Source organism: Triticum urartu, chromosome 6A (assembly GCF_056163025.1).
Source record: "Triticum urartu cultivar PI428250 chromosome 6A, HENAU_Tu73, whole genome shotgun sequence".
NCBI classification, from domain to species: Eukaryota; Viridiplantae; Streptophyta; class Magnoliopsida; order Poales; family Poaceae; genus Triticum; species Triticum urartu.
In genome coordinates, this window is record NC_141878.1 from 594,084,880 (window position 1) to 594,156,968 (window position 72,089).

A 72,089-nucleotide genomic window follows, 5' to 3' on the forward strand; every position below is an offset into this window, starting at 1 on the left:
CAGGGGGGTAGAATTTGAAAATTGTACCATTAGTACCGGTTCGTGGCACCAACCGGTACTAAGCTTTAGTACCGGTTGGTGCCACGAACAGGTACTAATGCCTCAACCCCATTTGTCCCGGTTGGTGGCTCGAACCGGGACTAAAGGTCTAACCTTTAGTACCGGTTCGTGCCACGAACCGGTACTAATGGGCATTGTACCCTTTAGTCCCGGTTCGTGGTTCGTGGCACCAACCGGGACTAAAGGTCCCATTTGAACCGGGACTAATGTCTGTACGGTGCCCTAGTCGCTCGAACCGGGACTAATGCTCACATTAGTCCCGGTTCGTAATTCGTAATGCAACCGGGATTAATGCTCTTTTCTGGCCGAACCAAAGCCATATTTTCTACTAGTGTGTAGAGAAGGGTTTAAATTGGTTTTCGAGTCTAATAAATTAGTTGTTACGAAATATGGACTCTTTGTTGGAAAAGGTTATGAGAGCGGAGGGATGTTTCGCCTTTCCCTCGCAGATTTTTGTAATAAAGTCGTGAACCATATTCATTAGAATGTTAATGAATCTGAAGTTTGGCATTCACGTCTTTGTCACATTAGTTTCGGTGTTATGACGTGGCTAGCCAAGTTGGATTTAATCCCGAGTTTCACTTTAGCCAAAGGTTCTAAGTGCCTTTCATGTGTGCAAGCTAAGCAACCTCGCAAGCCTCACAAGGCCGCGGAGGAGAGACATTTGGCACCATTAGAACTCATACATTCTGATCTTTGTGAGATGAATGGTGTGTTGACTAAAGGTGGAAAGAAATACTTCATGACATTGATAGATTTTAAATTTTCCTAACTAGTAGATGTAGTAATATAACTACCTCTCGAAGGATTTTATTTTTTGAAGTTTTTATCATTTTCTTTAGATTTTTTCAAAACATAAAAGGCGATCCACGGGGGGGGGGGGGGGGAGGGGGTAGAGTTTGAAAATGGGACCTTTAGTCCCGGTTTGAGACACAAACCGGGACTAAAGGGCATCACACCCTTTAGTCCCGGTTCGACGTGTCTCAAACCGGGACTAAAGGTCTAATCTTTAGTCCCGGTTTGAGACACAAACCGGGACTAAAGGGCATCGCACCCTTTAGTCTCGGTTCGTGTCTCAAACCGGGACTAAAGGGCTCAGGTGAACTGGGACTAATGCCTTAGCCGCACGAACCGGGACCAATGCTCACATTAGTCTCGGTTCGTGACTGAACCGGGACTAATGTGAATATTGCCCCGTGACCAAAGCCCTGTTTTCTACTAGTGAAAGGGCTCAGGTGAACCGGGACTAATGCCTTAGCCATACGAACCGGGACCAATGCTCACATTAGTCCCGGTTCATGACTGAACCGGGACTAATGTGAATATTGCCCCGTGACCAAAGCCCTGCTTTCTACTAGTGACATCGCTGGAAGGCATAGAATAAATCCAGGAATATGTGAGCACCAATGTCAAGTCTGGGACTTGAACTCTGATGAGCATGGAATACCACTGTTCTCATAACTATCTAACCACGGGTTGGTTCACTCCATAAAGTTTCATTGGAGCCAAAGAATCCCTAGTTTTCTTGTGGTGTATATAGTGGGTTGTGTTTTAGGTCCGACTAGGTTTACAAGAAAAATTGTCAACAATTCATTATGATTGTGCAACAAATATTAGAGACGGTGATGTGTGGCGGTGGAGAAGGTTGGGTTTCAAAGAGTTTCTCTTTTGTTGACGGTCGGCACACCCTAGGGCACATGCCACTGGTAACTTGTCAATACGAATGACGTTTGCTAGACTGTGAACATCAGTAGTAATCCATTACTGGTGATGTGCGATGAACCTCGTATGTCATAGGTATGACACGTATTATGCGGCCAGTTGCGCACACCACTTCCACACCACTGGCAAGGCTCGGCACAAAGAACAATCTAGAGTGGCGCCCTACCCAATAATTATCTTCCCATTTTCATTCTTATCCATTCTGCCTCGATCCCCAAACCCTAAAGGCACCACCCTTATTCTATGTAATGATCATCAAGCCAATGATTTTCTTGTCACGCGTGGTCCTTTTGGACCGGTGTCTGGCATTCGTCTTCGATGGCTCGGCTCCTTGTCATCTCAGAGGAGACTTGTGTGATCTCATATTAGGCGAGATCAATAAGATTGATATTTTTGAAAAAAAATACATGTTCAAACACTTCCAAAAAAACTTATACACATCAATATTTGATGTATAATCTCAAAAGGTTAGTTCCTAATTAAACCTACATCAATAGAAACAAAAAATATAAAATTGGATGTGAATAGTGTCAAATCTGCCACTATTCACATTTGAATTTGTCATATTTGAATCTCTAATTGTACATCGAGTTTTGAGCTGATTTTTTTCAGAGTTGTAGACATACCCCCTAGGAATGTTGTCGAATAATTTTAGATTTTTTTATATGTACAGTTACTTTGGTATAGTTACAAAGGTAACTGTTGAATCGGCACTAGTTACGAAAGGGGAAATAGCTCAGGTGGTTATTAGAGTATATTGTCGAATAATTTTAGATTTTTTCATTATTTGATGGTGATGATCCTACATTCAATCGAACAGACTGAAAATTTCAACCAATGGTGCGCTGATCTTCTCCTCCTGCCTCCTAAGCTCTGCCACAAAATTAAAAGGAGAAACAGCTACACAAATTTAGTTTGAGTAGGGTGTTCTTTGCTGGTGTGTTAGGAGAAGACAGCTTACCATTTTCAGAGTTGGGACCTCCGTGTTCGCAGCTTCGCCTCGACTGAGGCTTGCTTCCTGTTTTCCTTCTCCCAAAGAAGAGGATAGAGGAGGAGTGGAGGACACCATCTGAATCATTGCATTTGTGTCACCTATTCTCTACTCTGCAATGTATAGGTTAATCTAAGACAGACCTATACTTTGTCACATTACTATGTAAGATGACCATTAATATTTCTTCAGACAATCTTATTACTATGCACGCACTAATTAGTGTTAAATCTCAGATAACCTTTAATTGCAGGATATTAGTTTTAGGATAAACATTTTAGAAAACAAGGAGAAAAAAATTGTGGTGAATGGCTCACACAATTGTTTATTACTACTAGCAAAAAGGCCCGTGCGTTGCAACGGGAGGAAAAAATCCTCTCATATCTCTAGCTGGGTCAGTTGAACAAATTGTGTGTGGACGGTTAGTAGGTTATGAGATCGAACCCTCCCATCGGCAATTTTATTTTTTTACCACCTCTCCAGACCTGGGCCACACTGCACCGCTAGGTGGGCTTCCTCCGTTGGGGCAAAACATGTGGCAAGTAATGAAACCAAATAGCGTACGTGAAATTAATTGAAGCGGAACCAAAGGAAGCGGGACAAAACCAAGAATATCACCTCCCTTTAATAGTAGGTATAGATTTGTCGCTATACATTATTTTCCAGTATTGTGCACACCCCTTCAACAAGTATTTTGGAGCATATGTCCCACTGCAATGCGCGGGTAATTATCTAGTTCTTAGAGTTCTAAGTAGTTTGATATGACCTCTAGACACCCTTATGAGTAGTTGCTACCAATCTTGCAAAGTTTTGTTGACAAAAAAATTGTGACCCAAAAATTTCATAAAATTGAACGTGAATAAATGTATCTTTTTGGAAGGAGGTCTTCGAGGAGGAGGTCCTCGGAGGCATCATCGAGCATCAGCTCGATATGACGGTCTTATGATGAGCCAAGTGCAAACTCGATGCGGGATGCCGCTATCAAATCATGCTTATGGCCATGTAACCAGTTCATGGTTAGTGCAGGTATCAAGGAAGAATTTGAGGAGTACATTCACAACACCGAGCTTGCTCCTTTTATCGAAGATAAGTGCACCCAGCATCTCAGTATCACCCTCGTGAGTCTAGAGTTTCATTTAGCCTTTATGATCTTCCCTTTACCATGTCGTCAGACGTGTTCTGTGATGCGTGCAAAAATTTGTATTGGGGTTCACTAGACTAACTACCAAGACCTGAGTATGAGTCGTTTTTAACTAGTCTCTGTTACGGTGAGGATAAAGGAGTGACTCAAGGCAGAATAAGAAGTATTCATTTTCCATCCATCCATTACTTTGCACGCTTTAATGGCAAATGCATCGTGGACAAGCAAGATTGTAGCACACTGTGTGCCCATGACTTGAGCCTCATATACACTGCCCTGACAGGAATTAAACATTATAGTCTTGGAGTGATTGTTGCACATAGATTGCAACATAATGCTTCCAGTGTTTACTTTTATGGTGGAATTTACGCTTCCTTAGCTAAAAGGTTGGGTGTGTCACATTGGCCTAATGATCTTATTCTACCTACCCAGTACTTAGACTTTGAGGCCACGAAGCGCCATAAGTTTCTTAAGGGCACAATCACTAATTATACTTACAACTTGAGGTTCAATAAAAAAAATCCATTGTACCTATTGTTTTGCCTACTCCTGCTCTCTTTGATTATCACAGTAAGGGAAGATATTACGTTCTTGAGAGCGAGGCCCGTGCGTACAATGCGGAGATTGAGGCTGCTAGACGGGATGTGGTGGCTGCGCCAAGAGCCTTCGTGGGCTATCATTCGGATTATTATTCAGGCTATAGTGATTACCAAGCTAGGCTAAAAGCCTAACCTTGGGGAGTACGTATTTCCACCAATATTTATGTTCAGGGTGTTTATATCCTACTCATGCTAGTGCTCAATGGTAATTATTCTCTGCATGATTATGACCGTTTTTGCTCTCTAGTTGGTCTTCTCAATCTAATTTCTAGTCTTCACCTGTATTAAACGGGAATACTGCTTGTGCATCAAAATCTTTAAACCAAAGTTATTCCAGACGAGTCCACCATATCTACCTATATGCGGTATTGCCTTGCCGTTCCAAGCAGATTTGCATGTGCCACCTCTAAAATTTCAAATGAACATCTATTTTGTGTGCATGGACCGCTCATGGAGCGACAGAGGGCGGTCAGTATCTTCCATGCTAAGAGGATTATTCTCATGATGAGTGCTTATTCAGTCGTCCTTGCACGAGAGGGGCGGTAATAGCGATGCCCAGTCCTAAAACAAAAAATTGCAAATAATTAAACGAAACTCTCACAGGACTGTTGTTGGTATGGACGGTACTCGAGGATTCGGCTAGCCGTGGAATGTGTTTGTTGGTGGAGGGGGAGTAAACCTTTACTTTTATCGCTTGGGAACTGATACGTCTTCAACGTATCTATAATTTTTAATTGTTCCATGCTGTTATATTATAATTTTTAGATGTTTTACAATCATTTTGTAGAAACTTTATATCATTTTTGAGACTAACCTATTGACATAGTGCCCAGTGCCAATTGTTGTTTTTTGCTTTTTTTTTACTTCGCGGAAAATTAATACTAAACGGAGTCCAAACCATCGAAACTTTTTGGAGATTTTTTCTGGATCAGAAGACACAAGATGGGCCAAATAAGTACCAGAGGGGTCCCGGGGCACAACCCACCTGGGCGCCCCCTGGTATGTTGTGCCCACCTCGGTGACCTCCCGCACCGCCTCTTTACTCTATAAATACCCTGAAAATCCAAAAACCCTAGGGGAGTCGACGAAACACAGTTCCAGCCGCCGCAAATTCCAGAAACCACAGATCCAATCTAGACACCATCACGGAGGGGCTCATGTAGCGCCCAAGATGCGATTCTATCCCAATCACGTGATGAATTCATGATTGGGGCACAACCTCGGCGCGTCCAAATTCATGATTGGTTGATGGGAAGAGTCTGGTCTGCCTTCTTTTATTACACTTGAAGTCCTAATACCAATGGCCGATTTTGCAACCATATGGGAGGGAGGGAGCCGTTGCCTTGCCAATCCGGGAACGAGCTAGAGGTTGTGGCGTCGCCATAGGAGGATGAGTCTAAGGGTTTGACAGTGCGGGTGCGAGGTGGTCGCTGGCGCCAGAGAAGAAGGGGGAGGTCGTGTATCAACAACGCCGGCCACAAATGATGCTGGATGGCTGCTAGGCTTATGGCGGAGGTCATGTCGACGAGTACGAGAGGAAGGGATTCTTCGCGGCTGAGTCCAAAAACAGAAATAATATTGCCAGAAATTGATAAGGTAGCATTTCCATTTCTTCTTCTTAAAAAAAAGTGCCTTTTGATGCAAGAATTGCCTTTCCTTGATATTGAACATAATGCATAAGAGGATCCATAAAGAACCATAGGGTTTTCCGAGAAAAACCAGGGTACATTATCCCAAAATGTTTCATCTTCCTAGAAAAGTGGATTCGTCCCAGAAAAGTTCCAGAAGATGATAATGGTAGGCAAGAAGATTGTTTACGAAGATACAACAACAAAAATTCATATTCTGATACATAAGAGTTATATAGGAATCGAAATAGTCTTTTATTTTCTTTTTGAAAAAAATGTCTTCTTCTTCTTCTTCTTTTTTTGCAGGCACATGGCAAATTGGCAGCCCCTTATTCTTATCGCGTTTCTTGTTTTTGGCAGAAATCGACTGCCTTACAAGTGAGTGCTATCGACAGCCGAGGGAACACATAGAGAAATAATATGGAGACATGACCAACTGGACATGATAATAGTCGAATCAGCTAGAGCTACCATAACAGTCTCTTACATGCTCATCACAGACACGAAACTACTATGATAACACTCGTAATTTTTCTCATCAAAGCATCATGATAAGACACAGGCAGGCAGCTACCAAGACAAGCGGAACAAGAAAGTGGAAAATGCAGGCTACATGACAGAGGTTCTACCGACCAAATTAATTAACCCAGCAAGCCACGGCCTGGACGATGCCTAGCTACGGGATGGATGCTCAGTTCAAGCCACAGCCCGGCCGGCTTCACTTCTTCTGCACCCTGCAGTCTGGAGAGTTTGGCTGCAAGGGCTGCCTCGACGCATCCGCACTGTTGAAATCGATGGCCAGCCCGACGGGGCTCGACGACTTGCACTTCTGCTGCAACACCAAGGACGACACATTGTTAATGATGTCAATGTAGCCAGACTGACAGCTCATCTACTGCCTGTGCTGTGCGTGTACTAAATTAAATTAAATCAGTACACACTTGAGCTTTTATGGTTGGTTGGTGTTTTTACCTTGGTGGGATTAGTGGCAGAGTGCTTTGTTTCAGACCGATGTTTCTGCTCCTTCTCCAGCAAGCACAGCAGCCTCTTGTTGGCTTCGTCAAGAGCTCTGTTCTCCTCGAATAGCAACTTAACCTTGAATGAAACACGCAAGAAACGTCTAACCATCAGAACCGCGGTAGTGTGTTGCATAAATCTATTGATATTCACTGATAAGGTGATAAAAGTCGCAGGTGCAAAACATAGGTGTTGCAAGGATAGGAGAGGTTCAGTATATATATATCTTACGTCCTCCTCTGCTTTGTTTAGACTGGTCTTGAGTAATCTTACGTCCTCCTCTGCTTTGTTTAGACTGGCCTTGAGTATCTCCTTGTCCCTCTGCAGGGCTTGCACTTGTTCAGTAAGCTGTGCATGAGTAAGATGAATGTTGGAGGATGAGGTTAAACAGCAAAACATAAATAGGTGGACAACCAAGCATTGCACTAGTAATTACAGAACAGCCACCACAGTAGCATATATCATGCAAGCAGAATGTTCAATGAATTGCAGATCTAATACTGATGCAAGCAGAATGTTTAATGTTCATCTGATTGATGGCGATGGAGCTCTACAGTTGCCAGACCAAAAATGAACCATGTAACAAGACTAGTCAAACTGAATATGCATCAAGTGATTAAAATCCATGGATGATATAATTCATCAACTGATATTCGCAGCTAAGCAACTTTCCCAATGGGAAGAACCCACAAGAACAGACAATAAATGGATATTTTAAATAGGATTGCAGGCTGTCTGTGTGTGTATTCAATCAAATCAGTAAATATTTGAGCTTTACGGTTGGCTGGTGTTTTTACCTTGGTGGAGTTTCTGGACTTCAGCAAACAACCGCGGACTTCATGTTCAGTGCTCCTGTCATCACCAATCAAACAAGGAGGCCAAGCCATAGTATATGGATATGCATTGTCATGAGACATGCCTTGCATCAGGAACTCAATCTTCATGGTCTTAATTGAAAGGTAGAAGAACCAGCTGGCCTCTCTGAAAGCAGGTATGCACGTCATGGAGAAGTACACGCGTCCAGACCTGACTTCCACAATTCTGACTTGGTCCTGCCACTCCCCATCAATTTTTGCCCTCAAAGAGATTATGCCCTGCAGCACCCAGCTCTCAATCCCATCGCCGTCCCCGCTGCGGATCCAAACATGGAGAAGATCATCAGTTGATGCATAGACCATGCAGAGCTTTCCATCCTCGGTATCCCCAAGCATGGAATCACCGTCCGTTGCCAGCGAGGGTAGATACAGAGAGGAGACTTCCATGGTGGCTCTGTTTATCCTGATCGCGCGTCCTTCGCCATAAAGAGACAGATAAATATTACCACCCAGCAGAGTGGTACCACTGTCCATCATGTTGAATTCACCACCGATTTCCATCCAGGAGTGGACGTCCCAATCCCTCGTTTCCGACGAGAAGACGGCGGCACGAACCCTAGACACTTGCGTGCACAGACAGACCGCGTGGAACGACCAGGGGTTCTCTGAAAACAGCAGATGGAAACAAAGGGAGAACTCACGGTCACTCACTTCCCAAGCATCCTCGGGCACCGGGATGATGTCCATGGCCCAGGTCATGGGGTTCACGACAGCGACGGACAACCTGTTCCACAGGAGGATGTAACCGTCGCGGCAGTCCATGATGCTCCAGCAGGACGCGTGCTCGTCGTCCTCCGCAGGGAGGGAGGTGAGGAAGAAGTCGCCGTGGCGGAGTGCGGCGTTGACGTCGGGATCTGAGTGGCAGAAGGGGGCAAAGGAGCGGAGGCTGCCATCGTTGATTTCGAGGAAGATCCCGACGAGGGGCGCCGGGTGGAGGGCGCGGAAGAGGTTGCGGAAGGACCGGGAGGAGCGGACGGCGCCGAGCCAAGAGCGGCAAGTGAGCGCGGCGCGGACGAGGGCCGGCAAGCTCGGCAGGCGGAGGAAGATCTCGAGGAGTTGATCTTGGCCGAGCGAGGATATGGTGGTGGTTCCGGCGGTGGCCATAGCAAGGGTGGTTGTTAGAGTACGTAATGGGCCTAATGGCCTGGGCTGGCGGTATAGCCCGTTAGTCTTATGGTTAATTAGAGATAAGGGTCGCTTGCTTAGGGGTCAAGTAAACCTCTCTATATAAAGAGAGGGGATGTATCAATCTAATCAAGCCAAGCCAGAATTAAGAAGGAAATCCCTTCCATCTTGCCCGGCCGTGGGCACCAGGCCTGGGGCGTAAGCAGTAAGGGAAGGAGGGGGCTGGGCGAGGCGATGAGCGGCCGCGGCGGTGGTTGGGCGCCGTCGCGGGAGAGGAGGGTGGCGGCAGCGGCGCAAGGGCAGGGGGCGGCTAAGGTTCCGGCTCCTCTGGGAGCCGGGCAATAGAGATAATATTCTTATTGCTTAATTCCAAAAAGAGTCTTATAGCCTATATTTATAACCTAGATAACTTGCATAAGAATTAACCTAAGATAACTTGCATAAGAATTAACCTAAGATAACTTGTGGGCTAAGATTGCTCGGTGGGCCTAGCTAAACCGGCCATAACACTTCTCCCCACCTGCACAAACAGCTCGTCCTCGAGCTGTAAGGTGGGGAAGCGCTTGCGGAATCCGGCCCGGGTAGCGACCCGGCGGTCTGGGATGGTGATTCCTGCTGGATGGCCACCGCGAGGCGCTCGAACGCGCGAGCGTAGTACATGGCCGACTCGAGATCCTGGGGTCCCCGAAGCTCCACGTCCACGCGGATGTGATCCGGAAGTCCACCGACAAAGAGGTCAGCCCGCTGCTGCGCTGTCATGCCCGACGCGTGGCATGCCAGGCCTGGAAACGGTCGGTGAAGTCCTGCACCGTGGAGGTGAAGGGAAGGCGGCCGGGCTCCGCCAGGCGGCTCCCGCGAATCGGGGGCCCAAAACGAAGGAGGCAGAGCTTGCGGAAGCGCTCCCAAGGGGGCATGCTGCCCTCATCCTGCTTGAGGGCGTAGTACCAGGTCTGGGCTGCACCGCAGAGGTGGTAGGATGCCATCCAAGTGCGCTCCGACGCGAGCATGCGCTGGCCACGGAAAAACTGCTCACACTGGTTGAGCCAGTTAAGTGGGTCCTCCATGCCGTCATAAGTGGCGAAGTCGATCTTGGCGAACCGTGGCGGCGTCTGGGTCGGCGCACCATGGCCGACCGGCCCGGCGGTACAGAGCAGCGATGAGGACGGCGCCCGGTCAACGGTGGAGAGGCCGTCGTAGGCCCCGCGGAGCCGGACGAGGACCCAGACTGCAGCGTGGGTACTGGTGGGTCTCCGGCCTCTGTGTAAACTGGCGGTGGCGACGTCCCGGTTAGCCAAGCCGGGATCGGGGACGGGGATGGCGGAAACCGGACCTGCTGGATCGGAAGGCCTCCCGGTGTGGACTAGCCCAGTCCGGAGTTGGGCGGCGACGGTGGGAGCTGGACCGGCGCGGTTGGCGCGGCTGGGGCCGGCGCGGGCCAGTGCGGCCACTGCGGCGCTGGGGCGGGCGCGGAAGGCGCGGGTGGCGCCGCGAGAACCGGCGCAGCCCACTGCGGCCAGGACGGCGCTGGGGCGGGCGGCGGCTGGAGCGGCGGATGGGCCCTGGCGATCGCCGCAGGTACCGAGTACCAGGGTAGATGCAGTAGCGGCGGGGGCCCGCCGGTGTAGCCCGCTTGGAACGGCATCAGGGGCGTCCCGCTCGGGCCCGCCGCGTTCTGGATCGGCCAATGCGTCGCCAGGTGGCTGTAGGCAGGGAGCGCAGCCGGCGGGGTGGTGTGCGGGCCGACCAAGTACAGGGAGATGCTCTGGACGGCCGTCACGAGGTCCCGCAGGGTGCTGGTCATCTCCTCCGGCGTGAAGACGGAGGTTGTCAGCGGCGCGGAAGTGATGGGGGCCGGCGGCGCGGAGGTGATCGGGGCCGGTGGCGCGGAGGTGATCGGGGCCGGCGGCGTTGGGGACCCGGCAGTTGTCATCGGGGCGGTGGTGATGATGGGCAGCGGCAGCATGGGTGTTGATGATGACATGATCGAACTCAAGTCTCTGGATACCAAATTGGTAGGAACTTATACCCTACCAGGCCTGGGGCGTAAGCAGTAAGGGAAGGAGGGGGCTGGGCGAGGCGATGAGCGGCCGCGCCGGCAGTTGGGCGCCGTCGCGGGAGAGGAGGGTGGCGGCAGCGGCGCAAGGGCAGGGGGCGGCTAAGGTTCCGGCTCCTCTGGGAGTCGGGCAATAGAGATAATATTCTTATTTCTTAATTTCAAAAAGAGTCTTATAGCCTATATTTATAACTTAGATAACTTGCATAAGAATTAACCTAAGATAACTTGCATAAGAATTAACCTAAGATAACTTGTGGGTTAAGATTACTCGATGGGCCTAGCTAAACCGGCCATAACAATGGTGGTAGTGGCCTGGAGGGGATTGGCAGAAGTTTCGCTGCTGGCGCAGCCGGCGGCGGCAGCAATTTGCTGCTCATTGTTCGAAAGACTCTAGGTGTTAACCTGTAGGAGAGAGGGAAAAATGGCAAGATGAGATAATGTTCATATCATTTGGAAGAAATAGGCCATTGTAGCTCACATAAACACATCTGCTACTATGCAGAAAACAAGCACCCGCTTGCATTTGGTATATTTCGGTATCTAGGACACCCAGCACTCACAGCACTAGGGCTAGTCTAATATATAGACCTGTTTGCAGAAGCCAATGGAACTGAAACACAGCTAGCACATGAACGAACATGAAGTGTTCTTAATAAAAGACAAATACAAGTACTCTATATAACTAACTTCAAGAAACAAGAACACTTGTAGGCATGAAGAGATATAACTAACCTCTTATTGTCAATTGATTTTACTACGCTCATATTCCATTAGGGCCGATCCTGCTTCCCTGCCACGGGATTTGGTTGGTGCATAGAAGAAAGAATTGGCCTTGAGGAGCTTTTAGCAACTGCAGATGAGTTAACACCTGCTCTTTTGAAACTTGTAACACTTGCGGATCTGCGGCATTGCTCATTAGCCGCTTGACTAGAGCATGCGGCCAAGCATAGAGTAGAGATTGTATCTTGGCAGGAAACTTCTTCCTGCATCAACCATGAAATGTTAAAAGAAGAATGAAAATTGGATACTAGTTATAACTGATACTACATATTAATATTAATTCCAACAGGTAGGTAAGCTTGAAACATAAAGAAGTACATACATAGCAAACAGTCACAAGTAGTGGTAACTTAAAATATTTTGTACTACACGTTATGTTTACTTACTAGCACCTAAGAATGGATAAGATCTGAATTATGGCATCGTCTTGTCAATAAAAGGAGTACAAGTATTGCACTATTTGATTTGAGGAACACAAGCATTGGTCATGAACAAAGCAAGGTCATTTGAGATGAAGATGTTGAGTATCTTACCAAGCAGGCGATCACCACAGCCCCGCTCGTCTTGCACAAAGAATCCTGCAAAATACGAGTAACTTTGCTCTGCCTATAGGGCACAAAGTCCTGGTTGTTGTTGAGCGCTTGCACGACATTCATCAAGGTGTACATGGTCTTGTTGCTGCTCGACAGAGCACCGCCAGTCTTCTGCTTGGGATCTACATAGTCTAACACAAGAACCAAACATAAGGCAGATACCACATGCTAGAATGTCAGCAAGCCAGTGCGAGTGCGAAGACCACAAACCTGTGAGGCTGAGAAAGTTAATCTTGGCCACATCACGTTCTTTGCCGTCCTGATCAGAGCTAGATATGTGAATAATGAGCCCTTGATGCCCCTTGGTGGGTAGCTGGGTGGTAGAAGCTTTAGTTGGTCGCTGCTGGGTAGAAAAAGGTTTAGCGGGTTGCTGCTTGTCCTGGTTTCCATCAAAACAACCCAACTGTAAAAAATCCTCAATTGACTTCACATGAACCTGCAAAGGAAAATCAATATTAATACAATGAAATAGCCACTCGGATACTTGGGATGTCAAAACAATTGGTATGAGTGCCAGGGACAAGCATACATAAAGCCAATCGAAGTGTATTTTGTTACACTCTGTTTAATTTGGAAAGAGGCTCTGTTTATTAGAGCAGAGTAAGCATTATTTATTGATTTATACTAGAGCACCTTGGACAGGCCCTTGAGATGGGTCTTCCCCTGGGCATCATCCAGCACCAGAACTTCTTGCTCCTTGGGCTCCAGCAGATCAAAGATGTGGGTGTCCTCGACCACCAGGTAGGATGATACCTTGACGGCGCCGCTGATGGATGCAGCGAACTGGAGGATCTCCTCCATTGCGATGGTGACCAGGCCCGGCTGGTCCTGCGACCCCTGAGATCGAGCAGGAATCGCATACACAAATTAGAAATTATAGATGCATCCGTGCATGCATGCTGTCTGGCATATTTGTCTGAAATGGTAAGAATGGTGGGGGCGTTGCGGACCTTGAGGAGGTGGTCCTTGGCGGCGGCGGCGCCGCACGCGACGACACAGGCATTGTTGCTGCTGCCTATTAGAGTATAAGACTATTCGTATTGTAATATATCTCTATTAGTCTAGTTTTGGAGCCTAAGCTTTGTAATCTATATAAACAGCCCTTGAAACCCCAAATCAATACAACAATTATTCTCCAATATCTCAAACTATCATGGTATCCGACGCCTAGGTTTTCCGCACCTGCTATGGCACCGCCACCCGCGCCGCCGCCCCGGCCGACTCGGCCCCTCTTCTCCATGGCCGAGTTCCGCGCCGCTGGTGCCCCGTCCTCTACCTCCTCCTCTACAACTACCCAAACACCTCCCCCTCCAAACCCAATGTTCTCCCTAGCCGACACCATTGCCGACGTCTCTCCCTTCATACCGATCTCATTAGACCTCGGCATCCACAACTACTACCATTGGCGTCATCTCTTCATCATCCATCTCGGGCGCTGCGGCCTACGCCACCATATTGATCCTTCCTACCCGCCACAGCCCGCTGATCCTCGCTGGGTGAAAGATGATCTCGCCATCATCCAGTGGATTTACACACGCATCTCCACGGAGCTTTTCAATCTGGTCTCCGATGATGACGCCACCGCCGCCGATCTCTGGGCTTCCCTTCAACAGCTGTTTCAGGACAACTCCGACGCGCGAATCAACGCGCTCAACACTGAGCTACGCACAACCATGCAGGGAGATGTCCCAGTCTCCATCTTCTGCCAGCGAATCAAGGCTATCGGCGATGAACTCCGTGAACTTGGCGATCACGTCGAGGATCGTACTCTCATCAACGCCCTCCTCCAAGGTCTCGGCGATCAATTCGAGAAGCAGCAGTCCTTCATCCCCATGCTCAAGCCATACCCCACCTTCAAGGAGGTCCGCTCGATCCTCCAGCAAGAAGAGAAGAACCAGGCTCGCAAGGCGCAACGGGCGCCGCAGGTGTTTCATGCTGCCGCATCCTCTTCTGCAGCTCCCACGCCTGGGCTGCCGCGGCAACCGACCGCCCCTCCAACTCCTGCTATGGCCGCCGCGGCCTCAACACCACCACCAGGCTGGCGCCCGAGCCCCAACTACAAGGGCAAGAATCCAATCTACCGGCCTCCTGCATCTCGTCCTGCCGGACCTGCACCAGCCTTGTCATCCACCGCTCCAGCGCCACCAGCTCCGTCGCCATGGCCTCCTCAGCATGATCCTTGGACTGGCCTCGTATAGGCTTGGTCGATGCCGTGGTCGGCCCCTTCGCCGTATGGTGCCCCTCCTGCGTACACGGGCACGTGGAGCCCCGGTCTTCGTCCAGCCACCGGCTCTTCGGGACTCCTTGGACCCAGGCCGCCGGCGCACGTCTACACCGCCACTCCTACTCCGCCTCCCAGCACGCCAGGACCGCCGTCGCCCTACAACACCATGCCTGCCTCCTACAACATGCAGGCCCGTTACGCATACTACCCATCCGCTATCCCCTACGTCAACATGCAAGCTCCTGGCCCCTCTGCTCCTCCCCAACAGCCGGCTTGGGACCAAGCCGCCTTCATTAACGCCATGAACAATTTTGTCCTCAACGACGCAGGTACGGATTGGATTTTCGATTCTGGTGCATCCATGCATATGTCTTCAAATATGAATTTATTGTCAGCTTGTTTTCCTTCTGCTTTTTCCACGATCACCATTGGCGATGGCTCCACCATCCCTGTTTCATGCACCGGTCACTCTTACATCCCTTCCTCTCATGCCAATTTTCTTCTACGCAATATTCTTGTTGTTCCTTCCATCATCAAAAATCTTATTTCTGTTAGACAATTTTGCATTGACAACAAAGTTATCCTGGCCTTTGACCCTCTTGGTTTGTCTATGAAGGATCTGACAACGGGGGCGGTCCTCACTTGGTACAATAGCACGGGCGATCTTTATCCTCTTCATGGCGCGCCCACATCCACCCCTCGTGCCATGCTCACATCAGTTGATCTATGGCATCATTGTCTCGGTCACCCCAGCAAAAACACTTTGACGTCTTTACTCCAAGAATTTTGTATCCCTAGTTCTAGCAGTCCTCATAATCCCTCTCTCTGTAATGCATGTCAATGCGGCAAACATGTTAGATTACCTTTTGGAACCTCTACTACCATTAGTACTTTTCCTTTTGAGTTACTTCACTGTGATTTATGGACCTCTCCAGTCCCTAGTGTTTCTGGTTATAAATATTATCGTGTGATCTTGGATGATTATTCTCACTATACTTGGACTTTTCCTCTTCGCGCTAAATCTGAAGTACCTGCAATTTTTCTCAACTTTCGACAATATGTAATCACACACTTTGGCTTACCAATTCGATTTATTCAATGTGATAACGGTCCTGAATTTGATAACACCCAAAACCGCACCTTCTTTCTCTCTCAAGGCATTCTTCTTCGTTTTTCATGCCCTTATACATCTTCTCAAAATGGTAAAGCTGAACGCTGTCTTCGCTCTATTAATGATGTTCTTCGCACCTTGCTTTTACAAGCTTCTCTTCCTTCCCGTTTTTGGGTTGAAGCCCTTCGCACCTCCACACTACTTCTTAATATTTGACCAACTAAAACTTGCCCTCTTTATTCGCCTTTCCAATCTCTTTTTCTCTCCCACCCTGACTATTCTTTTCTGCGTGTTTTTGGCTGTCTATGCTTTCCCAACATCGCCTCTACCGCCTCCAACAAACTAGAACCACGCTCACTACCTTGCATTCACCTTGGTCTTTCTGACGATCACAAAGGATATCGTTGCTTCGATCCATCTTCTGGTCGTATCATTCTCTCTTGTCATGTCACATTCGATGAAAATACTTTTCCTTTTTCTGTCACTACAACCACAACACCAACTCCACCACAATCCGCCACCACCAAAACCTCTTCCCTAGTTCATCCTTCGGTCATCTCTACTGCCATGGAATCTTGCTCCGTTTCTCAGCCGGAGTTGCCTACCGTCAGCTACCCTCCTGCCCCGTCCCCCACCTCTCCCGCGACTGCATCCTCTACCCCAGCCGTCTTGCCCTCACCACATCCTACCACGGCAACTACCTCGACACCCACCACCTCTGATTCTTCTCCCTCACCGTCTTCTTCATCCGAAAACCCACTACCCCCCAATGCCGTTCTTATACCACCGCCCACCAATGATCATGTCATGTGCACCCGTGGAAAACGAGGATTTCTTCTCCCCACAAAACGTCTCAATCTTACCGCCACCCCAACCATCTCTCCTATTCCTACCAGTTATAAGCAAGCTCTTCTTGATCCTCTCTGGCTTTCCGCTATGCGCGATGAATTTGAAGCTCTTCAGCAAAATAATACATGGACTCTTGTTCCCAAACCTCCTGGTGTTAACATTGTTTCTGGCAAATGGGTTTTTCGTCATAAATTTCATTCCGATGGCACTCTCTCTCGTTACAAAGCTCGTTGGGTGTGTCGTGGTTTCTCCCAGCAGCCTGGTATTGACTTTGATGAGACTTTTTCTCCCATTGTTAAACCAAGCACTATTCGTGTTGTTCTTAGTCTTGTTGTTTCCTCTTCTTGGCCTATTCATCAACTTGATGTTAAAAATGCTTTTCTTCATGACACTCTCAATGAAACTGTTTATTGTGAGCAACCCTCTGGTTTTTAGAATCCCTCCTCTCCAAATTTTGTTTGTCTCCTCAACAAATCTCTTTATGGCCTTAAACAAGCTCCTCGTGCATGGTTTCAATGCTTTGCTACTTTAATTCAAACCATAGGCTTTATTCCCTCCAAATCTGATTCTTCTCTTTTTGTTTATCAGTCTCCTACTCACACTGCCTACCTCTTGCTCTATGTTGATGATATCATTCTCACGGCTAGTTCTGATTCTCTTCTTCAACATATCATCTCTTCTCTCAACCGTGAGTTTTCCATGACTGATCTTGGTCCTCTTCATCATTTCCTAGGTATTAATGTTTCTCGCACAAAGTCTTCACTCTTTCTTTCTCAACGGTCATACATTTTGGACTTGCTTTCTCGTTTTGGTATGTCTGATTGTCAACCCTCTCGTACTCCAGTCGACATTGGTGCTAAACTGTCGGCTGATGGTGAACCTCTTTCTGATCCCACTTTATATCGTAGCATCACTGGCGCTCTTCAATATGCCACTCTTACTCGTCCTGACATCTCCTATTCCGTTCAGCAAGCCTGTCTCTTTATGCATGACCCTCGTGCTCCTCATCTGGCTCATGTCAGACGCATTCTCCGCTATTTAAAAGGCACTCTTGATCACGGTCTCCTTTTTAATTCTTCTTCACCTACAAGCTTGACAGTTTATTCTGATGCAGACTGGGCAGGTTGTCCAGATACTCGACGATCTACATCCGGATTTTGCGTTTATTTGGGTGATAATCTTGTTTCTTGGTGTTCTAAAAGGCAGGTAACCGTTTCCAGGTCTTCTGCTGAGGCTGAGTATAGGGTGGTTGCTCATGCTGTGGCCGAGGCGGTGTGGCTACGGCAGCTTCTCGTTGAACTTCATCGCCCGCTTCCACGTGCTACCATTGTTTACTGTGATAACATCTCTGCAGTCTACATGGCTTCCAATCCAGTTCAACATCATCGCACAAAGCACATTGAGATTGACATTCACTTTGTTCATGAAAAGGTGGCTCTTGGCGAGGTTCGCGTTCTTCATGTTCCTACAAGTGCCCAATTTGCTGACATTTTTACCAAAGGACTCCCGACTGCATCGTTCACCGACATACGCTCCAGTCTCAACATTGTTACACCTGACGTTGAGACTGCGGGGGGATATTAGAGTATAAGACTATTCGTATTGTAATCTATCTCTATTAGTCTAGTCTTGGAGCCCAAGCTTTGTAATCTATATAAACAGCCCTTGAGGCCCCAAATCAATACAACAATTATTCTCCAATATCTCAAACTATCACTGCCGGTGGTGGTGGTCTGCTGGGCCTGGGCGAGGAGGGGGTGTAGCTCGTGGAGGAAGATGTGGCGGTTGTCCTCGTACTGCAGGTAGCTGAAGGAAATATGCCCTACAGGCAATAATAAAGTTATTATTTATTTCCTTATAATCATGATAAATGTTTATTATTCATGCTAGAATTGTATTAACCGGAAACATAATACATGTGTGAATACATAGACAAACAAAGTGTCACTAGTATGCCTCTACTTGACTAGCTCATTAATCAAAGATGGTTATGTTTCCTAACCATGAACAATGAGTTGTTATTTGATTAATGAGGTCACATCATTAGTTGAATGATCTGATTGACATGACCCATTCCATTAGCTTAGCACACGATCGTTTAGTATGTTGCTACTGCTTTCTTCATGACTTATACATGTTCCTATGACTATGAGATTATGCAACTCCCGTTTGCCGGAGGAACACTTTGGGTGCTACCAAACGTCACAACGTTACTGAGTGATTATAAAGGAGCATTACAGGTGTCTCCAAAGGTAGATGTTGGGTTGGCGTATTTCGAGATTAGGATTTGTCACTCCGATTGTCAGAGAGGTATCTCTGGGCCCTCTCGGTAATACACATCACATAAGCCTTGCAAGCATTACAACTAATATGGTAGTTGTGAGATGATGTATTACGGAACGAGTAAAGAGACTTGCCGGTAACGAGATTGAACTAGGTATTGGATACCGACGATCAAATCTCGGGCAAGTAACATACCGATGACAAAGGGAACAACGTATGTTGTTATGCGGTCTGACCGATAAAGATCTTCATAGAATATGTAGGAGCCAATATGGGCATCCAGGTCCCGCTATTGGTTATTGACCGGAGACGTGTCTCGGTCATGTCTACATTGTTCTCGAACCCGTAGGGTCCGCACGCTTAAGGTTACGATGACAGTTATATTATGAGTTTATGCATTTTGATGTACCGAAGGTTGTTCGGAGTCCCGGATGTGATCACGGACATGACGAGGAGTCTCGAAATGGTCGAGACGTAAAGATTGATATATTGGAAGCCTATATTTGGATATCGGAAGTGTTCCGGGTGAAATCAGGATTTTACCGGGTTACCGGGAGGTTACCGGAACCCCCCGGGATCCATATGGGCTTTCATGGGCCTTAGTGGAAAGGTGAAAGGGCTGCCCACAAGGGCTGCGCACCTCCCCCCTTCCCCTAGTCCTATTAGGACTAGGAGAGGTGGCCGGCCACCCTTCTCCCTCTTTCCCACTTGGGGAGTCCTAGTTGGAATAGGATTGGGGGGGAGTCCTACTCCCGGAAGGAGTAGGACTCCTCCTGCGCCTCTCTCTCTGGCCGGCACCCCCCTCCCCCCTTGGCTCCTTTATATACTGAGGTAGAGGCACCCTAGAACACACAAGTTGATCCACGTGATCTATTCCTTAGCCGTGTGCGGTGCCCCCTGCCACCATATACCTCGATAATACTGTAGCGGAGTTTAGGCGAAGCCCTGCTGCTGTAGATCATCAAGATCGTCACCACGCCGTCGTGCTGACGGAACTCTTCCCCGACACTTTGCTGGATCGGAGTTCGGGGATCGTCATCGAGCTGAACGTGTGCTCGAACTCGGAGGTGCCGTAGTTTCGGTGCTTGATCGGTTGGATCGTGAAGACGTACGACTACTTCCTCTACGTCGTGTCAGCGCTTCCGCAGTCGGTCTGCGTTGGGTACGTAGACAACACTCTCCCCCTCGTTTCTATGCATCACATGATCTTGCGTGTGCGTAGGAATTTTTTTGAAATTACTACGAAACCCAACAGTGGCATCCGAGCCTAGGTTATTTATGTTGATGTTATATGCACGAGTAGAACACAAGTGAGTTGTGGACGATACAAGTCATACTGCCTACCAGCATGTCATACTTTGGTTCGGCGGTATTGTTGGACGAGACGACCCGGACCAACATTACGCGTACGCTTACGCGAGACCGGTTCTCCCGACGTGCTTTGCACACAGGTGGCTTGCGGGCGACTGTCTCTCCAACTTTAGTTGAACCAAGTATGGCTACGCCCGGTCCTTGCGAAGGTTAAAACGGAGTCTATTTGACAAACTATCGTTGTGGTTTTGATGCGTAGGTGAGATTGGTTCTTACTTAAGCCCGTAGCAGCCACGTAAAACATGCAACAACAAAGTAGAGGACGTCTAACTTGTTTTTGCAGGGCATGTTGTGATGTGATATGGTCAAGGCATGATGCTGAATTTTATTGTATGAGATGATCATGTTTTGTAACCAAGTTATCGGCAACTGGCAGGAGCCATATGGTTGTCGTTTTATTGTATGCAATGCAATCGCGATGTAATATTACTAAACGGTAGTGATAGTCGTGGAAGCATAAGATTGGCGAGACGACAACGATGCTACGATGGAGATCAAGGTGTCGCGCCGGTGACGATGGTGATCATGACGGTGCTTCGGAGATGGAGATCACAAGCACAAGATGATGATGGCCATATCATATCACTTATATTGATTGCATGTGATGTTTATCTTTTTATGCATCTTATCTTGCTTTGATTGACGGTAGCATTATAAGATGATCTCTCACTAAATTATCAAGAAGTGTTCTCCCTGAGTATGCACCGTTGCCAAAGTTCGTCGTGCCCAGACACCACGTGATGATCGGGTGTGATAAGCTCTACGTCCATCTACAACGGGTGCAAGCCAGTTTTGCACACGCAGAATACTCAGGTTAAACTTGACGAGCCTAGCATATGCAGATATGGCCTCGGAACACGGAGACCGAAAGGTCGAGCGTGAATCATATAGTAGATATGATCAACATAAACGATGTTCACCATTGAAAACTACTCCATCTCACGTGATGATCGGTCATGGTTTAGTTGATTTGGATCACGTAATCACTTAGAAGATTAGAGGGATGTCTATCTAAGTGGGAGTTCTTAAGTAATATGATTAATTGAACTTAAATTTATCATGAACTTAGTACCTGATAGTATCTTGCTTGTTTATGTTGATTGTAGATAGATGGCTCGTGCTATTGTTCCGTTGAATTTTAATGCGTTCCTTGAGAAAGCAAAGTTGAAAGATGATGGTAGCAATTACACGGACTGGGTCCGTAACTTGAGGATTATCCTCATTGCTGCTCAGAAGAATTACGTCCTAGAAGCACCGCTGGGTGCCAGGCCTGCTGCTGGAGCAACACCAGATGTTATGAACGTCTGGCAGAGCAAATCTGATGACTACTCGATAGTTCAGTGTGCCATGCTTTACGGCTTAGAATCGGGACTTCAACGACGTTTTGAACGTCATGGAGCATATGAGATGTTCCAGGAGTTGAAGTTAATATTTCAAGAAAATGCCCGGATTGAGAGATATGAAGTCTCCAATAAGTTCTATAGCTGCAAGATGGAGGAGAACAGTTCTGTCAGTGAGCATATACTCAAAATGTCTGGGTATAATAATCACTTGATTCAATTGGGAGTTAATCTTCCGGATGATTGCGTCATTGACAGAATTCTCCAATCACTGCCACCAAGCTACAAGAGCTTCGTGATGAACTATAATATGCAAGGGATGAACAAGACTATTCCCGAGCTCTTCGCGATGCTGAAAGCTGCGGAGGTAGAAATCAAGAAGGAGCATCAAGTGTTGATGGTTAACAAGACCACTAGTTTCAAGAAAAAGGGTAAAGGGAAGAAGAAGGGGAACTTCAAGAAGAACGGCAAGCAAGTTGCTGCTCAAGAGAAGAAACCCAAGTCTGGACCTAAGCCTGAAACTGAGTGCTTCTACTGCAAGCAGACTGGTCACTGGAAGCGGCACTGCCCCAAGTATTTGGCGGATAAGAAGGATGGCAAGGTGAACAAAGGTATATGTGATATACATGTTATTGATGTGTACCTTACTAGAGCTCGCAGTAGCACCTGGGTATTTGATACTGGTTCTGTTGCTAATATTTGCAACTCGAAACAGGGACTACGGAATAAGCGGGCACTGGCAAAGGACGAGGTGACGATGCGCGTGGGAAACAGTTCCAAAGTCGATGTGATCGCGGTCGGCACGCTACCTCTACATCTACCTTCGGGATTAATATTAGACCTAAATAATTGTTATTTGGTGCCAGCGTTGAGCATGAACATTATATCTGGATCTTGTTTAATGCGAGACGGTTATTCATTTAAATCAGAGAATAATGGTTGTTCTATTTATATGAGTAATATCTTTTATGGTCATGCACCCTTGAAGAGTGGTCTATTCTTATTAAATCTCGATAGTAGTAATACACATATTCGTAATGTTGAAACCAAAAGATGCAGAGTTGATAATGAAAGTGCAACTTATTTATGGCACTGTCGTTTAGGTCATATCGGTGTAAAGCGCATGAAGAAACTCCATACTGATGGACTTTTGGAACCACTTGATTATGAATCACTTGGTACTTGCGAACCGTACCTCATGGGCAAGATGACTAAAACACCGTTCTCCGGTACTATGGAGAGAGCAACAGATTTATTGGAAATCATACATACCGATGTATGTGGTCCGATGAATATTGAGGCTCGTGGCGGATATCGTTATTTTCTCACCTTCACAGATGATTTAAGCAGATATGGATATATTTACTTAATGAAACATAAGTCTGAAACATTTGAAAAGTTCAAAGAATTTCAGAGTGAAGTTGAAAATCATCGTAACAAGAAAATAAAGTTTCTACGATCTGATCGTGGAGGAGAATATTTGAGTTACGAGTTTGGTGTACATTTGAAAAACTGTGGAATAGTTTCGCAACTCACGCCACCCGGAACACCACAGCGTAATGGTGTGTCCGAACGTCGTAATCGTACTTTACTAGATATGGTGCGATCTATGATGTCTCTTACTGATTTACCGCTATCGTTTTGGGGTTATGCTCTAGAGACGGCTGCATTCACGTTAAATAGGGCACCATCAAAATCCGTTGAGACGACGCCTTATGAACTGTGGTTTGGCAAGAAACCAAAGTTGTCGTTTCTTAAAGTTTGGGGCTGCGATGCTTATGTGAAAAAGCTTCAACCTGATAAGCTCGAACACAAGTCGGAGAAATGTGTCTTCATAGGATACCTAAAGGAAACTTTTGGGTACACCTTCTATCACAGATCCGAAGGCAAGACATTCATTGCTAAGAATGGATCCTTTCTAGAGAAGGAGTTTCTCTCGAAAGAAGTGAGTGGGAGGAAAGTAGAACTTGACGAGGTAACTGTTGGAAATATGCCCTAGAGGCAATAATAAAAGCATTATTATTATATTTCCTTGTTCATGATAATTGTCTTTATTCATGCTATAATTGTGTTATCCGGAAATCGTAATACATGTGTGAATAACAGACACCAACATGTCCCTAGTAAGCCTCTAGTTGACTAGCTCGTTGATCAACAGATAGTCATGGTTTCCTGACTATGGACATTGGATGTCATTGATAACGAGATCACATCATTAGGAGAATGATGTGATGGACAAGACCCAATCCTAAACATAGCACAAGATCGTATAGTTCGTTTGCTAGAGTTTTCCAATGTCAAAGTATCTTTTCCTTAGCCATGAGATCGTGTAACTCCCGGATACCGTAGGAGTGCTTTGGGTATACCAAACGTCACAACGTAACTGGGTGACTATAAAGGTAGACTACGGGTATCTCCGAAAGTGTCTGTTGGGTTGACATGGATCAAGACTGGGATTTGTCACTCCGTATGACGGAGAGATATCACCGGGCCCACTCGGTAATGCATCATCATAATGAGCTCAATGTGACCAAGTGTCTGGTCACGGGATCATGCATTACGGTACGAGTAAAGTGACTTGCCGGTAACGAGATTGAACGAGGTATTGGGATACCGACGATCGAATCTCGGGCAAGTAACATATCGATTGACAAAGGGAATTGCATACGGGGTTTGATTGAATCCTCGACATCGTGGTTCATCTGATGAGATCATCGTGGAGCATGTGGGAGCCAACATGGGTATCCAGATCCCGCTGTTGGTTATTGACCGGAGAGTCGTCTTGGTCATGTCTGCTTGTCTCCCGAACCCGTAGGGTCTACACACTTAAGGTTCGGTGACGCTAAGGTTGTGAAGATATGTATATGCAGTAACCCGAATGTTGTTCGGAGTCCCGGATGAGATCCCGGACGTCACGAGGAGTTCCAGAATGGTCCGGAGGTAAAGAATTATATATAGGAAGTGTTGTTTTGGCCATCGGGACAAGTTTCGGGGTTATCGGTATTGTACCGGGACCACCGGAGGGGTCCCGCGGGCCCACCGGGTGGGGCCACCTGTCCCGGGGGGCCACATGGGCTGTAGGGGGTGCGCCTTGGCCTACATGGGCCAAGGGCACCAGCCCCACTAGGCCCATGCGCCTAGGGTTTCCATGGGGAGGAGTCCACCTAGTGGAAGGCACCCCGAGGTGCCTTGGGGGGGAGGGAAACCTCCCCTGGCCGCCGCACCTAGGAGATTGGATCTCCTAGGCTGCGCACCATACCCCCTTGGCCCTCCTATATATAGTGGGGGAGAGGAGGGACTTGACACACCAGCCCCTGGCGCTTCCCTCTCTCCCCGTTACGTCTCTCTCTCGTAGTATAGGCGAAGCCCTGCTACTGTGACGCCCTGCATCCACCACCACGCCGTCGTGCTGCTGGATCTTCATCAATCTATCCTTCCCCCTTGCTGGATCAAGAAGGAGGAGACGTCTCCCGTCCCATACGTGTGTTGAATGCGGAGGTGCCGTCCGTTCGGCGCTTGGTCATCGGTGATTTGGATCACGTCGTGTTCGACTACATCATCACAGTTCTTTGAACGCTTCCGCACGCGATCTACAAAGGTATGTAGATGCATCCGATGACTCGTTGCTAGATGAACTCCTAGATGGATCTTGGTGAAACGAGTAGGAAAATTTTTGTTTTCTGCAACGTTACCCAACAGTGGCATCATGAGCTAGGTCTATGCGTAGTTCTTCTTGCGTGAGTAGAACACAATTTGTTGTGGGCGTAGATTTGTCAACTTTCTTGCCGCTACTAGTCTTATCTTTTGCTTCAGCGGTATTGTGGGATGAAGCGGCCCGGACCAACCTTACACGTACGCTTACGTGAGACCGGTTCCACCGACTAACATGCACTAGTTGCATAAGGTGGCTGGCGGGTGTCTGTCTCTCCCACTTTAGTTGGAGCGGATTCGATGAACAGGGTCCTTATGAAGGGTAAATAGAAGTTGACAAATCACGTTGTGGCTTTAACGTAGGTAAGAAGACGTTCTTGCTAGAACCCTAATTCAGCCACGTAAAAACTTGCAACAACAATTAGAGGACGTCTAACTTGTTTTTGCAGCAAGTGGTTTGTGATATGATATGGCCAAAGTTGTGATGAATGATGAATGATCTATATGTGATGTATGAGATGTTCATGCTATTGTAATAGGATTCACGACTTGCATGTCGATGAGTATGACAACCGGCAGGAGCCATAGGAGTTGTCTTTATTCTTTTATATGACCTGCGTGTCATTGAGAAACGCCATGTAAATTACTTTACTTTATTGCTAAACGCGTTAGCCATAGTAGTAGAAGTAATAGTTGGCGAGCAACTTCATGGAGACACGATGATGGAGATCATGGTGTCAAGCCGGTGACAAGATGATCATGGAGCCCCAAGATGGTGATCAAAGGAGCTATGTGATATTGGCCATATCATGTCACGTTTATTATTTGATTGCATGTGATGTTTATCATGTTTTTGCATCTTGTTTACTTAGAACGACGGTAGTAAATAAGATGATCCCTCATAACAATTTCAAGAAGTGTTCTCCCCTAACTGTGCACCGTTGCTAAAGTTCGTCGTTTCTAAGCACGCCGTGATGATCGGGTGTGATGGATCCTTACGTTCACATACAACGGGTGTTGACGAGCCTAGCATGTACAGACATGGCCTCGGAACACATGCAAAACACTTAGGGTTAACTTGACGAGCCTAGCATGTACAGACATGGCCTCGGAACACAGAAGACCGAAAGGTCGAGCATGAGTCGTATAGAAGATACGATCAACATGAAGATGTTCACCGACATTGACTAGTCCGTCTCACGTGATGATCGGACACGGTCTAGTTAACTCGGATCATGTAATACTTAGATGACTAGAGGGATGTCTAATCTAAGTGGGAGTTCATTAATATTTTGATTAGATGAACTTAATTATCATGAACTTAGTCTAAAACTTTACAATATGTCTTGTAGATCAAATGGCCAACGTAGTCCTCAACTTCAACGCGTTCCTAGAGAAAACCAAGCTGAAAGATGATGGCAGCAACTATACGGACTGGGTCCGGAACCTGAGGATCATCCTCATAGCTGCCAAGAAAGATTATGTCCTACAAGAACCACTGGGTGACGCACCTGTTCTCCCTGCAGAACAAGACGTTATGAACGCTTGGCAGGCACGTACCGATGACTACTCCCTCGTTCAGTGCGGCATGCTTTACAGTTTAGAACCGGGGCTCCAAAAGCGTTTTGAGAGACACGGAGCATATGAGATGTTCGAAGAGCTGAAAATGGTTTTCCAAGCTCATGCCCGGGTCAAGAGATATCAAGTCTCCGACATGTTCTTCAGCTGTAAGATGGAGGAAAACAGTTCTGTCAGTGAGCACATACTCACTATGTCTGGGTTGCATAACCGCTTGACTCAGCTGGGAGTTAATCTCCCGGATGATGCGGTCGTTGACAGAATCCTCCAGTCGCTTCCACCAAGCTACAAGAGCTTTGTGATGAACTTCAATATGCAGGGGATGGAGAAGACCATTCCTGAAGTATTTGCTATGCTGAAATCAGCAGAGGTAGAAGTCAAGAAGGAACATCAAGTGTTGATGGTCAATAAAACCACTAAGTTCAAGAAAGGCAAGGGTAAAAAGAACTTCAAGAAGGACGGCAAGGGAGTTGCCGCGCCCAGCAAGCAAGCTGCCGGGAAGAAGCCAAAGAATGGACCCAAGCCCGAGACTGAGTGCTTTTATTGCAAGGAAAGTGGTCACTGGAAGCGGAACTGCCCCAAATACTTAGCAGACAAGAAGGCCGGCAAAACAAAAGGTATATGTGATATACATGTAATTGATGTGTACCTTACCAGTACTCGTAGTAACTCCTGGGTATTTGATACCGGTGCCGTTGCTCATATTTGTAACACACAGCAGGAGCTACGGAGTAAACGGAGACTGGCGAAGGACGAGGTGACGATGCGCGTCGGGAATGGTTCCAAGGTCGATGTGATCGCCGTCGGCACGCTACCTCTGCATTTACCTACGGGATTAGTTATAAACCTCAATAATTGTTATTTAGTGCCAAGTTTGAGCATGAACATTGTATCAGGATCTCGTTTAATTCGAGATGGCTACTCATTTAAATCTGAGAATAATGGTTGTTCTATTTATATGAGAGATATGTTTTATGGTCATGCTCCGATGGTGAATGGTTTATTCTTTATGAATCTCGAGCATAATGCTACACATGTTCATAATGTGAGTACCAAAAGATGTAAAGTTGGTAATGATAGTACCACATACTTGTGGCACTGCCGCCTTGGTCACATTGGTGTCAAACGCATGAAGAAGCTCCATACAGATGGAATTTTAGAGTCTCTTGATTATGAATCATTTGACACGTGCGAACCATGCCTCATGGGTAAAATGACCAAGACTCCGTTCTCAGGAACAATGGAGCGAGCAACCAACTTATTGGAAATCATACATACTGATGTGTGCGGTCCAATGAGTGTTGAGGCTCGCGGTGGCTATCGTTATGTTCTCACCCTCACTGATGACTTAAGTAGATATGGGTATGTCTACTTAATGAAACACAAGTCTGAAACCTTTGAAAAGTTCAAGGAATTTCAGAGTGAGGTAGAGAATCAACGTGACAGGAAGATCAAGTTTCTACGATCAGATCGTGGAGGAGAATACTTGAGTCACGAATTTGGCACACACTTAAGAAAATGTGGAATAGTTTCACAACTCACGCCGCCTGGAACACCTCAGCGTAACGGTGTGTCCGAACGTCGTAATCGCACTCTATTGGATATGGTGCGATCTATGATGTCTCTTACCGATTTACCGCTATGTTTTTGGGGCTATGCTTTAGAGACTGCCGCATTCACTTTAAATAGGGCTCCGTCGAAATCCGTTGAGACGACACCGTATGAATTATGGTTTGGGAAGAAACCTAAGCTGTCGTTTCTAAAAGTTTGGGGATGCGATGCTTATGTCAAGAAACTTCAACCTGAAAAGCTCGAACCCAAGTCGGAAAAATGCGTCTTCATAGGATACCCTAAAGAAACTATTGGGTATACCTTCTACCTAAGATCCGAAGGCAAGATCTTTGTTGCCAAGAACGGAATCTTTCTGGAGAAAGAGTTTCTCTCGAAAGAAGTAAGTGTGAGGAAAGTAGAGCTTGATGAAGTATTACCTCTTGAACCGGAAAATGGCGCAACTCAAGAAAATGTTCCTGAGGTGCCAGCACCGACTAGAGAGGAGGTTAATGATGATGATCAAGATACTTTTGATCAAGCTCCTACTGAAATTCGAAGGTCCACAAGGACACGTTCCGCGCCAGAGTGGTACGGCAACCCTGTCTTGGAAATCATGTTGTTAGACAACGGTGAACCTTCGAACTATGAAGAAGCGATGGCGGGCCCGGATTCCGAAGAATGGCTAGAAGCCATGAAATCCGAGATAGGATCCATGTATGAAAACGAAGTATGGACTTTGACTGACTTGCCCGTTGAACGGCGAGCCATAGAGAATAAATGGATCTTTAAGAAGAAGACAGACGCAGATGGTAATGTGACCATCTATAAGGCTCGGCTTGTCGCTAAGGGTTATCGACAAGTTCAAGGGGTTGACTACGATGAGACTTTCTCACCGGTAGCGAAGCTGAAGTCCGTCCGAATCATGTTAGCGATTGCCGCATTCTATGATTATGAAATATGGCAAATGGACGTCAAAACGACATTCCTTAATGGTTTCCTTAAGGAAGAATTGTATATGATGCAGCCGGAAGGTTTTGTCGATCCTAAGAATGCTGACAAGGTGTGCAAGCTCCAACGCTCGATTTATGGGCTGGTGCAAGCATCTCGGAGTTGGAACATTCGCTTTGATGAGATGATCAAAGCGTTTGGGTTCACGCAGACTTATGGAGAAGCCTGCGTTTACAAGAAAGTGAGTGGGAGCTCTTTAGCATTTCTCATATTATATGTAGATGACATACTTTTGATGGGAAATGATATAGAACTCTTGGACAGCATTAAGGCCTACTTGAATAAAAGTTTTTCAATGAAGGACCTTGGAGAAGCTGCTTATATATTAGGCATCAAAATCTATAGAGATAGATCGAGACGCCTCATAGGTCTTTCACAAAGCACATACCTTGATAAGATATTGAAGAAGTTCAATATGGATCAGTCCAAGAAAGGGTTCTTGCCTGTTTTGCAAGGTGTGAGATTGAGCTCGGCTCAATGCCCGACCACGGCAGAAGATATAGAAGAGATGAGCGTCATCCCCTATGCATCAGCCATAGGTTCTATTATGTATGCCATGCTGTGTACCAGACCTGATGTAAACCTTGCCGTAAGTTTGGTAGGAAGGTACCAAAGTAATCCCGGCAAGGAACACTGGACAGCGGTCAAGAATATCCTGAAGTACCTGAAAAGGACTAAGGAAATGTTTCTCGTTTATGGAGGTGACGAAGAGCTCGTTGTAAAGGGTTACGTCGACGCTAGCTTCGACACAGATCTGGATGACTCTAAGTCACAAACCGGATACGTGTAAATTTTGAATGGTGGGGCAGTAAGCTGGTGCAGTTGCAAGCAAAGCGTCGTGGCGGGATCTACATGTGAAGCGGAGTACATGGCAGCCTCGGAGGCAGCACATGAAGCAATTTGGGTGAAGGAGTTCATCACCGACCTAGGAGTCATACCCAATGCGTCGGGGCCGATCAAGCTCTTCTGTGACAACACTTGAGCTATTGCTCTTGCCAAGGAGCCCAAGTTTCACAAGAAGACAAGGCACATCAAGCGTCGCTTCAACTCCATTCGTGAAAATGTTCAAGATGGAGAAATAGAGATTTGTAAAGTACATACGGACCTGAATGTTGCGGATCCGTTGACTAAACCTCTCCCTAGAGCAAAACATGATCAACACCAGAATTCCATGGGTGTTCGATTCATCACAATGTAACTAGATTATTGACTCTAGTGCAAGTGGGAGACTGTTGGAAATATGCCCTAGAGGCAATAATAAAAGCATTATTATTACATTTCCTTGTTCATGATAATTGTCTTTATTCATGCTATAATTGTGTTATCCGGAAATCGTAATACATGTGTGAATAACAGACACCAACATGTCCCTAGTAAGCCTCTAGTTGACTAGCTCGTTGATCAACAGATAGTCATGGTCTGACTATGGACATTGGATGTCATTGATAACGAGATCACATCATTAGGAGAATGATGTGATGGACAAGACCCAATCCTAAACATAGCACAAGATCGTATAGTTCGTTTGCTAGAGTTTTCCAATGTCAAAGTATCTTTTCCTTAGACCATGAGATCGTGTAACTCCCGGATACCGTAGGAGTGCTTTGGGTATACCAAACGTCACAACGTAACTGGGTGACTATAAAGGTAGACTACGGGTATCTCCGAAAGTGTCTGTTGGGTTGACATGGATCAAGACTGGGATTTGTCACTCCGTATGACGGAGAGATATCACCGGGCCCACTCGGTAATGCATCATCATAATGAGCTCAATGTGACCAAGTGTCTGGTCACGGGATCATGCATTACGGTACGAGTAAAGTGACTTGCCGGTAACGAGATTGAACGAGGTATTGGGATACCGACGATCGAATCTCGGGCAAGTAACATATCGATTGACAAAGGGAATTGCATACGGGGTTTGATTGAATCCTCGACATCGTGGTTCATCTGATGAGATCATCGTGGAGCATGTGGGAGCCAACATGGGTATCCAGATCCCGCTGTTGGTTATTGACCGGAGAGTCGTCTTGGTCATGTCTGCTTGTCTCCCGAACCCGTAGGGTCTACACACTTAAGGTTCGGTGACGCTAAGGTTGTGAAGATATGTATATGCAGTAACCCGAATGTTGTTCGGAGTCCCGGATGAGATCCCGGACGTCACGAGGAGTTCCAGAATGGTCCGGAGGTAAAGAATTATATATAGGAAGTGTTGTTTTGGCCATCGGGACAAGTTTCGGGGTTATCGGTATTGTACCGGGACCACCGGAGGGGTCCCGCGGGCCCACCGGGTGGGGCCACCTGTCCCGGGGGGCCACATGGGCTGTAGGGGGTGCGCCTTGGCCTACATGGGCCAAGGGCACCAGCCCCACTAGGCCCATGCGCCTAGGGTTTCCATGGGGAGGAGTCCACCTAGTGGAAGGCACCCCGAGGTGCCTTGGGGGGGAGGGAAACCTCCCCCTGGCCGCCGCACCTAGGAGATTGGATCTCCTAGGCTGTGCACCACCCCCCCTTGGCCCTCCTATATATAGTGGGGGAGAGGAGGGACTTGACACACCAGCCCCTGGCGCCTCCCTCTCTCCCCGTTACGTCTCTCTCTCGTAGTATAGGCGAAGCCCTGCTACTGTGACGCCCTGCATCCACCACCACGCCGTCGTGCTGCTGGATCTTCATCAATCTCTCCTTCCCCCTTGCTGGATCAAGAAGGAGGAGACGTCTCCCGTCCCGTACGTGTGTTGAACGCGGAGGTGCCGTCCGTTCGGCGCTTGGTCATCGGTGATTTGGATCACGTCGTGTTCGACTACATCATCACCGTTCTTCGAACGCTTCCGCACGCGATCTACAAAGGTATGTAGATGCATCCGATGACTCGTTGCTAGATGAACTCCTAGATGGATCTTGGTGAAACGAGTAGGAAATTTTTTGTTTTCTGCAACGTTACCCAACAGTAACTGTACCTGCTCCCTTACTGGAAAGTAGTTCATCACAGAAAACTGTTTCAGTGACACCTACACCAGTTAGTGAGGAAGCCAATGATAATGATCATGAAACTTCAGATCAAGATACTACTGAACCTCGTAGATCAACCAGAGTAAGATCCGCGCCAGAGTGGTACGGTAATCCTGTTCTGGAAGTCATGCTACTAGATCATGATGAACCTACGAACTATGAAGAAGTGATGGTGAGCCCAGATTCCGCAAAGTGGCTTGAAGCCATGAAATCTGAGATGGGATCCATGTATGAGAACAAAGTATGGACTTTGGTTTACTTGCCCGATGATCGGCAAGCAATTGAGAATAAATGGATCGTTAAGAAGAAGACTGACGCTGATGGTAATGTTACTGTCTACAAAGCTCGACTTGTCGCAAAAGGTTTTCGGCAAGTTCAAGGGATTGACTACGATGAGACCTTCTCACCCGTAGCGATGCTTAAGTCCGTCCGAATCATGTTAGCGATTGCCGCATTTTATGATTATGAAATTTGGCAGATGGATGTCAAAACTGCATTCCTGAATGGATTTCTTGAAGAAGAGTTGTATATGATGCAACCGGAAGGTTTTGTCGATCCAAAGGGAGCTAACAAAGTGTGCAAGCTCCAGCGATCCATTTATGGACTGGTGCAAGCCTCTCGGAGTTGGAATAAACGCTTTGATAGTGTGATCAAAGCATTTGGTTTTATACAGACTTTTGGAGAAGCCTGTATTTACAAGAAAGTGAGTGGGAGCTCTGTAGCATTTCTGATATTATATGTGGATGACATATTGCTGATTGGAAATGATATAGAATTTCTGGATAGCATAAAGGGATACTTGAATAAAAGTTTTTCAATGAAAGACCTCGGTGAAGCTGCTTACATATTAGGCATTAAGATCTATAGAGATAGATCAAGACGCTTAATTGGACTTTCACAAAGCACATACCTTGACAAAATTTTGAAGAAGTTCAAAATGGATCAAGCAAAGAAAGGGTTCTTGCCTGTGTTACAAGGTGTGAAGTTGAGTAAGACTCAATGCCCGACCACTGTAGAAGATAGAGAGAATATGAAAGATGTTCCCTATGCATCAGCCATAGGATCTATCATGTATGCAATGCTGTGTACCAGACCTGATGTGTGCCTTGCTATAAGTTTAGCAGGGAGGTACCAAAGTAATCCAGGAGTGGATCACTGGACAGCGGTCAAGAACATCCTTAGATACCTGAAAAGGACTAATGATATGTTTCTCGTATATGGAGGTGACAAAGAGCTCACCGTAAAAGGTTACGTTGATGCAAGCTTTGACCCTGATCTGGACGATTCTAAATCGCAAAACGGATACGTGTTTACATTAAACGGTGGAGCTGTCAGTTGGTGCAGTTCTAAACAAAGCGTCGTAGCGGGATCTACATGTGAAGCGGAGTACATAGCTGCTTCGGAAGCAGCGAACGAAGGAGTCTGGATGAAGGAGTTCATATCCGATCTAGGTGTCATACCTAGTGCATTGGGTCCAATGAAAATCTTTTGTGACAATACTGGTGCAATTGCCTTGGCAAAGGAATCCAGATTTCACAAAAGGACCAAACACATCAAGAGACGCTTCAACTCCATCCGGGATCTAGTCCAGGTGGGAGACATAGAGATTTGCAAGATACATACGGATCTGAATGTTGCAGATCCGTTGACTAAGCCTCTTCCACGAGCAAAACATGATCAGCACCAAGGCTCCATGGGTGTTAGAATCATTACAGTGTAATCTAGATTATTGACTCTAGTGCAAGTGGGAGACTGAAGGAAATATGCCCTAGAGGCAATAATAAAGTTATTATTTATTTCCTTATAATCATGATAAATGTTTATTATTCATGCTAGAATTGTATTAACCGGAAACATAATACATGTCTGAATACATAGACAAACAATGTGTCACTAGTATGCCTCTACTTGACTAGCTCGTTAATCAAAAATGGTTATGTTTCCTAACCATGAACAATGAGTTGTTATTTGATTAACGAGGTCACATCATTAGTTGAATGATCTGATTGACATGAACCATTCCATTAGCTTAGCACACGATCGTTTAGTATGTTGCTACTGCTTTCTTCATGACTTATACATGTTCCTATGACAATGAGATTATGCAACTCCCGTTTGCCGGAGGAACACTTTGGGTGCTACCAAACGTCACAACGTTACTGAGTGATTATAAAGGAGCATTACAGGTGTCTCCAAAGGTAGATGTTGGGTTGGCGTATTTCGAGATTAGGATTTGTCACTCCGATTGTCGGAGAGGTATCTCTGGGCCCTCTCGGTAATACACATCACATAAGCCTTGCAAGCATTACAACTAATATGGTAGTTGTGAGATGATGTATTACAGAACGAGTAAAGAGACTTGCCGGTAACGAGATTGAACTAGGTATTGGATACCGACGATCAAATCTCGGGCAAGTAACATACCGATGACAAAGGGAACACCGTATGTTGTTATGCGGTCTGACCGATAAAGATCTTCGTAGAATATGTAGGAGCCAATATGGGCATCCAGGTCCCGCTATTGGTTATTGACCGGAGACGTGTCTCGGTCATGTCTACATTGTTCTCGAACCCGTAGGGTCCGCACGCTTAAGGTTACGATGACAGTTATATTATGAGTTTATGCATTTTGATGTACCGAAGGTTGTTCGGAGTCCCGGATGTGATCACGGACATGACGAGGAGTCTCGAAATGGTCGAGACGTAAAGATTGATATATTGGAAGCCTATATTTGGATATCGGAAGTGTTCCGGGTGAAATCGGGATTTTACCGGGTTACCGGGAGGTTACCGGAACCCCCCGGGAGCCATATGGGCCTTCATGGGCCTTAGTGGAAAGGTGAAAGGGCTGCCCACAAGGGCTGAGCGCCTCCCCCCTTCCCCTAGTCCTATTAGGACTAGGAGAGGTGGCCGGCCACCCTTCTCCCTCTTTCCCACTTGGGGAGTCCTAGTTGGAATAGGATTGGGGGGGAGTCCTACTCCCGGAAGGAGTAGGACTCCTCCTGCGCCTCTCTCTCTCTGGCCGGCGCCCCCCTCCCCCCTTGGCTCCTTTATATACTGAGGTAGAGGCACCCTAGAACACACAAGTTGATCCACGTGATCTATTCCTTAGCCGTGTGCGGTGCCCCCTGCCACCATATACCTCGATAATACTGTAGCGGAGTTTAGGCGAAGCCCTGCTGCTGTAGATCATCAAGATCGTCACCACGCCGTCGTGCTGACGGAACTCTTCCCCGACACTTTGCTGGATCAGAGTCCGGGGATTGTCATCGAGCTGAACGTGTGCTCGAACTCGGAGGTGCCGTAGTTTCGGTGCTTGATCGGTTGGATCGTGAAGACGTACGACTACTTCCTCTACGTCGTGTCAGCGCTTCCGTAGTCGGTCTGCGTTGGGTACGTAGACAACACTCTCCCCCTCGTTGCTATGCATCACATGATCTTGCGTGTGCGTAGGAAATTTTTTGAAATTACTACGAAACCCAACAGTAGCACCAGTCCAGCCTGTGCTCCTCCTTGCGCTGGCTCCTGTAGAGAAAAAGGGTTCAGTTGTGCCCAAAATAAGATTTGAAGTTGTGCATGAGATCAACCTGCAGCGGCCCGCTGAGAAATAAGGCTATCCAACAACTGTTGTTGTTGGATGTATCACATAAACATTAGGCCTAAGATTTGAAGTGAAGGTTGCTGAGGATGATAGAGGTCGTGATGGAAATGGAATCCCATCTCATCTCTAATGCCAGAATAGTTACGCCTGGCAAGTTGTGAATTGTTAGCTGGCACTCAACCCCTCCTCTTGGTCATGAACGGCAAGCGAAATAACACTAGTTCGTCTTCAAACCAAGAGCAAGGCCAATCAGAAGAAAAAGACTTGGCAGCTTCATGCCTTACAATCAACGTAAAAAGCAGATGAAGCAGTTGCAACGGCCAAACCAAATGATTTGACATGGTCTGCTGTATGTTTCCATTTCTGCATCTCTCTCTACGGTACGTTGAGTTTGTTTCAAGTGAGCAGCAACATGGCCCTCCGAACCAGCCAAATGCAGCAAGACAGAGCTGCTCTGTCCGTCTCTGTGTGTGTTTGTGTGACTGTGTGTGTGTGTACAACTTGTGGGCTGCTAGTGCAATGGTGTATTTTGCTCTGTGAGGGGCAAAAGCTAAATACTAAACACTGAACTGCAATCAAGATTTGAGCTGAAAAGAGAAGCAAACTATGAGCGACGATAAAACCCTAAACCCAACACACACACACACATAAAAACATGGTTGGGGTTCGGGAAGGAATTAATGGCAGGATGAAATGGAATCTGAGCAAGGAATCCTTGAATTACCCTTGGGACGAAGACGAGGGGTGGCCGCGGCCGCGGGGTTGAAGGAGAGGATCGCGCCGGCACGGGGACGACGGCCACGCGCGGTGGCGACCTGGAACAACCAAGTCCCAGCGGTGGCCGCAGCAGGGGAGCAGATCCTGGCGACGACCCTAACGCCGCCATCCCCTCCGACCAGTGCATGGATGACACAATGAAAAAGTATGAGCACTGACAACTAGCATGAGTGTGTGAACAGGAATGTAATGTCGGTGAGAGATACATACTCCCCCAAGCTTAGGCTTTTGGCCTAAGTTGGTCTATGGCCACGACTGGACTGGCGGATATCCAAAGTTGTAGCTGGGGTCGTACTGAGATGCAGCGGCAATTGCCTGATGAGCTGCAGCTTGGAGGCCAGTTGTCTCTGCCCTCCTCTCGTATTCGGTCGCCTCCTCCCTGGTTATAACGTACCTTCCTTTTGCCTGAAAGCCAAAGAAAGTAGGAGCAGGGAGAGCGATGTGATAGGTGTGTCGTCTGTCAAAGATTAGTCGGTACTGGAGGAACTTATCGTTCCTCTCAACAAACTGATGACGAACCATAGCATCATAATCTAGATAAGAAGGAGGCAACTCAATATCATGTGTCCACATATGGGTATCTCAAGAAAGTTAGCTATATGAGTTGCATAAATTCCACCAAAGAAATCTCCATGAATACGATTATTATGCAACCTACGTGCAACGATAGCCCCCAAGTTGTATTGTTTATCTCCTAAAACAGCGCTCCTAAGAATGCTAAGATCAGGCACACACATGTGACATGCTTCATCTTTACCATTAATGCATCTACCTATGAAGAGAGCAAAATAATGTATAGCAGGAAAATGAATGCTCCCTATGGTAGCTTGCGTCACATCCCTAGATTCCCCCACAGTTATACTAGCAAGAAAATCTCTAAATTCAGACTTGCGAGGTTCACTAACATCACCCCACTATGGGAGTTTACAAGCAGTGTTAAAATCTTCTAAGTTCATGGTATAAGATTTATCATAAAGATCGAACATGACAGTTTGAGAATTGCGTGATGATAAAAATTTAAACCTTCACACAAATGAATCAGTTAAATAGAGATATTGACGACACTTATCTGCCTCGAAGCTCTCAAGATCAGCATTACGCACATAAGCTTCAAATTCCTCCTTGATTCCCGCTCGAACCATGAAGTCCTCTGACGGCCATTCACAGGGCCGCACTTGAGCATCCCTTGCTGGTTCCTCATCCGCATCGCGTATTGTGAGTCTGGGTCCTTACTTCCTTGAAGAACCACCTTGGTACATTTTCCTAAACATATTTCCTCCTCTGAAAGATTTCTGAAATTTTTAGTAACTCAAAATAAAAGTGAACTAACACTACTAGGGAAAAGCCTATACACAGAATCTTACCAGCAGCGCGCTTTAAAATCAGGCGCTGCTGCTAAGTAGTAGTATCGCGGGTTTTTAACCCTCGCTACTACTAAGTTGATAGCAGTAGCGCTGGTTTTTTACCCTCGCTACTACTAAGCGGTCTCTACCGTGCCCCCCGGGACATGCCATAGTAGTAGCGCGGGGTTTTAACCCTCGCTACTACTAAGTTGATAGCAGTAGCGCTGGTTTTTACCCCTCGCTACTACTAAGCGGTCTCTACCGTGCCCCTGGGCCATGCCATAGTAGTAGTGATGGTTATAAACCCGCGCTACTACTAAGTTTTCACCCCCGCTACTACTAAGAGGTCTCAACCGTGCCCCTCCGGAACATGCCATAGTAGTAGCGAGGGGTAAAATCCCTCGCTACTACTAAAGGTCCCATTTTGAAACTCTACCCCCCCCCCCCCCCCCCGTGGATCGCCTTTTCGGTTTTGTAAAAAGCAAAAGAAAATGATAAAAACTTCAAAAATTAAAATCCTTCGAGATGTAGTTATGTTACTACATCTACTAGTTAGGAAAATTTAAAAACTTAAATTTGGACATGTTTTGCAAAAAGTGTACGGAAAATGTAAAACGGCTATTACTTTTGCATACGATGTTAGAAAAAAAACGTATAATATATCAAAATGTTTCAAAAATTAAAATCCTTCGAGATGTAGTTATGTTACTACATTTACCAGTTCGAGATGTAGTTATGTTACTACATTTACCAGTTAGGAAAATTTAAAAACTTAAATTTGGACATGTTTTGCAAAAAGTGTAGGGAAAATGTAAAATGGCTATAACTTTTGCATACGATGTCAGAAAAAACGTATAATATATCAAAATGTTCAGCACGAAAATCTGCATACGATGGAGACCGCCTATGGCCTGTTTGCAAATTTTTAGAATCCTCAAATTCTAAAAGGAAAAAAAGTTATGCTCAAATTTTAGTTTTTTTTTAATTTTGGTTAAATCTGGTCAAACTGTGGTCAAACTACTTATTCAAGAAGTATTAGTGTTACTAAATAATTATTCAAGAATATTAGTGTTACTAAATACTTATTTCAGTTTTTTGGAATTTTGGTAAAATCTGGTCAAACTTTGGTCAAAATGTGGTCAAACTCCTTATTCAAGAAATATTAGTGTTACTAAATAATTATTATTTTTTAGAACAATAGTTTTAAACTCAAAAAGCGAAATGTGTGACTTCATGCTCAAGCTAAACTCCCGAGGGTTAATAGGATTAACATCTTACTATTGTCAGGAAAACAACAAGTGCAGACTTGGAATCGAGAGAGAATAGAACCCGGAAGTTAAGCGTGCTCAGGCTGGAGTAGTGAGAGGATGGGTGACCGTCCGGAAAGTTAGATGATTTGGAATGATGAGGGGTGATTAGAGATTAAATTGAGCAGCGATGAGGGTGATTAGAGATTAGAGGTTAAAATAATTCAGAAATTTGAAAATTCGCGCAAAAAATTTGAAAAAAATTCCGCGGGTTAGTAGTAGCGCGTGTTTTTACCCACGCTACTACTAACGGACGTAGTAGTAGCGCGGGTGGCACCCGCGCTGCTGCTATACGTTAGCTGTAGCGCCTTATTAGTAGCGCCGGCCCCCGCACTGCTAATAGGCCCAAAACCTGCGCTGCTGCTAGGCTTTTTCCTAGTAGTGTAAACTCAACAATATTGATAGCAACTACTACTACAAGTGCCTAGAGGCAATATCATGCATTAAAACTACTTTTGACCACATAAATTTGACATACAAGCTCAAGAACAGGGTCACCTAAGCAGCAAAAATATGCAATGAATAAAGCACAAGAAAAAAACTAATTGGACCATTGGAGGAATCACATACCAAAGAACAATCTCCCAAAGCAGTTTTGTGAATGGAGCTTTGAGCAAGGAGATCGAAAATGGCAGCAAGATGAGCTTAGACTCGGGTTTGAGCTGGCTAGTGATGTTTGTGGGAGAAAGAAGGAGTGTGTGGTAGCTGGAATAAGTGGAGGGAAGCCACCATGGTCCCACGAGGCAGGGGGCGCGCCCTGGACCCTCGTGGCCAGCTGCTTGCTCCCCCTGCTGTGTTCTCAGTGCCAGATATTCTCAAATATTCTAGAAAAAAATCATATTCAATTTTCAGGGCATTTGGAGAACTTTTATCTTCGGGGTATTTTTTATTGCATTGATAATTCAGAAAACAGACAGAAAAATACTATTTTTGCTTTATTTAATATAAATAACAAAAATGTAAAAAAGGTACAGAGAGTTGTGTTTTCTAAATTCATCCATCTCATGCTCATCAAAAGGAATCCACTAACAAGGTTGATCAGGTCTTGTTAACAAACTCATTTTGAATAACATGAAACCGGAGAATTTTCGAATAACACTAGGTTACCTCAACGGGGATATGCATGTCCCCAACAATAAGAATATCATATTTCCAATAGAATTGATACTGTGGACTTGAGGTTGTTTTCTCGGAAAGTGTACTGTATGCTCATTACCATTAACATGAAAAGTGACATTGCCTTTGGTGCAATCAATAACAGCCCCTGCAGTATTCAAAAAGGGTCTTCCAAGAATAATAGACATACTATCATCCTCGGGAATATCAAGAATAACAAAGTCCGTTAAAATAGTAACATTTGCAACCACAACAGGCACATCCTCACAAATACCGACATGTATAGCAGTTGATTTATCAACCATTTGCAAAGATATTTCAGTAGGTGTCAACTTATTGAAATCAAGTCTACGATATAAAGAGAGAGGCATAACACTAACACCGGCTCCAAGATCACATAAAGAAGTTTTAACATAGTTTCTTTTAATGGAGCATGGTATAGTTGGTACTCCTGGATCTCCAAGTTTCTTGGGTATTCCACCTTTAAAAGTATAATTAGCAAGCATGGTGGAAATTTCAGCTTCCGGTATCTTTCTTTTATTTGTAACAATATCTTTCATGTATTTAGCATAATGATTCATTTTAAGCATATCAATCAAACGCATACGCAAAAAGATAGGTCTAATCATTTTAGCAAAGCGCTCAAAATCCTCATCATTCTTTTTCTTGGATGGTTTAGGAGGAAAAGGCATGGGTTTCTGAACCCATGGTTCTCTTTCCTTACCGTGCTTCCTAGCAACAAAGTCTCTCTTATCATAACGTTGATTCTTTGATTGTGGGTTATCAAGATCAACAACAGGTTCAATTTCTACATCATTATTATTGCTAGGTTGAGCATCAACATGAATATCATTATTGACATTATCACTAGGTTCATGTTCATTACCATATTGTGTTTCAGCATCAGAAATAGAAATATCATTGGGATTCTCAGGTGTGTCTACAACAGTTCCACTAAAAGCATGCGAAGTCCTATCATTTTTCTTTTTCTTCCTCTTAGAAGGACTGGGTGCATCAACATTAATTCTTTGAGAATCCTGCTCAATTCTCTTAGGATGACCCTCAGGATACACAGGTTCCTGAGTCACTTTACCTCCTCTAGTTGCAACTCTAACAGCATAGTCATTATTCTTACTATTCAATTCATTGAGAAAATCATTCTAAGCTTTAAGTACTTGTTCTACTTGAGTGATAACCATAGAACCATGTTTACTAATAAGTTTAAGTTCACCTTTAACACTAGCCATATAATCACTCAAGTGTTCAATCATGTAAGCATTATGTTTCAATTGTCTACCAAAATAAGCATTAAAATCTTCTTGCTTAACCATAAAGTTATCAAATTCATCCCAACATTGGCTAGCGAACTTAGCAGGAGGGATTTCAGCATTATCATATCTATAGAGAGAATTTACCTTTACTGTGCCCGGTTATCAAGACCATGTATTTCTTCAACAGGAGGTAAATTCTTAACATCTTCAGCTTTAATACCTTTTTCTTTCATAGATTTATTTGCCTCTTGCATATTTTCAGGACCGAGAAATAGAATACCTCTTTTCTTCGGAGATGGTTCAGGAAATGTCCAATTATTTTCAATGGTCAACATATTATTCAATAGAATTTCAGCTTGATCAACAGTTCTTTCCCTGAAAACACAACCAGCACAACTATCCAGGTAATCTCTGAAAGCATCGGTTAGTCCACTACTAGAAAAAGGGCTATAGATGGGATTGACACTAATGGCGCACCAGACAAGCGGTGCTCCATTAATATATACTAATGGCGCACCACCTTCTGATACGCCATTAGAGTTGAAACTACTAATGGCGCACCTGGCCCAGGGTGCGCCATTAGTATCAATTTTTTTTGAACTAGTGCGCCTGTCCAAACATACTAATGGCGCATTCAGACACAGTGCGCCATTACTAGTTGTAACTAGTAATGGCGCACCTGTCGGAAAGTGCGCCACTAATGTTGTTTTTTTTATTATATTTTATTCCTTTTTTTGCAAAACTACTAATGGCGCACTGTTCCACCGTGCGCCATTACTAGTTTAAACTAGTAATGGCGCACTGTGGAACAGTGCGTCATTAGTATGTTTTTTTTGCAAAACTACTAATGGCGCACCACCAGAAGGTGCGCCATTAGTAACCTGGATTACTAATAGCGCATTTAGAGTTGGTGCGCCATTAGTAAGTGGGCAGCAACAAGATATTTTGGACAGCCTCTCCTACCCACACTCACTTTCTCCCCACTTCATTCTCTCCACCTCCTCCTTGTCTCGGGTGCCTCCTCTTTTTCACCTCATTTCCACCATAGATTCATTCAATTTAAGTGGTTAAATTACCTTGTTTTGATAGGTAAGTAAGGGGGAAGCTATATTTATGTTGTTCTCTCTACAACAATGTGCACATGCACTTTTTATGGCCTAGCTAGATCTATGTATGTTCGTGGTGTTGCATATGTTTGTGGTGTTGCATATGTGTTTGTGTTTGGAGGTGTACCGGTATTTGAAATGCGATAGTTGCCAATATTTTGCCGGAATGTTGATTCATTTCTGTTTCGGCGAGAATTTCACCACCATGGTTATACCCGAAGCCAAATCCAAGACCGCGGGCGCAAACGTCACCGCGAAAAATGAGCCATGGGTACTGGCTTCCCAAGTGGACCAATGCTTCTTCATTACCGACCCGTCAAAGCCCAGTCGTGTTGTCGTGAGGAGAGGCAAAAGGAAGATCATCGGAATGGATGGAGTAGCCAATGAGCAAGACTTCGACAAGTACGGCGACCCGAGGATCGAACATGACGACGATGATGAAGTAGCAGCATACACCACAAGAAGAAGCAGGACCACCCTACCTAAAGGACGTCCGTTCCACAGAAGAACTCCATTTGCGAAAAAGAAGGGCAAGAAGATTGTGAACAGATAGCTATCTAAGATCGATTGTATTTTAAATCGTAGCCTTCATTTCTTGATTGTATTTCATGGGCACTTTTTGAACTATCATGAATATTTTTAAATTTCATGGACACTCGATCTCGATCCCCCTCCATCTCGATCGCTATCCCACCTCGCCAGATCCGGTCCCCCTCGCCGCCGAGCACCCCCCGGTCCACCGGCCGCCGCCGCCGACCCCCCGCACCCTCGATTCCCCTACTCAACCGCCGCCGCCGACCCCCCGCACCCCTCCCCTACTCAACCGCCGCCGCCGACCCCCCGCACCCCCCGCACCCTTCCCCGCTCCACCGGCATTACTGTTTGATGATATTTTAAAAAAAATTATTACTGTCTTATTAAAAAAATATTACTGTTATGATTTAAACAAGTTTGAACATATTTAAACACAAATAAGTATCAAACAACATTTTAAATGCATAAAAAAATTGTGGAGCCTGGGAATCGAACCCAGGACCTCCTGGTGTGAGAATTGGCTGCTAACCAGTTGAGCTAGTAGAGGGAGCTTGATGTGGATCAGGTCAGGTGGAAGATAACCTGTTGGCTCGAGTAGAAATCAAAAAAAAATACTAATGGCGCACCAGGGTGAGGTGCGCCATTAGTATGGATGTACTTATGGCGCACCGAGGGGTGGTGCGCCATTAGTATTGTGCTGCCCCCATCCATATTTCCTCCCCGGCCCAAACCTATCCCCTCTCTCTCCCTCGCCCTCGCCCTCGATCCCCTTCCCATCTCCTCTCCCGACGCCGCTGCCCCGCCACCTCGACGCTGCCCCGACGCCGCCTCGACGCCTCGACGCCGCCTCGACGCCCCGACGCCGCCTCGACGCCGCCCGACGCCGCCTTGACGCCTCGACGCCGCTGCCCCGCCACCTCGACGCCGCCTCGACGCCGCCCTGACGCCACCGAGGAGCATGACCTGGCACAGGCGCACGGCATGCAGGGCTACCCCACCCTCCTCTTCTTCATCGATGGCGTGCCCAGGGACTACTCCGGCGAGAGGACCAAGTGAGCAATTTCTGCAGATCCCCAATTCCCTCCCTATTCCCGCTCCGCAGCTGCTGAGAATTTTGTTTTTGCTTTGCTGCAGGGACGCCATTGTCGCTTGGATCGGCAAGAAGCTGGGCCTTGCGGTGCAGAACCTCACCGCCGTCGACGAGGCCGAGAAGATCGTCACCGCGACGACGTGGCCGTGCTCGCCTTCCTCGACCACCTCTCGGTATGCAATGCGCCTTCTCCAGTGGCAGCAAAGTCAAACAAACCCAAAATTGGTTCAGTTGCAAACCATGTTACCCACATTGACCCAAAATTGGTTGAATTGCAAACCATGTGACCCAGATTGACCCAAGAATACAATGCTTGAATTGTGGCCAAATCGAGAACATGTGGCCATGTTACCCAAAATACAGTGCACCTAGTTTTCCCAATGCCTTTATTCTTCTTCTTGCTCACTACTAGATGAAATGTCAACCTGCATTTTCCATTTCCATGTTCTGAGAACAAATCCGAGATGTGCTCGTATGTTTAGCTCTCGGTACGCAATGCACCTTCTCCAAGCACAGCAAAGTCCAGCAACCCAACCTGCTTCAACTGCATCCATTACAAGCATAGTGTTCCTTTACAAGCATAGTAGAGCATAGTATGGATTCTAATGTTCAACTCTGACTAAACAGGTTCTGCAAACGGTCTTTTACTGCACTTGACTGAAGAAGTAGGTGTCTGCTATATCCTGCACTTGAGGTGAGTTGTGTTCTCAGGTTTACATTGCAATGGGCACTCTTCTTGTAAACACAAATTCAGATTTATATACTATATGCTGGCATGACTGTTTTTATTAGGCAGGACAGTGCAGTAGTTGATGTATCTTGGGTTGATTATAAAGTTGCTTGGGTTTAATATTACCCAGCATGATGATGTATCAATGTAGCTTCTTCTATATACTAATTTGCATCAAAGTGTAGAACAAAGCATCAGACTGAATAACTAACAGTGGGTAATTAACCTAACTATTCATTTTTCCTTAGGTTAATATTAAAATGTCCAGTGTATATATTAAAATGTCCAGCGTTGGAGGAACCGGATGAAGACGAGTTTCATCGTGATGATGCTCATCGTGATGACCGCAGCTCTCTTCTATGTGATGGTAGTTTAGATGATCGATATCGACTTGTAATGTGAAGACAAACTCGCTACTCGCGGTCTCGAGACTTGTAATATAATGTTCTATCTTTGTTTGGTTTTTTCAATTCGGAGACTAATATGATGAATTGTATTCGGAGACTAATATGATGAATTGTATTCAGAGACTAATCTTCTATTATATTCGATGAATCTGTTGTTGATGCGTGATGTCTATATTTTGTCCAATTATACATTTTGTAACCTGTGCAAAAAACAGAAAATAAAAAAAAATAAAAAAAACCTAATATTCATACTAATGGCGCATCACATCACAGTGCGCCATTAGTATGCCAAAGGATACTAATGGCGCATCATTAAACAGTGCGCCATTAGTATGCCGAAGTTACTAATGGCGCATCTTGTTGTTGTGCGCCATTAGTATGCCAAAGCACCTGGGTATACATGGCCCCCTGGGAGGCATACTAATGGCGCACTGTTGTATATACTAATGGCGCATCTGAGGTCCGCCATTAGTATACCAGATACTAATGGCGCACCAGTGGTGTGCCATTAGTAAAATATACTAATGGCGTGGCACTAATGGCACACCACTAATGCGCCATTAATGGCCAAATTAGGTGCGCCATTAGTAGGCCTTTTCCTAGTAGTGGTCCATTATAAAAGATATCAAGTATTTCATTCTTCTTGAGAGGATGATCAGGCAAAGCATTAAGTAATCGGAGAAGCCTCCCCCAAGCTTGTGGGAGACTCTCTTCTTCAATTTTCACAAAATTATATATTTCCCTTAAAGCACATTGTTTCTTATGAGCGGGGGAATATTTAGTAGAGAAGTAATAAATCATATCCCGGGGACTACGCACACAACCAGGATCAGGAGAACTAAATCATATCTTAGCATCACCCTTTAATGAGAACGAAAATAATTTAAGGATATAATAGTAGCGAGTTTTCTCATCATTAGTGAACAAGGTAGCTATATCATTTAATTTAGTAAGTGTTGGGGAACGTAGTAATTTCAAAAAAATTCCTACGCACACGCAAGATCATGGTGATGCATAGCAACGAGAGGGGGAGTATGATCTACATACCTAGTAGATCGACAACGGAAGCGTTTGGTTGATGTAGTCGTACGTCTCCACGACCCGACCGATCAAGCACCGAAACTACGGCACCTCCGAGTTCTAGCACACGTTCAGCTCGATGACGATCCCCGGACTCCGATCCAGCAAAGTGTCGGGGAAGAGTTCCGTCAGCACGACGGCGTGGTGACGATCTTGACGTACTACTGATGCAGGGCTTCGCCTAAGCACCGCTACAATATTATCGAGGACTATGGTGGCTGGGGGCGCCGCACACGGCTAAGGAATAAATCACGTGGATCAACTTGTGTCTATGGGGTGCCCCTTGCCTCAGTATATAAAGGATGGAGGAGGAGGAGGCCGGCCAAGGCTAGGTGCGGCCAGGATGTGGAGTCCTACTAGGACTCTCCAAGTCCTAGTAGGAGTCCACCAAGAGGGGAGGAAGGGAGAAGGAAGTGGAGGAGAAGGAGAGGTGGCCGGCCCCCTTTTCCCTAGTCCAATTCGGACTAGAGGGGAGGAGGGGCGCAGCAGCCCCTTGGCCCTTTCTCCTCTTCCCACTAAAGCCCATCAAGGCCCATTGCTTCTCCCGTAACTACCTGGTACTCTGAAAAATACCCGAATCACTTGGAACCTTTTCGATGTCCGAATATAGTCGTCCAATATATCAATCTTTACGTCTCGACCATTTCGAGACTCCTCGTCATGTCCTCGATCTCATCCGGGACTCCGAACTCCTTCGGTACATCAAAACTCATAAACTCATAATATAACTGTCATCGAAACCTTAAGCGTGCGGACCCTATGGGTTCGAGAACAATGTAGACATGACCGAGACACGTCTCCGGTCAATAACCAATAGCGGGACCTGGATGCCCATATTGGCTCCTACATATTCTACGAAGATCTTTATCGGTCAGACCGCATAACAACATACGTTGTTCCCTTTGTCATCGGTATGTTACTTGCCTAAGATTCGATCGTCGGTATCTCAATACCTAGTTCAATCTCATTACCGGCAAGTCTCTTTACTCGTTCCGTAATACATCATCTCGCAACTAACTCATTAGTTGCAATGCTTGCAAGGCTTATGTGATGTGCATTACCGAGAGGGCCCAGAGATACCTCTCCGACAATCGGAGTGACAAATCCTAATCTTGAAATACGCCAACCCAACATGTACCTTTGGAGACACCTGTAGAGCTCCTTTATAATCACCCAGTTACGTTGTGACGTTTGGTAGCACACAAAGTGTTCCTCCGGCAAACGGGAGTTGCATAATCTCATAGTCATAGGAACATGTATAAGTCATGAAGAAAGCAATAGCAACATACCAAACGATCGGGTGCTAAGCTAATGGAATGGGTCATGTCAATCAGATCATTCACTTAATGATGTGATCCCGTTAATCAAATAACAACTCATTGTTCATGGTTAGGAAACATAACCATCTTTGATTAACGAGCTAGTCAAGTAGAGGCATACTAGTGACACTTTGTTTGTCTATGTATTCACACATGTATTATGTTTCCGGTTAATACAATTCTAGCATGAATAATAAACATTTATCATGATATAAGGAAATAAATAATAACTTTATTATTGCCTCTAGGGCATATTTCCTTTAGTAAGATGTGCCACAACAGTTTCAGATTCATAGCCATAGAAATGATCAGATTCAACCAAAGTAATTAACTCAGGATCAACTGAGAAATCATAATCCTTATCAGTAATAAAGATAGGTGAAGTAGCATAAGCAGGATCATATTTCATTCTAGCATTCAAAGTTTTTTGTTTCAGCTTAGCTAATAGTTTCTTAAGATCACTCCTATCATTGCAAGCAAGAAAGTCTCTAGCAGTTTCTTCATCCATAACATAACCCTCAGGAACAACATGCAATTCATATCTAGGGGGAAAATCTTCATCATCACTTTCATCAATATTATCAGTTTCAATAATTTCATTCTCTCTAGCCCTAGCAAGTTGTTCATCAAGAAATTCACCAAGTGGCACAGTAGTATCAAGCATAGAAGTAGTTTCATCATAAGTATCATGCATAGCAGAAGTGACATCATCACTAACATGCGACATATCAGAATTAATAGCAGAAGCAAGTTTAGGTGTCGCAAGCTTACTCAAAACAGAAGATGAATCAAGTGCAGAGCTAGATGACAGTTCTTACCTCCCCTCGTACCTGAGGGAAAAATCTTAGTTCTTTGATCTTTCAAGTTCTTCATAATGATAAGCAGATATAAATCCCAAGTGACTCAAAGAATAGAGCTTTGCTCCCCGGCAACGGCCCCAAAAAATGTTCTTGATAACCCACAAGTACAGGGGATCGCAACAGTTTTCGAGGGTAGAGTATTCAACCCAAATTTATTGATTCGACACAAGGGAGCCAAAGAATATTCTCATGTATTAGCAGCTGAGTTGTCAATTCAACCACACCTGGAAACTTAATATCTGCAACAAAGTGTTTAGTAGCAAAGTAATATGATAGTAGTGGTAACGATGGCAAAAGGTAACGGTAGCAAAAGTAATATTTTTGGGTTTTGTAGTGATTGTAACAGTAGCAATGGAAAAGTAAATAAGCGAAGAACAATATATGGAAAACTCGTAGGCATTGGATCGGTGATGGAGAATTATGCCGGATGCGACGATCATGTAACAATCATAACATAGGGTGACACAGAACTAGCTCCAGTTCATCAATGTAATGTAGGCATGTATTCCGAATATAGTCATACATGTTTATGGAAAAGAACTTGCATGACATCTTTTGTCCTACCCTCCCGTGGCAGCGGGGTCCTATTGGAAACTAAGGGATATTAAGGCCTCCTTTTAATAGAGTACCGGAGCAAAGCATTAACACATAGTGAATACATGAACTCCTCAAACTACAGTCATCACCGGGAGTGGTCCCGATTATCGTCACTTCGGGGTTGCCGGATCATAACACATAGTAGGTGACTATAGACTTGCAACATAGGATCAAGAACTCTCATATATTGATGAAAACATAATAGGTTCAGATCTGAAATCATGGCACTCGGGCCCTAGTGACAAGCATTAAGCTTAGCAAAGTCATAGCTGAAGGAAATATGCCCTAGAGGCAATAATAAAGTTATTATTTATTTCCTTATTTCATGATAAATGTTTATTATTCATGCTAGAATTGTATTAACCGGAAACATAATACATGTGTGAATACATAGACAAACAGAGTGTCACTAGTATGCCTCTACTTGACTAGCTCGTTAATCAAAGATGGTTATGTTTCCTAACCATGGACAAAGAGTTGTCATTTGATTAACAGGATCACATCATTAGTTGAATGATCTGATTGACATGACCCATTCCATTAGCTTAGCACCCGATCGTTTAGTATGTTGCTATTGCTTTCTTCATGACTTATACATGTTCCTATGACTATGAGATTATGCAACTCCCGTTTGCCGGAGGAACACTTTGTGTGCTACCAAACGTCACAACGTAACTAGGTGATTATAAAGGAGCTCTACAGGTGTCTCCAAAGGTACATGTTGGGTTGGCGTATTTCGAGATTAGGATTTGTCACTCCGATTGTCGGACAGGTATCTCTGGGCCCTCTCGGTAATGCACATCACATAAGCCTTGCAAGCATTGCAACTAATGAGTTAGTTGTGAGATGATGTATTACGGAACGAGTAAAGAGACTTGCCGGTAACGAGATTGAACTAGGTATTGAGATACCGATGATCGAATCTCGGGCAAGTAACATACCGATGACAAAGGGAACAACGTATGTTGTTATGTAGTCTGACCGATAAAGATCTTCGTAGAATATGTAGGAGCCAATATGAGCATCCAGGTTCCGCTATTGGTTATTGACCGGAGACGTGTCTCGGTCATGTCTACATTGTTCTCGAACCCGTAGGGTCCGCACTCTTAAGGTTTCGATGACAGTTGTATTATGAGTTTATGAGTTTTGATGTACCGAAGTTAGTTCGGAGTCCCGGATGTGATCACGGACATGACGAGGAGTCTCGAAATGGTCGAGACATAAAGATTGATATATTGGACGGCTATATTCGGACACCGGAAGTGTTCCGGGTGATTTCAGAGAAAACCGGAGAGCCGGAGGGTTACCGGAACCCTACCGGGAGTAGTAATGGGCCATATGCCTTAGTGGAGAGAGAGAAGGGCGCCAGGGTGGGCCGCGCGCCTCCTCCCCCCCTTGGTCCGAATTGGACTAGGAGAGGGGGGGGCGGCGCCCCCCTTTCCTTCCCCCTCCCCACTTCTTCCCCCCTCCTAGTAGGAGTCCTACTCCTAGTAGGAGGACTCCTCCTGGCGCGCCTATAGGGGCCGGCCGGCCTCCTCCCCTTGCTCCTTTATATACGAGGGCAGGGGGCACCCCTAGACACACAAGTTGATCCACGTGATCATATTCTTAGCCATGTGCGGTGCCCCCTTCCACCATAGTCCTCGATAATATTGTAGCGGTGCTTAGGCGAAGCCCTGCGACGGTAGTGCATCAAGATCGTCACCACACCGTCGTGCTGACAGAACTCTTCCCCGACACTTTGCTGGATCGGAGTCCGGGGATCGTCATCGAGCTGAACGTGTGCTAGAACTCGGAGGTGCCGTAGTTTCGGTGCTTGATCGGTCGGGCTGTGGAGACGTACGACTACATCAACCAGACGCTTCCGTTGTCGATCTACAAGGGTACGTAGATCACACTCTCCCCTCTCGTTGCTATGCATCACCATGATCTTGCGTGTGCGTAGGAATTTTTTTGAAATTACTACGTTCCCCAACAGTGGCATCCGAGCCTAGGTTTTATGTGTTGATGTTATATGCACGAGTAGAACACAAGTGAGTTGTGGGCGACATAAGTCATACTGCTTACCAGCATGTCATACTTTGGTTCGGCGGTATTGTTGGACGAAGCGGCCCGGACCGACATTACGCGTACGCTTACGCGAGACCGGTTCTCCCGACGTGCTTTGCACATAGGTGGCTTGCGGGCGACAGTTTCTCCAACTTTAGTTGAACCGAGTGTGGCTACGCCCGGTCCTTGCAAAGGTTAAAACAGCACCAACTTGACAAATTATCGTTGTGATTTTGATGCGTAGGTAAGATTGGTTCTTGCTTAAGCCCATAGCATCCACGTAAAACTTGCAACAACAAAGTAGAGGACGTCTAACTTGTTTTTGCAGGGCATGTTGTGATGTGATATGGTCAATACATGATGCTAAATTTTATTGTATGAGATGATCATGTTTTGTAACCGAGTTATCGGCAACTGGCAGGAGCCATATGGTTGTCGCTTTATTGTATGCAATGCAATCACCTTGTAATGCTTTACTTTATCACTAAGCGGTAGCGATAGTCGTAGAAGCATAAGATTGGCGAGACGACAACGATGCTACGATGGAGATCAAGGTGTCGCGCCGGTGACGATGGTGATCACGACGGTGCTTCAAGGATGGAGATCACAAGCACAAGATGATGATGGCCATATCATATCACTTATATTGATTGCATGTGATGTTTATCTTTTATGCATCTTATCTTGCTTTGATTGGCGGTAGCATTATAAGATGATTCCTCACTAAATTTCAAGATAAAAGTGTTCTCCCTGAGTATGCACCGTTGCCAAAGTTCGTCGTGCCCAGACACCACGTGATGATCGGGTGTGATAAGCTCTACGTCCATCTACAACGGGTGCAAGCCAGTTTTGCACACGCAGAATACTCAGGTTAAACTTGACGAGCCTAGCATATGCAGATATGGCCTCGGAACACAGAGACCGAAAGGTCGAGCGTGAATCATATAGTAGATATGATCAACATAGTGATGTTCACCATTGAAACTACTCCATCTCACGTGATGATCGGACATGGTTTAGTTGATATGGATCACGTGATCACTAAGAAGATTAGAGGGATGTCTATCTAAGTGGGAGTTCTTAAGTAATATGATTAATTGAACTTAAATTTATCATGAACTTAGTCCTGGTAGTATTTTGCAAATTATGTTGTAGATCAATAGCTCGCGTTGTTGCTTCCCTGTGTTTATTTTGATATGTTCCTAGAGAAAATTGTGTTGAAAGATGTTAGTAGCAATGATGCGGATTGGATCCGTGATCTGAGGTTTATCCTCATTGCTGCACAGAAGAATTATGTCCTTGATACACCGCTAGGTGACGGACCTATTGCAGGAGCAGATGCAGACGTTATGAACGTTTGGCTAGCTCAATATGATGACTACTTGATAGTTTAGTGCACCATGCTTAATGGCTTAGAATCGGGACTTCAAAGACGTTTTGAATGTCATGGACCATATGAGATGTTCCAGGAGTTGAAGTTAATATTTCAAGAAAATACCCGAGTTGAGAGATATGAAGTCTCCAACAAGTTCTATAGCTAAAAGATGGAGGAGAATCGCTCAACTAGTGAGCATGTGCTCAGATTGTCTGGGTACTACAATCGCTTGAATCAAGTGGGAGTTAATCTTCTAGATAAGATAGTGATTGACAGAATTCTCTAGTCACCATCACCAAGTTAGTAGAACTTCGTGATGAACTATAGTATGCAAGGGATGACGAAAACGACTCCCGAGCTTTTCATGATGATGAAATCAATGAAGGTAGAAATCAAGAAAGAGCATCAAGTGTTGATGGTAGACAAGACCACTAGTTTCAATAAAAGGGCAAAGGGAAGAAGGGGAACTTCAATAAGAACGGCAAGCAAGTTGCTGCTCAAGTGAAGAAGCCCAAGTCTGGTCCTAAGCCTGAGACTAAGTGCTTCTACTGCAAAGGGACTGGTCACTGGAAGCGGAACTGCCCCAAGTGATTGGTGGATAAGAAGGATGGCAAAGTGAACAAAGGTATATTGGATATACATGTTATTGATGTGTGCTTTACTAGTGTTTATAGCAACCCCTCGGTATTTGATACTTGTTCAGTTGCTAAGAGTAGTAACTCGAAACAGGAGTTGCAGAATAAACAAAGACTAGTTAAGGGTGAAGTGACGATGTGTGTTGGAAGTAGTTCCAAGATTGATATGATCATCATCACACACTCCCCTATACTTTCGGGATTAGTGTTGAACCTAAATAAGTGTTATTTGGTTTTTGCGTTGAGCATGAATATGATTTGATCATGTTTATTGCAATATGGTTATTCATTAAAATCAGAGAATAATTGTTGTTCTGTTTACATGAATAAAACCTTCGATGGTCATACACCCAATGAAACAAGTTCATTGGATCTCGATCGTAGTGATACACATATTCATAATATTGAAACCAAAAGATGCAAAGTTAATAATGATAGCGCAACTTATTTGTGGCACTGCCGTTTAGGTCATATTGGAGTAAAGCGCATGAAGAAACTCCATGCTGATGGGCTTTTGGAATCACTTGATTATGAATCACTTGATGCTTGCGAACCATGCCTTATGGGCAAGATGACTAAAACGCCGTTCTCCGGAACAATGAAGCAAGCAACAGATTTGTTGGAAATCATACATACTGATGTATGTGGTCCGATGAATATTAAGGCTTGCAGCAGGTATCATTATTTTCTGACCTTCACAGATGATTTGAGCAGATATGAGGATATCTACTTGATGAAACATAAGTCTGAAACATTTGAACAGTTCAAAGAATTCCAGAGTGAAGTGGAAAATCATTGTGACAAGAAGATAAGGTTTCCATGATCTGATCACGGAGACGAATATTTGAGTTATGAGTTTGTTTTTCAATTAAAACAAAGTGAAATAGTTTCACAAATTCATGCCACCTGGAACACCACAACATAATGGTGTGTCCGAACATCATAACCGTACTTTATTGGATATAGTACAATCTATGATGTTTCTTACCGATTTACCACTATCGTTTTGGGGTCATGCATTAGAGACAGCTGCATTCACATTAAATAGGGCACCATCAAAATCCGTTGAGACGACGCCTTATGAACTGTGGTTTGGCAAGAAATCAAAGTTGTCGTTTCTTAAAGTTTGGGGTTGCGATGCTTATATGAAAAAAGTTTCATCCTAATAAGCTCAAACCCAAATCGGAGAAATATGTCTTCATAAGATACCCAAAGGAGACAGTTGGGTACACCTTCTATCACAGATCCGAAGGCAAGACATTCGTTGCTAAGAATGGATCCTTTCTAGAGAAGGAGTTTCTCTCGAAAGAAGTGAGTGGGAGGAAAGTAGAACTTGATGAGGTAACTGTACCTGCTCCATAATTGGAAAGTAGTTCATCACAGAAATCTGTTCCTGTGACTCCTGCACCAATTAGTGAGGAAGATAATGATGATGATCATGTAACTTCGGATCAAGTTACTACCAAACCTCGTAGGTCAACCAGAGTGAGATCCGCACCAGAGTGGTACGGTAATCCTATTCTAGAGGTCATGTTACTTGACCATGACGAACCTACGAACTATGAGGAAGCGATGATGAGCCCAGATTCCGATAAATGGCTTGATGCCATGAAATCTGAGATGGGATTCATGTATGAGAACAAAGTATGGACTTTGGTTGACTTGCCCGATGATCGGCAAGCCATAGAAAATAAATGGATCTTCAAGAGGAAGACAGACGCTGATAGTAGTTTTACTATCTACAAAGCTAGAATTGTCGCAAAAGGTTTTCGACAAGTTCAAGGTGTTGACTACGATGAGAGTTTCTCACTCGTATCTATGCTTAAGTCTATCCGAATCATGTTAGCAATTGCCGCATTTTATGAAATCTGGCAAATGGATAACAAAATTGCAATCCTTAATGGATTTCTTAAAAAGTGAGTTGTATATGATGCAACCAGAAGGTTTTGTCAATCCTAAAGGTGTTAACAAAATATGTAAACTCCAGCGATCCATCTATGGACTGGTGCAAGCATCTCGGAGTTGGAATATACGCTTTGATGAGTTGATCAAAGCATATAGTTTTATACAGACTTGCGGTGAAGCCTGTATTTACAAGAAAGTGAGTGGGAGCACTACAGCATTTCTGATAAGTATATGTGAATGACATATTGTTGATCTGAAATAATGTAGAATTATTCTGCAAAGCATAAAGGAGTGTTTGAAAGGAGTTTTTCAAAGAAAGACCTCGGTGAAGTTGCTTACATATTGAGCATCAAGATCTATAGAGATAGATCAAGACGCTTGATAAGGTTTTTCAATAAATACATACCTTGACAAGATTTTGAAGTAGTTCAAAATGGAACAGTCAAAGAAAGAGTTTCTTGCCTATGTTACAAGGTGTGAAATTGAGTAAGACTCAAAGCCCGACCACGACAGAAGATAGAAAGAGAATAAATGTCATTCCCTATGCCTTGGTCATAGGTTCTATAAAGTATGCCATGCTGTGTACCAGATCTATTGTATACCCTACCACTGAGTTTGGCAAGGGAGTACAATAGTGATCTAGGAGTAGATCACTGGACAGCGGTCAAAATTATCCGTAGTCGAATAAGGATATGTTTCTCGATTATGGAAGTGAAAAAAGGTTCGTTGTAAAGGGTTACGCCGATGCAAGTTTTGACACTAATCTAGATGAATCTAAGTCTCAATCTAGATACATATTGAAAGTGGGAGCAATTAGCTAGAGTAGCTCCGTGCAGAACATTGTTGACATAAATATTTGCAAAATACTTACGGATCTGAATATAACAGACCCGGTGACTAAAATTATCTCACAAGCAAAACATGATCACACCTTAATACTCTTTGGGTGTTAATCACATAGCGATGTGAACTAGATTACTGACTCTAGTAAACCCTTTGGGTGTTGGTCACATATCGATGTGGACTATGGGTGTTAATCACATGGTGATGTGAACTATTGCTATTAAATCACATGTCGATGTGAACTAGATTATTGACTCTAGTGCAAGTGGGAGACTGAAGGAAATATGCCCTAGAGGCAATAATAAAGTTATTATTTATTTCCTTATTTCATGATAAATGTTTATTATTCATGCTAGAATTGTATTAATCGGAAACATAATACATGTGTGAATACATAGACAAACAGAGTGTCACTGGTATGCCTCTACTTGACTAGCTCGTTAATCAAAGATGGTTATGTTTCCTAACCATGGACAAAGAGTTGTCATTTGATTAACGGGATCACATCATTAGTTGAATGATCTGATTGACATGAGCCATTCCATTAGCTTAGCACCCGATCGTTTAGTATGTTGCTATTGCTTTCTTCATGAATTATACATGTTCCTATTGTTGGGTTTCGTAGTAATTTCAAAAAAATTCCTACGCACACGCAAGATCATGGTGATGCATAGCAACGAGAGGGGGAGAGTGTGATCTACGTACCCTTGTAGATCGACAACGAAAGCATTTGGTTGATGTAGTCGTACGTCTCCACGGCCCGACCGATCAAGCACCAAAATTACGGCACCTCCGAGTTCTAGCACACATTCAGCTCGATGACGATCCCCGGACTCCGATCCAGCAAAGTGTCAGGGAAGAGTTCCGTCAGCACGACGGCGTGGTGACGATCTTGATGTACTACTGTCGCAGGGCTTTGCCTAAGCATCGCTACAATATTATCGAGGACTATGGTGGAAGGGGGCACCGCACACGGCTAAGAATATGATCACGTCGATCAACTTGTGTCTCTAGGGGGTGCCCATGCCTCCGTATATAAAGGTTCAAGGGAGGGGGGCCGGCCTGCCAGGAGAGGCGCGCCAGGAGGAGTCCTACTCCCTCTGGGAGTAGGACTCCCCCCTTTCCTAGTTGGAATAGGATTCGTGAGGTGGGAAAAGAGAGAGAGAGAAGGAGGGGGGAGCCGGCCCCCTCTCTCCTTGTCCTATTCGGACTAGGGGTGGAGGGGCGCGCGGCCCAGCCCTGGCTGCCTCTTCTCTTCTTCCACTAAGGCCCACTAAGGCCCATATACCTCCCGGGGGGTTCCGGTAACCTCCCGGTACTCCGGTAAAATCCCCATTTCACCCGGAACACTTCCGTTATCCAAACATAGGCTTCCGGTATATCAATCTTTATGTCTCGACCATTTCGAGACTCCTCGTCATGTCCGTGATCACATCCGGGACTCCGAACAACCTTCGGTACATCAAAATGCATAAACTCATAATATAACTGTCATCGTAACCTTAAGCGTGCGGATCCTACGGGTTCGAGAACAATGTAGACATGACCGAGACACATCTCCGGTCAATAACCAATAGCAGAACCTGGATGCTCATATTGGCTCCTACATATTCTACGAAGATCTTTTATCGGTCAGACCGCATAACAACATACGTTGTTCCCTTTGTCATCGGTATGTTACTTGCCCGAGATTCGATCGTCGGTATCCCATACCTAGTTCAATCTCGTTACCGGCAATTCTCTTTACTCGTTCTGTAATACATCATCCCGCAACTAACTCATTAGTTGCAATGCTTGCAAGGCTTAAGTGATGTGCATTACCGAGAGGGCCCAGAGATACCTCTCCGACAATCGGAGTGACAAATCCTAATCTTGAAATACGCCAACCCAACATGTACCTTTGGAGACACCTGTAGAGCTCCTTTATAATCACCCAGTTACGTTGTGACGTTTGGGAGCACACAAAGTGTTCCTCTGGCAAAAGGGAGTTGCATAATCTCATAGTCATAGGAACATGCATAAGTCATGAAGAAAGCAATAGCAACATACTAAACGATCGGGTGCTAAGCTAATGGAATGGGTCATGTCAATCAGATCATTCAACTAATGATGTGATCCTGTTAATCAAATGACAACTCTTTGTCCATGGTTAGGAAACATAACCATCTTTGATTAACAAGCTAGACTAGTAGAGGCATACTAGTGACACTCTGTTTGTCTATGTATTCACACATGTATCATGTTTCCGGTTTAATACAATTCTAGCATGAATAATAAACTTTTATCATGATATATAAGGAAATGAATAATAACTTTATTATTGCCTCTAGGGCCTATTTCCTTCAGTCTCCCACTTGCACTAGAGTCAATAATCTAGATTACACAGTAATGATTCTAACACCCATGGAGCCTTGGTGCTGATCATGTTTTTCTCGTGGAAGAGGCTTAGTCAACGGGTATGCAACATTCAGATCCGTATGTATCTTGCAAATCTCTATGTCTCCCACCTGGACTAGGTCCCGGATGGAATTGAAGCGTCTCTTGATGTGCTTGGTTCTCTTGTGAAATCTGGATTCCTTCGCCAATGTAGTTGCACCAGTATTGTCACAAAAGATTTTCATTGGACCCGATGCACTAGGTACGACACCTAGATCGGATATGAACTCCTTCGTCCAGACTCCTTCATTTGCTGCTTCCGAAGCAGCTATGTATTCCGCTTCACACGTAGATCCCGCCACGACACTTTGTTTAGAACTGCACCAACTGACAGCTCCACCGTTTAATGTAAACACGTATCCGGTTTGCGATTTAGAATCGTCTGGATCAGTGTCAAAGCTTGCATCAACGTAACCGTTTACGATGAGCTCTATGTCACCTCCATATACGAGAGACATATCCTTAGTCCTTTTCATGTACTTCAGGATGTTCTTGACCGCTGTCCAGTGATCCACTCCTGGATTACTTTGGTACCTCCCTGCTAGACTTATAGCAAGGCACACATCAGGTCTGGTACACAGCATTGCATACATGATAGAGCCTATGGCTGAAGCATAGGGAACATCTTTCATTTTCTCTCTATCTTCTGCAGTGGTCGGGCATTGAGTCTGACTCAACTTCACACCTTGTAACACAGGCAAGAACCCTTTCTTTGCTTGATCCATTTTGAACTTCTTCAAAATCTTGTCAAGGTATGTGCTTTGTGAAAGTCCAATTAAACGTCTTGATCTATCTCTATAGATATTTATGCCTAATATGTAAGCAGCTTCACCGAGGTCTTTCATTGAAAAACTCTTATTCAAGTATCCCTTTATGCTATCCAGAAATTCTATATCATTTCCGATCAGTAATATGTCATCCACATATAATATCAGAAATGCTACAGAGCTCCCACTCACTTTCTTGTAAATACAGGCTTCTCCAAAAGTCTGTATAAAACCAAATGCTTTGATCACACTATCAAAGCGTTTATTCCAACTCCGAGAGGCTTGCACCAGTCCATAAATGGATCGCTGGAGCTTGCACACTTTGTTATCTCCCTTTGGATCGACAAAACCTTCCGGTTGCATCATATACAACTCTTCTTCCAGAAATCCATTCAGGAATGCAGTTTTGACATCCATCTGCAAAATTTCATAATCATAAAATGCGGCAATTGCTAACATGATTCGGACAGACTTAAGCATCGCTACGGGTGAGAAGGTCTCATCGTAGTCAATCCCTTGAACTTGCCGAAACCCTTTTGCGACAAGTCGAGCTTTGTAGACAGTAATATTACCATCGGCGTCAGTCTTCTTCTTGAAGATCCATTTATTCTCAATTGCTTGCCGATCATTGGGCAAGTCAACCAAAGTCCACACTTTGTTCTCATACATGGATCCCATCTCAGATTTCATGGCTTCAAGCCATTTTGCGGAATCTGGGCTCACCATCGCTTCTTCATAGTTCGTAGGTTCATCATGATCTAGTAGCATGACTTCCAGAACAGGATTACCGTACCACTCTGGTGCGGATCTTACTCTGGTTGATCTACGAGGTTCAGTAGTATCTTGTTCTGAAGTTTCATGATCATTATCATTAGCTTCCTCACTAATTGGTGTAGGTGTCACAGAAACAGTTTTCTGTGATGCACTACTTTCCAATAAGGGAGCAGGTACAGTTACCTCGTCAAGTTCTACTTTTCTCCCACTCACTTCTTTCAAGAGAAACTCCTTCTCTAGAAAGTTTCCGAACTTAGCAACAAAAGTCTTGCCTTCGGATCTGTGATAGAAGGTGTATCCAATAGTCTCCTTTGGATATCCTATGAAGACACATTTCTCCGATTTGGGTTCGAGCTTATCAGGTTGAAGCTTTTTCACATAAGCATCGCAGCCCCAAACTTTCAGAAACGACAACTTTGGTTTCATGCCAAACCATAGTTCATAAGGCGTCGTCTCAACGGATTTTGATGGTGCCCTATTTAACGTGAATGCGGCCGTCTCCAAAGCATAACCCCAAAACGATAGCGGTAAATCAGTAAGAGACATCATAGATCGCACCATATCTAGTAAAGTACGATTACGATGTTCGGACACACCATCACGCTATGGTGTTCCAGGTGGCGTGAGTTGCGAAACTATTCCGCATTGTTTCAAATGTACACCAAACTCGTAACTCAAATATTCTCCTCCACGATCAGATCGTAGGAATTTTATTTTCTTGTTACGATGATTTTGAACTTCACTCTGAAATTCTTTGAACTTTTCGAATGTCTCAGACTTATGTTTCATTAAGTAGATATACCCATATCTGCTTAAGTCATCTGTGAAGGTGAGAAAATAACGATATCCGCCACGAGCCTCAATATTCATCGGACCACATACATCTGTATGTATGATTTCCAACAAATCTGTTGCTCTCTCCATAGTACCGGAGAACGGCGTTTTAGTCATCTTGCCCATGAGGCACGGTTCGCAAGTACCAAGTGATTCATAATCAAGTGGTTCCAAAAGTCCATCAGTATGGAGTTTCTTCATGCGCTTTACACCGATATGACCTAAACGGCAGTGCCACAAATAAGTTGCACTATCATTATCAACTCTGCATCTTTTGGCTTCAACATTATGAATATGTGTGTTACTACTATCGAGATTCAATAAGAATAGACCACTCTTCAAGGGTGCATGACCATAAAAGATATTTCTCATATAAATAGAACAACCATTATTCTATGATTTAAATGAATAACCGTCTCGCATCAAACAAGATCTAGATATAATGTTCATGCTTAACGCTGGCACCAAATAACAATTATTTAGGTCTAATATTAATCCCGAAGGTAGATGTAGAGGTAGCGTGCCGACTGCGATCACATCGACTTTGGAACCATTTCCCACGCGCATCGTCACCTCGTCCTTAGCCAATCTTCGCTTAATCCGTAGTCCCTGTTTCGAGTTGCAAATATTAGCAACGGAACCAGTATCAAATACCCAGGTGCTACTGCGAGCATTAGTAAGGTACACATCAATAACATGTATATCACATATACCTTTGTTCACCTTGCCATCCTTCTTATCCGCCAAATACTTGGGGCAGTTCCGCTTCCAGTGACCAGTCTGCTTGCAGTAGAAGCACTCAGTTTCAGGCTTAGGTCCAGACTTGGGTTTCTTCTCTTGAGCAGCAACTTGCTTGATGTTCTTCTTGAAGTTCCCCTTCTTCTTCCCTTTGCCCTTTTTCTTGAAACTAGTGGTCTTGTTGACCATCAACACTTGATGCTCCTTTTTGATTTCTACCTCCGCAGCTTTCAGCATTGCGAAGAGCTCGGGAATAGTCTTATTCATCCCTTGCATATTGTAGTTCATCACGAAGCTCTTGTAGCTTGGTGGCAGTGATTGGAGAATTCTGTCAATGACGCAATCATCTGGAAGATTAACTCCCATTTGAATCAAGTGATTATTATACCCAGACATTTTGAGTATATGCTCACTGACAGAACTGTTCTCCTCCATCTTGCAGCTATAGAACTTATTGGAGACTTCATATCTCTCAATCCGGGCATTTTCTTGAAATATTAACTTCAACTCCTGGAACATCTCATATGCTCCATGACGTTCAAAACGTCGTTGAAGTCCCGGTTCTAAGCCGTAAAGCATGGCACACTGAACTATCGAGTAGTCATCAGCTTTGCTCTGCCAGACGTTCACAACATCTGGTGTTGCTCCAGCAGCAGGCCTGGCACCCAGCGGTGCTTCCAGGACGTAATTCTTCTGTGCAGCAATGAGGATAATCCTCAAGTTACGGACCCAGTCCGTGTAATTGCTACCATCATCTTTCAACTTTGCTTTCTCAAGGAACGCATTAAAATTCAACGGAACAACAACACGGGCCATTTATCTACAATCATACATAAACAAGCAAGATACTATCAGGTACTAAGTTCATGATAATTTTAAGTTCAATTAATCATATTACTTAAAGAACTCCCACTTAGATAGACATCCCTCTAATCCTCTAAGTGATTACGTGATCCAAATCAACTAAACCATGTCCGATCATCACGTGAGATGGAGTAGTTTCATTGGTGAACATCACTATGTTGATCATATCTACTATATGATTCACGCTCGACCTTTCGGTCTCCGTGTTCCGAGGCCATATCTGTATATGCTTGGCTCGTCAAGTATAACCTGAGTATTCCGCCTGTGCAACTGTTTTGCACCCGTTGTATTTGAACGTAGAGCCTATCACACCCGATCATCACGTGGTGCCTCAGCACGAAGAACTTTCGCAACGGTGCATACTCAGGGAGAACACTTCTTGATAATTTAGTGAGAGATCATCTTATAATGCTACCGTCAATCAAAGCAAGATAAGATGCATAAAAGATAAACATCACATGCAATCAATATAAGTGATATGATATGGCCAACATCATCTTGTGCTTGTGATCTCCATCTCCGAAGCACCGTCATGATCACCATCGTCACTAGCGCGACACCTTGATCTCCATCGTAGCATCGTTGTCGTCTCGCCAATCTTATGCTTCCACGACTATCGCTACCGCTTAGTGATAAAGTAAAGCATTACAGCGCGATTGCATTGCATACAATAAAGCGACAACCATATGGCTCCTGCCAGTTGCCGATAACTCGGTTACAAAACATGATCATCTCATACAATAAAATTTAGCATCATGTCTTGACCATATCACATCACAACATGCCCTGCAAAAACAAGTTAGACGTCCTCTACTTTGTTGTTGCATGTTTTACGTGGCTGCTACGGGCTTAAGCAAGAACCAATCTTACCTACGCATCAAAACCACAACGATAGTTTGTCAAGTTGGTGTTGTTTTAACCTTCGCAAGGACCGGGCGTAGCCACACTCGGTTCAACTAAAGTTGGAGAAACTGTCACCCGCAAGCCACCTATGTGCAAAGCACGTCGGGAGAACCGGTCTCGCTTAAGCGTACACGTAATGTCAGTCCGGGCCGCTTCGTCCAACAATACCGCCGAGCCAAAGTATGATATGCTGGTAAGCAGTATGACTTATATCGCCCACAACTCACTTGTGTTCTACTCGTGCATATAACATCAACATATAAAACCTAGGCTCGGATGCCACTGTTGGGTTTCGTAGTAATTTCAAAAAAATTCCTACGCACATGCAAGATCATGGTGATGCATAGCAACGAGAGGGGGAGAGTGTGATCTACGTACCCTTGTAGATCGACAACGGAAGCGTTTGGTTGATGTAGTCATACGTCTCCACGGCCCGACCGATCAAGCACCGAAACTACGTCACCTTCGAGTTCTAGCACACGTTCAGCTCGATGACGATCCCCGGACTCCGATCCAGCAAAGTGTCGGGGAAGAGTTCCGTCAGCACGACGGCGTGGTGACGATCTTGATGTACTACTGTCGCAGGGCTTCGCCTAAGCACCGCTACAATATTATCGAGGACTATGGTGGAAGGGGGCACCGCACACGGTTAAGAATATGATCGCATCGATCAACTTGTGTCTCTAGGGGGTGCCCCTGCCTCCGTATATAAAGGTTCAAGGGAGGGGGGCCGGCCGGCCAGGAGAGGCGCCCAAGGAGGAGTCCTACTCCCTCTGGGAGTAGGACTCCCCCCTTTCCTAGTTGGAATAGGATTCGTGAGGTGGGAAAAGAGAGAGAGAGAGAAGGAGGGGGCCGCCGGCCCCCTCTCTCCTTGTCCTATTCGGACTAGGGGTGGAGGGGCGCGCGGCCCAGCCCTGGCTGCCTCTTCTCTTCTTCCACTAAGGCCCACTAAGGCCCATATACCTCCCGGGGGGTTCCGGTAACCGCCCGGTACTCCGGTAAAATCCCGATTTCACCCGGAACACTTCCGTTATCCAAATATAGGCTTCCAATATATCAATGTTTATGTCTCGACCATTTCGAGACTCCTCGTCATGTCCGTGATCACATCCGGGACTCCGAACAACCTTCGGTACATCAAAATGCATAAACTCATAATATAACTGTCATCGTAACCTTAAGCGTGCGGACCCTACGGGTTCGAGAACAATGTAGACATGACCGAGACACGTCTCCGGTCAATAACCAATAGCGGAACCTGGATGCTCATATTGGCTCCTACATATTCTACGAAGATCTTTTATCGGTCAGACCGCATAACAACATACGTTGTTCCCTTTGTCATCGGTATGTTACTTGCCCGAGATTCGATCGTCGGTATCCCATACCTAGTTCAATCTCGTTACCGGCAAGTCTCTTTACTCGTTCTGTAATACATCATCCCGCAACTAACTCATTAGTTGCAATGCTTGCAAGGCTTAAGTGATGTGCATTACCGAGAGGGCCCAGAGATACCTCTCCGACAATCGGAGTGACAAATCCTAATCTCGAAATACGCCAACCCAATATGTACCTTTGGAGACACCTGTAGAGCTCCTTTATAATCACCCAGTTACGTTGTGACGTTCGGTAGCACACAAAGTGTTCCTCTGGCAAACGGGAGTTGCATAATCTCATAGTCATAGGAACATGTATAAGTCATGAAGAAAGCAATAGCAACATACTAAACGATCGGGTGCTAAGATAATGGAATGGGTCATGTCAATCAGATCATTCAACTAATGATGTGATCCTGTTAATCAAATGACAACTCTTTGTCCATGGTTAGGAAACATAACCATCTTTGATTAACAAGCTAGTCTAGTAGAGGCATACTAGTGACACTCTGTTTGTCTATGTATTCACACATGTATCATGTTTCCGGTTTAATACAATTCTAGCATGAATAATAAACTTTTATCATGATATATAAGGAAATAAATAATAACTTTATTATTGCCTCTAGGGCATATTTCCTTCACCTATGACTATGAGATTATGCAACTCCCGTTTGCCGGAGGAACACTTTGTGTGCTACCAAACGTCACAACGTAACTAGGTGATTATAAAGGAGCTCTACAGGTGTCTCCAAAGGTACATGTTGGGTTGGCGTATTTCGAGATTTGGATTTGTCACTCCGATTGTCGGAAAGGTATCTCTAGGCCCTCTCGGTAATGCACATCACATAAGCCTTGCAAGCATTGCAACTAATGAGTTAGTTGTGAGATGATGTATTACGGAATGAGTAAAGAGACTTGCCGGTAATGAGATTGAACTAGGTATTGAGATACCGACAATCGAATCTCGGGCAAGTAACATACCGATGACAAAGGGAACAACGTATGTTGTTATGCGGTCTGACCGATAAAGATCTTCGTAGAATATGTAGGAGCCAATATGAGCATCCAGGTTCCGCTATTGGTTATTGACCGGAGACGTGTCTCGGTCATGTCTACATTGTTCTCGAACCCGTAGGGTCCGCACGCTTAAGGTTTCGATGACAGTTGTATTATGAGTTTATGAGTTTTGATGTACCGAAGTTAGTTCGGAGTCCCGGATGTGATCACGGACATGATGAGGAGTCTCGAAATGGTCGAGACATAAAGATTGATATATTGGACGGATATATTCGGACACCGGAAGTGTTCCGGGTGATTCAGGAGAAAACCGGAGAGCCGGAGGGTTACCGGAACCCTACCGGGAGTAGTAATGGGCCATATGGGCCTTAGTGGAGAGAGAAGGGCGCCAGGGTGGGCCGCGCGCCTCCTCCCCCCCTTGGTCCGAATTGGACTAGGAGAGGGTGGGCGGCGCCCCCCTTTCCTTCTCCCTCCCCACTTCTTTCCCCCTCCTAGTAGGAGTCCTACTCCTACTAGGAGGAGGACTCCTCCTGGCGCGCCTATAGGGGCCGGCCGGCCTCCTCCCCTTGCTCCTTTATATACGGGGGCAGGGGGCACCCCTAGACACACAAGTTGATCCACGTGATCATATTCTTAGCCGTGTGCGGTGCCCCCTTCCACCATAGTCCTCGATAATATTGTAGCGGTGCTTAGGCGAAGCCCTGCGACGGTAGTGCATCAAGATCGTCACCAGACCGTCGTGCTTACAGAACTCTTCCCCGACACGTTGCTGGATCGGAGTCCGGGGATCGTCATCGAGCTGAACGTGTGCTAGAACTCGGAGGTGCCGTAGTTTCGGTGCTTGATCGGTCGGGCCGTGGAGACGTATGACTACATCAACCAAACGCTTCCGTTGTCGATCTACAAGGGTACGTAGATCACACTCTCCCCTCTCGTTGCTATGCATCACCATGATCTTGCGTGTGCGTAGGAAATTTTTTGAAATTACTACGTTCCCCAACAATAGCAACATCAATCTCAGAACATAGTGGATACTAGGGATCAAACCCTAACAAAACTAACTCGATTACATGATAAATCTCATCCAACCCATCACCGTCCAGCAAGCCTACGATGGAATTGCTCACGCACGGTGGTGAGCATTATGAAATTGGTGATGGAGGAAGGTTGATGATGACGATGGCGACGGATTCCCCTCTTCGGAGCCCCGAACGGACTCCAGATCAGCCCTCCTGAGAGAGTTTAGGGCTTGGTGATGGCTCCGTATCGTAAAACGCGATGAATCTTTCTCTCTGGTTTTTTCTCCACAAAAGTGAATATATGGAGTCAGGGTTGAGGTCGGTGGAGCGTCGGGGGGGGGGGCACGAGGCAGGGGGGCACGCCCAGGGGGGTAGGGCGCTCCCCCACCCTCGTGGATAGGTGGAGGCGCCCCTGACATGGATCTTTCTTCCAGTATTTTTTATATATTCCAAAATAATCTCCGTTGATTCTCAGGTCATTCCAAGAACTTTTATTTCTGCACAAAAATAACACCATGGCAATTCTGCTGAAAACAGCGTCAGTCCGGGTTAGTTTCATTCAAATAATGCAAGTTAGAGTCCAAAATAAGGGCAAAAGTGTTTGGAAAAGTAGATACGACGGAGACGTATCAGCCAGCTGAGGTGAATGTTGTTGAATATATGAGCAAATTACTACGAGATTTAATCTGAATAAACAGTAAATAAATCATGACGACAATAATACGGAATGAGTTAATCATGCAGACTAGCAAAGTAGATGAATAAATTGAATCTAAGGAACAAAATAGAAATAGGAATTCTAGCACAATTTCAAATAAGGAGGACAGAATCACATACGGTCCAGTGGGAGCAGAACCGCCAGTGTTCATGTTGTCACCCATGTCATTGATAAAGAGGTTGGCGAGATCGGGGAAGAAGTTGTTGTTGGCGAAATCGTCGCCGCCAGTAGTCGCGCGAGTGCACTCCCCAAAAACCCGATCGCCCATCTCCCGTACAGGATCACGAGGGTCGAGAGGCGGGGTTCCGGAGGCCTACTGTCCCTTCTCGCGGTGCACGCCGGAAGGAGGGATGGAGAAGACTTACATGGCAATAACATGTGAATTGATTGCTACTTTATCAAGATGAGTTCTATGAGAAATAGTTCTTGTAATGATGTTAGGAAAAGTGATTAAAATTATCATTGATCAAACTTATGCACTATCTTAGCATTGACACTTCATAAATTATTATCTTTATCATTTACCTACTCCAGGACGAGCTGGAATTAACCTTAGGGATGCTGATACATTTCTAATGTATCTATAATTTATGAAGTATTCATGCTATTTTTACATCATTTTTATATGGTTTTGGGTGCACTTTTATATGATTTGAATGAAACTAATCCGGACTGACGCTATTTTCAGCAGAACTATTGTGGTGTTGTTTTTGTGCAAAAATAAAAATTCTCGGATTAGGTTGGAAATTTACGGTGATTTTTTATGTAAAAAAGAGATCCCCGAAGCTTCGAAAGAGGATCAGAAGAGCCACGAGGACACGACAAGCTCAAGAGGCACGACCCCCCAGGGTGCGCCTACCGAGCTTGTCGCCCCCTCGTGTGCCCCCTGATGTGAAACTGACGCAAAAAATTCCTATAAATACTAATAACCCCGAAAAGAAACCTAGAACTTCCGCTCCGCCGCCGCAAGCCTCTGTACCGAAGCGATATCATCTGAAGGCCTTCTCTGGCACCTTGTCGGAGGGGGAAATTATCACCGGAGGCCATTTTATTTGAAACTATAGGGAAATAAGAATGAAAACAAAAGTAGAAAAAATATGAAAGAGAATGACTGCACATAATATGTTGAACGTTTATGTTGGTCACATTTTTCCAAGGTGAGCGTTGATGCTGCAATTCTACAGAAGGTCTCACGTGGTAGAGGTCGTTGGACCAGCCGTGGCGGCATCAGTTGGAGAACAGGAGATCGTAAAACTCACAACAAGCAAGGTATAGATGCGCCAGACATTTGGGGTGTGTTTGGTTCTGATCACCGGGTGGAACGTAATGGGACCGTCCCGTGCCTGGGGCTCATTCTTGTGTTCGGTAGCAGCGAGGTACCAGAACCCACCGATTCCCACGAGCGGAATATTCCCTTCAGATCTGGAATACGCTCATACCTCCGATTTGGAGGAATCACGCGGAACGGCTCGGCCCCGCGTCCCTCACCTCCCCCACGACTCCCTCATCTCGCTCTCCCACGCCGCCACCACTCCCTCATCTCGCTCTCGCTCTCGATCTGCACCCTTCGTCTCTCCTACGCCGGCGCCGCCTCTCCTCCTCCCTCTCAAGCGGCGTCTCTCCGTCTCCGGCGATGCATCTCCCTCTCCTATCAGCTCCGCGTCGGGCTGCTGCTGATCTCCGCGTCGGGCTGCTCCGGATCTCCGGCGATTCTCCACGTCTGGTCGCTGCAGATCTCTGGCGATGCTCCACGTCGGGCGGCTGCGGATGACCGCAAGCAAAGTTGGATCACGACATGCTTTTGCACCTCAGAAGCCATGTGCCACACCTGGGCAAGCAGCGACAGGCAGCCACGACAAGCAGTTGCTACAACGATTTGTAACCATTATTATGTTCTGAATCTTGGTGGCTTTTCCTTATCACAGCATCACAAATTTGAGTAAATGACTTGTTTTTTGACCGATCATTTGACATCTATATGGATGGATGCCCTGTATTTTGACATGCATATGAATGCATGACTCGTATTTTGATGGTTTTTAGGGTATATTTTGACAGATTTTTGAAATGTATATGAGTGAATAACTAGTATTTTGTTCGGCATTTTTTATTTTATGTTAACAACACAAAGACTAGTGACAATTATGCATATATATGACATTATTTTTATGATATTATGTGAGATGAATCAAATGACTTCATTCTCGAATCTCCAACCAAACACTAAAACGGAACCGTTCCATTATACTTATTGGCCCGAACCAAACACAGATATGGAATCAACCCATTCTAGTTGAACGGAATGTCATGGAACCATGACATTTTATTCCACTTTGTTCCCCAACCAAACACACCCTTGATGGCACAGAGGGACACATTTTATGGGCCGTTGAGGAAAAAATATTTCCAAGTCAAAACTAAGAGCCACATGATTGGGACATCGAGATGCGTGCAAGTGCAAAGAGACAAGAAATAGCTACTCCTACTTCCATGTCGATTGAGAAATAGTCAATCCCATCTTGATAATCACCAATGTCATACTAGCATACAATGCGATATGTGCACTTAAGCAGCAACCAAAACAACAACTAATTAGCAAGGTTTCATTCCTCTTTTGCTTAGTGTTTGTTTGAAAAAAAATTGTCTACTTTTACGGCCAATTTTCAACAGTATAATAAACTATAAACACAATGCAACACAATTAAGAAAACGCACGCAAAGCCTAAATTTGAAGATGGTTTTTGTGGGACTTATATGTCAAGTTTGCTTAAGCGAGCTTCCAAAGCCTCTTCTTCAATTGCTTCACCAGCCGGCTTCTCCGGCGTCCACTCATAGCACAGCCCATTATCGTCACCGGGAGTCCAGCGTGCTCCATCATCGCAGGCTGGGAGGTCGTCCTTGACAACTGTCCTATAACCTCTATCCTTCTTCCAAGACTGTGACCACGACTCAAACTCTACGGTCATCCTCTCTAGCATTGGCGCGCTCGCCACCAGCCGCCGCACCAGGTTCATGTGATCCTCCACCGGGCGCACGCCGGAGACCTTGGCTTCTCTGAGGTGTGGCAGCGACATCTCCACATTCCCCTCGCAATCTGTGCCGCAGAAGCATCCAGGGGTCGGTGCACAGTGTGTAATACTGCATGGATCAAACAACAAAAACAATATGATTAGCTCCCCTAAGAAAAGACCACTATTAGCTACTCCCTCGTCCGGAAAAGCTTGTCTCTCAAATGTTATATCCAGTATCAAGTTAGTTCTAAATACATCTATTTGAGACACAAGCATGTGACAATCTTTTTCGGATGAAGGCAGTAGTTATCAGTGCTTAATTTTGCAATCGATGGACGTGATGTGATGAGCCTACCGTGTCTTGAACATCAACAGAGAGTCGTCGGACGTTGCTGCATTGGCGGACGAACCTGGCGACGCTGGCGCCAAAGCGGTGGCCTGATGACATGGATATTTCTATCTCCAGGTCGGTGACATTGGGGAGCGCCGGCACGAGGCTCATTACCTCTTCGCTGCCCATCTCCTCGCAGAATGGCGGGGATATGTTCACATTCAGGCTCTCCGCGCGCGGCGGAGCATTGCTCCAGCAGCCACACGACGCCGGCATTGATGTATCCCTCTGGGTGCCCCGGGGGGTGGCCATGCGACCATAGATAGAGGCTTTGCAGACGACGGACGTTAGCTGATGCCCCGCCGGCGAGCTCCAGCGGTAGGTGGTCCGAGGTGCCGGAGCAGGACACCATCTCTAGCCTCGGGGCTGAGACCCTCGTGGCCGCGGCCTCCTCGGGAAGGAAAATGTGCAGCTCGCGGAGGCCCGGCGCGTCCACGTCCACCAACAACATGTCCGGGAGGCTGTCCAGCCGGAGGTCCTCGAGAGTGTCGGCGGCGTCCAGGCGGAGCGTGGCAATCCCGGCGATGTACTCCAGCTGGAGGCAACGCAGCCGCGGGCAGCACGAGGAGGACAGCATGCGGCCGAGGTTGTGCATTGTGCTCGTCCGCGCCGCCGGGTTCGATCCTGGCTACCCTGAGCACGAGGTCCGTGAGCGCGTGGAAGGCCCCGACGCCAGCGACGGGGACCTTGAGGGTGGCGTTGCCCAGGGCCAGGCTCATCGCCGCTGCTCT

At 45.4% G+C, this 72,089-nt stretch overlaps 2 protein-coding genes and 1 pseudogene across 2 annotated transcripts; 1 reads left to right on the forward strand and 2 right to left on the reverse strand.

Moving 5' to 3' along the window:
- Window positions 1-6,652: 6,652 nt before the first annotated feature.
- Window positions 6,653-11,591, reverse strand: LOC147966923 (uncharacterized). Its single transcript, XM_087529159.1, has 3 exons — window positions 11,528-11,591; window positions 7,956-9,160; window positions 6,653-6,973 (listed from the first exon to the last, which is right to left on the reverse strand). The coding sequence occupies exons 1-3, from the start codon at window positions 11,589-11,591 to the stop codon at window positions 6,860-6,862; spliced, it is 1,383 nt and encodes a 460-aa protein (XP_087385285.1). The 3' UTR covers window positions 6,653-6,859.
- A 198-nt stretch (window positions 11,592-11,789) lies between these two features.
- On the reverse strand, window positions 11,790-38,147 carry LOC147966924 (kinesin-like protein KIN-10B; annotated as a pseudogene).
- Window positions 13,775-14,785, forward strand: LOC147966925 (uncharacterized). The gene has a single exon (XM_087527703.1). The coding sequence runs from the start codon at window positions 13,775-13,777 to the stop codon at window positions 14,783-14,785; it is 1,011 nt and encodes a 336-aa protein (XP_087383829.1).
- Window positions 38,148-72,089: the final 33,942 nt, after the last annotated feature.

Coding starts and splice junctions, on each gene's coding strand:
- LOC147966923 (XM_087529159.1), bottom strand. CDS start 11,591: ATGAGCAGCAAATTGCTGCCGCCGCCGGCTGCGCCAGCAGCGAAACTT. Junction 9,161..11,527: donor ACTTCTGCCAATCCCCTCCA/GGCCACTACCAC, acceptor TAGGCCCATTAC/GTACTCTAACAACCACCCTT. Junction 6,974..7,955: donor AGTCCAGAAACTCCACCAAG/GTAAAAACACCA, acceptor TTGGTGTTGCAG/CAGAAGTGCAAGTCGTCGAG.
- LOC147966925 (XM_087527703.1), top strand. CDS start 13,775: ATGGCACCGCCACCCGCGCCGCCGCCCCGGCCGACTCGGCCCCTCTTC.